A 72,089-nucleotide genomic window follows, 5' to 3' on the forward strand; every position below is an offset into this window, starting at 1 on the left:
TATCATATGAACATTCCAAAATTATATCAAGTAATAAAGAGCATCACTACTGGAATAAGGGTATAGACTCATAGATGAGTCTAAATATGGCTCATTTAGATGTGAAACATATGGCTAATCTGTTAGGTCACACGCTGTCAAAACTCATAATTTATGCATCAAGTATCCTATACCCCCTTCTTTAGAATCATCTAGAAGAAAATGAAAATATGTGTTTTTCATAATAAGCAAACCTGAATTTCTCGTTGGGCAATAAAAGAGCAAAATTGAAGCAATTTAAGATATTTATTTTAAAAAGTTACACTGAGATTTTTATACACTGTTGAAAACAATGACTAGTTTATTTGTCTAAAGGTGGCAGTACTTCACATTTCTCCCACGTGATAGTTAAGCCTCAGTTTAGTCCCAGAAAATACATAATAGAGTAGATTTTTCCTGATCTATCTACTGAAAAGGAATTTCAGAGCATGAAGGTAAAATGAAGCAGAAATAAAAGGACATTTTTAGATACTGACAATTTGTCCTTAGAATTTGGTTAAATTTGGCTTCTTCCCAAAATTCTGTACTCATATCCACAGAAGTAAATTTCTATTTTAGTAGCCCTAGAAGAACTGGGTGAGAGCAGATGATTAGCTATAATAGTAAATAGCAAATACTTTGGCAAGAGTGAACAGGAGCACAAGTGAAGACATTCGCAAGTACCTTTTTAATATCTCTGATGTGGTATGAGCTACAAATCAGAATGAAAGCATAATGGTCATCTGATTTCAGGGTGCAGGTGGGCATTAACAATGTAGTCAACAGGTCCATCCTGTACAGACAGAAGTGGAGATTCATGGGAAAAAATAAGCAAAGTGGTAGGGGAGAATAAAACACAGAAAAAACCATAAATTTGAGAACTCCTCTCTTTTTGTCTGAAGAAAGGAGTCCCTGAAGCATGGAAAGTGTTTATCAGTGGTGTGCTTCTATTCCGTTGTTGGTGGAGGGCGTGACGCAGGCTCTGGCCAATCGTACACATCCGGCAGCAGGGAATCGTATTCACTTCGCCATATTCTTTCTCGAATGTATCTGGTCTTGTCCTCAGGTTCCGGGTATCGGAAAGCCATTTTATTAGCATATAGATATTCTGTAACCTGAAAAATAAAAAAGATTACTGTGTAGACTCTGAGTATTAACCCATTTAAGAGAAAAAGTATTATTAAAACACAAAGTAATGAATTTGGAAGAATGGCGTTTTTTTCATAATAAAAAATAACATTACTTTGACTCACTTCAAGACATTCATATACTATTAAAAGGTAAAAACATCTGCAGTCTCACCATAACTTCATTGTGTTTTAAAGTGACTTTAAAGTCCCCCCCCGAATTATTATCAGCATTTCCTTAATACTTCAATAATTTTAAGCTCTACCGTGTGTTGGTCCAGCAGACCTACTTGGTAGCCTGCCCCACCTGTGTCCCTCCCCACCGCCCTGCTGAGACCGTGTGTAGGAGACTCTACTTCCTAGTCATAGGTGACTGGACTAGGGTGAAAATCTAACCCAAAGTGAGCCAGATGTTTTTCCTCTAGAACTTGAATTAAAAGACATAGAAATTATTATAAATCAGGTGTTGGACACTAGAACTATAAGGTCAAGTAAAGTTAGGGCTAGAACCTATACATGGCAACTCACCACCACCATCACTGAGTGCCAGGCACGTTCTATGTGCTTTACGTGGGTATCTCATTTAATCCTCCCAAGAACTCTAGGACACAAGTACTATTATTATTCTCATTTTATACATGAGAACACCAAAGTTTGAGGAGTTTAAGTAACTTGCCCAAGCTATTTAAAGTGAGAACTGTTGTTTCAAACCCAAAGCATTCTGATTCTAGGTCCCAGACCCTAAACAGTTAAGCTAGGTTACTTCCCACCTAAGCTGGCTTGAATGAATTTCTGATCTTTGTGGCGAGCCACACACAATGACTGGTGGTGAAGACAAAGCCTGTGACTCTGTTTTGATGTAAGGTGGGGTAGTATGAAGAGCTTCCTCACAGGGTAGCATGGTGCCTGTCATCTAGTTAAGTTCTCAAGTTATGGTTTAATTTTAACTTTAAAACAATGCAGTGATACGTGGTAAAAAAAAAAAAAATCAAACAATTATGTCTTCCTCCTCCTCTAATTCCCATTCCAAGGGAATTAGATAGTTCCCTTGGAACTAATTCCAAGGGAATTAGATAGACCAAGATAGTCCTTGGTCTTAGGTCAACCTCACTCTATTTTGAGACAGAATTCCCTTAACAACACGGGTTTGAACTGTGCAGGTCCACTTATATGTGAATTTCTTTCACTAAGTATGTACTATGTGATCCCCAGTTGGTTGAATCTGTGGATGCGGAACCTCGGAAAACTGAGGGCCAACAGTAAAGCTATATGTAGATTTTCGACTGCGCAGAGGGTCGGCCATTAACTTCCGCATTGTTCAAGGGTCAACTGTATTGCCCAGTCTGTTGTAGGAAACATATCTGTACCCACAGAGAAGGCTGGGGGCAAGGCCTGAGATGGGAGGGAGTCGTCCTTGATCAAGCAGGCATGTGGCAGGTGACCGGTGACTATATGGGGCTGCCCAGTGGCTGTGGGTGGTGCTGGGCGACAGATACACAGCACTGTCTGCTCACCTGATCCCGTGGCTCCTAAAAAGGAAAGCCTCAGGACACCAGAGAAGGAGGGGGAAGAGAGACGATCGTGGGGGCTCTGTCCTATACCAACCCCAGCACAGATCTCCGTCTATTTCCCCATGTACTACCTTTCATGCGGACACACCAATAATCTAACCAACTGATACATCCCCAAATCTGTCCCACCTGTAATATCCTGTAATTCTCAAGTTGAACTCTATTCATCCTAATTCTGGGCTCTAAATTCTTCAGTTGTTTTACAATAGTAAGGTATTCTGGGGCTTCCCTGGTGGCGCAGTGGTTGAGAGTCTGCCTGCCGATGCAGGGGATGCAGGTTCGTGCCCTAGTCCAGGAGGATCCCACATGCTGCGGAGCGGCTGGGCCCGTGAGCCATGGTCGCTGAGCCTGTGCATCCGGAGCCTGTGCTCCGCGACGGGAGAGGCCACAACGGTGAGAGGCCCACGTACCGCAAAAAAAAAAAAAAAAAAAAAAAAGAATCATTTGGCCATGTGTATCAGAGGCCTTAGCATGTTAATCCTTTTGTTCTTAGGATTAGAAATTTATCTTAAGAAAAAACGATCACAAATGCACATAAAGACTTATCTAAGGATGTTCACTACAGTATTATTTCTAACAAAACGAAAGATGCTTAAATGTCCTCCAAAATAGAGAAATGGCTAAGCAAACTATGATATAACAAAGAGAATTCCATGAAGCATTAGTGATCATGAGAATTATTATTGATTTACCTGGGGAAAGGCTTACAATATATTAAGTGGAAAAAACCGCAGTGAGAAACCAATTTTAAAAACAGGCACAGGTGACTGCATGTGTGTGCGTTTTTATTATGTGTTTGGGAAGAAAAAACAACAGAAGGCAACAAATGTGAGTTATATTCTGTAGTAAGAATATGAGCAACCTAAAATTTCTTTGCACCCTCTAAATGTTTCTGATTGTTCTCTAATGAACTTGTGTTACTTGCATGAAGAAAACACCATTAAAATTTATGTGAAGAGGTATAAATTATTACTTACTTTAATAGCAATGTTAATAGAAACTTCCTGAATATTAGCAAGTGGCGGGTAAAGTCTCCCTTGAGCTAGCTCTTTATCCGTCAATTGATTTGTCAGAGCCTGAAGAGAAAAAAAAGAACTTTACTTTTGTTTGCTTAAATAACAGAATAATAAGGACTAATAAAATGGGGAAAGGGTTGGGGGAGCAGAGAATAATACAGGTAACATGTTTTCCTTATTTCTAGCAGGAATACACTTAAACCACTGCAGAAATTAAAACCGTTTACCACTAAACAGTAAAGAAATAACCGGATTTAAAGACTTTTTAAAAAATCAGATTTAAAGACATTTTATCTGTGCTGTCACAATTATGTTACTTTCAGATATGTGTAATACAGGTACAGTATTTATGAAAAGATTCATAGCTTACAATCCAACACTGGAAAAATGATAAATTAATTTTATGCAAAATAGAAGGTAAATCAAAAAAGCAACGGATGAGTAACTTCCTTTCCACTCATAAGGCAGATTTAACCCATTCTCTCTCTGTTTTTAAGATCCATTCAGCTTTATAAGTCATCCTTTATAAAATAACCAAACAATATTTAAAACATTTACCTTTGCAGCCTCTAGGAAAACATGGTCACTAATATGCCGGGTGTTACAGAGAATAACAGCTAAAGCCACACCTGGAATACATTTTAAATAGTTTACTTAGTAAGGTCACTTCCAATTATGAAAGTAGCCAAATAAATTCCTAGATTTAAAGCAAATTAATGGTAACCCACCCCTACCCCAAACAGCCCCTTCAAACAATGAAGCAGGCAAGATAAATCTGAGAACTAAAATTAAGTGATCTTTAACTGTTATAATTCTTACTTATTAGAAGAAACAATTTTAGAAATATCAAATGGCTTTTCTCAATTTAGTTTTCACATTTATCAAAATTACAAATGCATACAATTCATCAACAGTTGTTACAAAAACATAAATTTCCGGGACTTCACTGGTGGTCCAGTGGTTAAGAATCCGCCTTCCAATGCAGGGGATGGGGGTTTGATCCCTGGTTGGGGAACTAAGATCCCACAATCTGCGGGGCAACTAGGCCCATGCACCGCAACTACTGAGCCCACGCGCCACAACTAGAGAAAGCCATGCGCCACAAGGAAGAGCCCGTGCGCTGCAACTAAGACCCAAAAATACATAAATATTAAAAAAAAAATGTTGATACTGAATTAAAAAAAATCAATTCCCAGTCCATCTCTAATCCTCCATTTCTTGCTCTACAGAAGTAACTACTTTTAATTCTTTTAGCTGATTATTTTAGTATTTCTCTCTCTCACAGCTTGCTTCTATTTCTTCTGATTGACTTTGAGTTTTGGAGATCACCGACTCCTTCCTGTTGGAAATAAGTATTTCGCTTTCTTGCACATTTCCAGCCCTCTTACCAATATAGTTAGAGCATAATTTTGGTTGAATCAGTGTTTATATTATTATGACTTCATAAGTGCTCTTCACAGCTGAGCCGTGTAGTAACATTATATCCTAACTTTTCCTCTTCTGCCTTTTTGTTTTCCCTAAGGTTATTGTCCTGCTTTTTCGGTACTTAAAATTATTTCATGCTGAGACACTTATTCATTTAGTTGTCTAAATCATCTAGTAATTTCAGCTATTTCACATTTCTCTAATTTCATCCTCGAGAATAAATCTCTGCTGAAACTCCAATCTGGCTTGGTTGCTCTCCATTCCAGATATGGAGCTGTCATCCTAGAAACTCTCTTCATCTTCATGGGGATTCCCTTTGCTTCTAAGTTGAGTCCATTTCCTAAATCTCACTTCTTCCTAGTATTTTTGTTACTCCTTTTTTTGGATAGGATATATTCTCCAGTAGTTTTCTGAAAAACAATGCATAGGAGATCCATTTCTGGAAATCTTGCATTTTTGAAGAGCCCCCGCCAGCACCCCAACACACACACACACACACACACACACTCACTCACGTTTTTACTACCTTCCACTTTATTTGGTAGTTTGTCTGGGTTTAAAATTCTAATTTGGAAATAATTTTCCTTCAGAATTGTAAGGCATTATTTCAATACCTCACGGCTTCCAGCATTGTTGGTGAGAAGTCTGGTGCCAATTTGACTCCAGATCCTTTTTCAACAATTATCTTTTTGTTGCATCTCTGGAAGTATGTAGGATCTTTTTTTGTACCTAATGTTCTGTTATTTCACAATGTGTGCCTTGAGGTGCATTACTTTTGCCCACCATATTTGGCACTTGGTAGGTGGGCCCTTCCTATCTGGAAATTGGGTCTTGCAATTTGGGGAAATGTTCATGAAGTCGTTGATAATTTCCTTCCCTCCACTTTTCTGTTCTCTCTCCCTGAAATTTCTACTTTCTGATATTGCACCTCCTGGACTAGTCCTCTAATTTTCTTTTCTTTATTTTCCATCCTCTGATCTTTGCTCTATTTCCAGATGACTTCTTCAACTTTTTCTTATAATCCTCCTACCAAACTTTTTATTTTCCAGAGCTCATTTTTGTTTTCAAATTTTTTAAAAAATAAAATTCTGTCTTGTGTCTGGAATATTTGTCTCCATGAGGATACTGATAGTTTTTTTTTTTTTAACATTCCATTTCCCCACATAATCTGTTTTTTCCTAAACTGCTTTTTTCTGTTTGTCTATTTAGTTTTTTTTATGAAATAAACTGTTCATATAAGGGATTTTCCTTAAAATCCCTTCCTTTGAGTGTTTCTCATATGTAAGAGTTAGGAACTTAAAAAATTGATTGCTATGAGCACGAATACGGCAAACCCTATTCGGGGTTTCACACTATTCAAAGAGTATCCCAGCAGTCTTTGGCCAGAGTGGGGAAGTATGGTAACTCAGTTACTCAGGGATGGGAAGAGGATCACAGTGGTTAATAGCTTCATTATTTTAACCCTGCCTCTAGATAATTTTTTTTTTAAGTTGAATATTCGTTCCATCTACGTTTAATGTAGTTAATTAAATGTTTGGGGCAAAATCTATTGTCTTCTTACGTTTGTCTGTTCCATATTCCCTTTCCTATTCTTTCTTGCATTTTGGATTTAAAAAAAATCATTTCATTTCCTCCCCTAATATTCTCTTATCATAGTTTGGAAGTTCTTCTAGTCATCTAGTGGTTATCTTAAAATTTATAACATGCATTCTGATCAAAGTTTCATGTTAATTTTTAGTCTGCCCTCCTGCAAGACAATGGAAGTTAGGATCTCCTAACAGTTTAACTCTATGTAACCGATAAGCTATTACTATTGTGCCTTTTAATTTTGTCTCTATATCTTTCAAAATCCCACGTCATTATTGTTTTGCCCAACACATAAAACGTTCCTTTTGTTTAACTCAAATATTCACAACTTTCTTTACTCTTCATTCTTTCCTATATCTCTGAGCTTCTAGCTGGGATTACTTGTCTTTTGCCTAAGGAATACTCTTTAGAATTTACTTTCCTTTCTTACATGTCCGCAGATGGTGAATCCTCTTTTTTTCCTCTTCTGAAGATATCTTCATTTTGTTTTAATCCTTGAAGGGGCTTTTCACTGTGTAATGAGCTCTAGCTTCACAAGTATTTTGTAGAAGCCACTCACACAGGTCACTCCATTGTCTTTTGGCCTCTTGTTGCTGTTGAGAAGTCAGTTGGCCTGACAATTATTCCTTTGAAGGAAATCTGTTTGCTCTGGCTGAATTCACAGTCTTCTCTTTGTTGTTGTTTTCTGAAGCCTCACAAGGATGTTACTGGATGTAGATTTCTTTTTACTTATCCCATGTGGATTTCACTGAGCTTCCTGAATATTGTGTAGTGATGTCATCTGTCAGTTCTCAGCCATGAGGCCTGTAACTATTGCCTCTGCTTTACTTACTCTCTTCTTTCTCTGGGACCTCAATTAGATGTATATCAATTAACGGTATATATCTGTTTTTCTATATTTCCCCCCTTTTTTGGTCTCTGGATCCTTTCTTCTGGCCTATCTTCCAGTTTATTAATTTCCTTTGGTCTAATCTGTTGTAAGCCTCATTCACTGAGTTCTTAATTTATTGTATTTTTCAATTGTAGAATTTAGTGTTACTTGGCTGAATTTCTCAAGCTTGGCTTTTATCCCATACACATAATAAGCGTATTTGTTTCATAGCACTTGTCTGATATTTAGAGTTCCCGAGTTTTCTTTTTGTTGTATCTGCTACTTTTGGCTTGTGTTGGCTTGTCTCTTTATGTGCTTCATTATCTTTTATTTCTTAACTAGGGTTGTATTTGAAAATTTATTTGTAAAAGTAACTTGAGGAATAGGATAGTGTTATCTTGTACCAAAGAAGACTTCTGCTTGCTTCTGCCAGGCACTTGTGGGCGCTGGTAGGCCAAAACAAAGGCTTGAGGTTTTCCAGATCACCTCAAGTGCAAACTATACCCACACTCCAAGGTACAGTCCTTTAAGGTTTCAGCCCAAAGTGGGAGGTGGCTCACTAGCATCCCATCCTTTACAGGTGCCAGACTCCCAACTCTTGACCTCTCTCCATGAAAAGCACAGCTTTACCTCTAAGTCACTTCTTCCTGATTAGGAAGGCTCTGGCCCTTTTAGGTTTTAATTGTGTTGTTCATCCAGGTATAATTGCTGGAGTAGGTAATTCAAACATTTCCAAAGACTTTAGTTTTTAACTGCTTTTTGATCGTTCTTTTGGCCAATCCTGTTTTTAAGCCCATTTTAACCTCTGCTACCAAGTCATTCTTTTGTCTATATTTATAGTCCTAATAACTGTTATTAATAAAGTTGGAACATTGAAATGTTATATAAAAGTAATCAACTGCCGAATTCCTCATTAGTCAAATACGATATTAAAAGTGGCTTTGTTAAAATCAGCAAAGAAGTATTATTTTCATGGTCTTTATGCCAGAGAAATACTGTTGGGTGGAACAGAGTGATTTTGAACATTATCCAGTTCTACAAGGGGATCATCAGTGATGGCAGAGTTTCTGTTACAGATGCTAGATTTCAAGAGACAAGCAGAGCAGAACTCTACACAACCACTCTGCTGGGGGGAAAAGGAGGAAAGTGCACTAGAAAAAGGACGAAAGTGCACTAGGATATTCACAGGCCCAAAATCTTTATTTTAACAACAGTTATAATAACGTGCTTCCTTGATGCCAGCCTATGTGTGCGATAAATCTGTCCTAAAATCTTAGAGCCTGCGGTCAGTTATTCAGGGAGAGGCCCACAAGGAGAAAGACACAAGTACAAAGGAAATTCATGCCAAATCACTATTTTACTCAACATAATTCTTTCATTAAAATGAATAAACTAAGGATTACCAGAAACTTCTGGAAAATAAACAGCACAAAGGAAGAAATATTTAAAAGAATCTTAATAACTCTCAGGAGAGATCTGAAAGGATGCTGCAAGCTTAAAAAAAAGTGGCTATTAAAAAGTTATTCTATGACAAGAAAAGGTATTGAGAGTGAAAAATAATATTTGAACCTACTGAGTTGATGATATGATATTAAGCAATTATTATTTATTTCCTTTGGTGTGATACCACTATTATGATTATGTTTAATTTTTTAAAAATTATTTTTTTTAGTGACACATACTGAAGCACTTATTAATGAAATTATATGATGTCTCTGATTTGCTTTAAAATAACCCAGTGAAGGTGGAGTGGGTGGGAGTATAGATTAAATAACACTGGTTACAAATTGATAACTGCCAAAAAGTGGGAGAATGGAACATGGGATTTCATTCTTCCCTCTACTTTTGTATATGTTTGAAATTTTCAATAAAAAAAGACTGTTGAAACAAAACATACACTAGAAGTGCTAAAAAAAAAAAAGGAAAAAGGAAACCAAAACAGATACAGATAAATTAACAAACACCACAGAAATCCCCCATATTAAAGAACAAAAAAGGTAAGAGGTGAAAATATGAATAAAAGTTACAAGTCAGGGCAACAGAGGGATTTGACCATGGTCTAACACAAGTTCCATAAGGGAAAAACAGAAATAATGAAAGGAAAGAAATAAGGGGGGGGGGGGAAGACAGAACAAAAAATCCTTTGGAAAAGAAAATATAGTGAATTGGTCCACCTGCAGACATGCATGATGGAAATAAAGCCCAAACCTGGATGCATCCCACTAATATTTCAGAGATCTAAAGATAAAGAAAACACTGAAACATTTTTAGGGAGACAAAGCTAGTAGGTATAAAGGAATGAGAATCTCATTGACACCAGATTTCTCATCAGCAACCCTGGCCACTGGAAGTGATGGAGAAATGTTTCCAAAGGTCTGACAAAAATGACTTTGAATCTACAAATCTCTACCCAACCAAACCATCAAGCGAGAGAACAAAATAAAGACATTTTCAGATACATAAAAACTCAGTTTTCATCCATGCTTCATAAAAAAACTTATTCAAAGATGTATTCCAGAAAAATGAGACCAACACAAAGAGGAAGAGTGTACATGGGCAAGAGAGAAGCACCACAGAAATGATTTGCTGTGGGGCAGGATCAGGATGAAATGAAGGAAGCTGGCAAGAAATTAGAGGAGGATTCATTATACTTGACACTTAAAAGACTTTGAGTGTCAAAAGTTTTTGAGTGTCAAAAGAATTGCAGGTTCTACTGTATTTATCAAACCACACTCTTGTTTAGACATGAGTAACATATAATCATGTAATTTCAGAATCAATCCAGAGACAAAACATGGAAAACAACAGAACACAATGTAAGTTTCAAAAATTTCTCTGCAATGTAGAAATACCAACCATAGTTGAGAGATAAAATAAGAAGAGATAAGAAAGCTAAACACCAGATTTTTTTTTTCATTTTTACTATGGCAAGCTAATAAAAACTGTCTTAAATTGCTTACAAAAGCTCTTTATTATACAGAGATAAAGGTAACTACCAGGAAAACTAAAAGTAGTAATAGAAATTGACAGGTAGAGAGAGAAAGCAAGGTATTAGGAGGTATTAGGTATTACGTGTGGACTATTACTTAGATTTCACAGTTGGAAGTTCACACATATAGTCTAGAGTTGGAAGAATCAAGATAAGGGAGAAGTGTGCCAGTCATGATGGTAACCATCAGAAAAACTCAAAGAAAACCACAGTGGTTATAGCTGATAAGTATGATAAGGAGGTACCAAGGGGAGATAGGTTAAATAATTTTTTAACATTCTGTTCCTTTTGCATTTTTATGAACCAGGTACTACTTTATTTCTATAATAAAAACAAATTTAATGAACGGTATGAATAAATAAATTTTTAGGGGAAATAGAGCAAGTTGGATTTGCTGAATTCCTTGAGTTTTCCTGTACATTCATAGCAAAATCCTGTAAATACCATTGTTTTTTAAATCTTAAATTCTAAAGAATTTCATAAGGAATTTTAATGTAATTATTAATGATTACTCTATAACATAAATAATGGTGGCATTTACCTGGAAAAATATATACATTGTTTCCTTGACCTGGTATAAAGACTTGCCCATCACTGAGTTTCACTGGCTCAAATGGACTGCCACTGGCAAACAAACACCTTCCCTGTTGAGAAATGAAATAACCTCAATTTTGTTACTTTATGTGGACTAGAAAATTGAGGTGAATTAAAACAAAATTAAACCCTGTAGTAGACCAATATACTACTTGCAAAATAGGCATAATTTACTATAAAACATAATCCTCTCATTCAAATCCTTATTAGAATAAGGTTTGTTTTATGCATAGCAAGCATTCAAAGTTGAAAAAGTCCATTAATAAATTCTTTAAAACCTGACACTTCTATTTCCTTTAAAACTTAACAAATGTAGACGGCAAAAAAATATCATCCCTAATAATAAAGACTGCTATAAACATCTGTGAATGAGGGGAAAACATCAAAAATTAAACTGCTACCATTTACTGTACATCTGCTGTTTCTGGCTCTGTACCAGGTGCTTTAAATGTGTTAACTCAGTTAATTTTAGCCCACATAGAAGGCTTATGAGATTATCATCTCCATTTCACTAATACATATTTTTAAAAAATCTCAGAAATCAAAGGCTTAAATATTTCCAAGTACTTTGTAAAAAGTCACACATCATAACTATAGCAGTTAATCTTGAATCCAGATTTTTATAATTCTAAAACCCATGGTTTTCTATTATGCTACAATGCCCCCTAGATAGGAAGTTTATAGAACAGGCATATGGTATAACCACAGTCACTCCAGAAAAACATGGCATGTTGTCTTGTTAAAGAAAAGGAAGTCTCCAAATTTGTTGTATCCACCAATTTTAGTACTGTGCTCTATAACAGCATATAATACATTTTACTAGCACCTTCAGTATTTCTAAGAGAATTTGGTGCCCATGGAATTGAAAAGTACCTGAAGGTTAATTTATAAATCCTTTATATATAATTTTCCCCCACAAATTCCATCTGTCGCACCCCTACCTGACCAAAAAAAAAAAAGGCAAGAAAACAATAGTTTTCAAACAGGATAACTTATCTTGGAATACTTGAGGTATAACTAAAGGAAGTCATGTTTAAACAGCTACTTAGATGAAGTTAAAAGGTGATTCACAGAAAGCTGAACTATCTCCACACAGTAGGATGCACAAAATGACATGACACCTAAACATTTGACAGAGTTATTTTAAGTGTTTAGATAATACTTTATCTTTTCCCTACATCTACAGATGTGTATTATAGCAAGAGTGATTATTCTTTGAAATATAGTAGACCCTTGGCATTAGTGGATTTAGCACTCAAGAATTTGACCCTTTGGACAACCTGAAGATCTACCATGTGTAGTAATTATTACTTTTACAAGACATACTTTCAATTTCAAAATGATCTCAGGTTTATGTGTAGAAGCAAGTCAACTGTGCCAGTGGTGGGCCCAGGTGAGTGTCTTGGACCTACAACTCCAGAAAGCTATAGAATTTTCTACAGATAGTTACTACCATTCTCTACCTGTTCTAAGCCTAGCTTTATTTGTGACAAAAATTTTGTTTCTTTGAAGATCATGGTTAATGCCATATGAGTTACCACAATGTATATAATAATATAGATTATTTTTGTGCCACCATTAATTTTAATAGATTTATAAAGTGGATTATACAATATAGCTCTTTATGGGGAAAATGTTATATCCTCATGTCAGTAAATTTGGAGATTTAGAAAGATCTTGGGCATCTTCTCTAGAATGGCAAGATTCAACAGCAGTTCATCTTCTCCAGGCCATTTTTTTTTAACATCTTTATTGGAGTATAATTGCTTTACAATGTTGTATTAGTTTCTGCTGTATAACAAAGTGAATCATCTATATGTATGTATACATATATCCCCATATCCTCCCCCTCTTGTGTCCCCCTCCCTAATCCACCCCTCTAGGTGGTCACAACAGGCCATCTTTTTTTCTTTTAATTCTTCTTCTTTCATAATCAACCTATAGCTTAAATGTGGCAAGACCTTAATGATAACAGTATTCTCATTCTGAAGTCCAGGTTAGCCTATTCTTTGTTCTTTGAGCAACTGGCCATTAAAATATAAAAACACTTTTTTTTAAACGCACTTTTCTCCCTAAGCAGCAGAGGGTGTTAGACTAGCACTGAGACATCCCTCCACCAAAAACAAAAGGACACTTAAAATTTTAGCAGTAACTACAAATACGTACATTTATGCCATTATTTTATGTAACACTAAGAAAAAAATTATGTAAAATTAAACTATGACACAATGCTTTTTTACCATTTTTAAGAGATAACACAATTTCAAAGTTATAAAAATTGTGAGAAAATTTGCATCTCAGAACTGATACAGTGTGTCAAACTGGTTTCCTTGAGGAATTTTTATTCATTCAAACGGTGTACATCTATTACAATAACATTTATTCAAAAAATAAAATTCTTAAATGTTTGAAGTCTTCTACTGATATACTACTACTGCCCAAAACATTTAAATTTTTTATATTTTGGAAATGCCAAGACCCATAATACATGGAGTATATTTATCAACTAGTCTTTGTGTAAGACTAAGATTTAATTTGGGGGGCAATAACCATTAGTTTTAAGTAGTAAAGACAGGTGAAGAGGATGAGCAATCAAGCTAATAGTAATACAACTCTTTGGTAAAGAAGTAAGACAGTATACTAAAGAGACTGATTTTTTTTTTTAATATATCTGTATGCTGACTTTGTGGATGAGTTCAAAAGAAAAGATTTCAATAATTATTAGAAGTTTCAGTAATTATTATAACTGTTGGAAGCCACTAGTCAAGCAAATTTATTTTGACTAACACAAAGTGGCAATGTAGAAACAAAAGGAATTTTGAGAGAATATATGTGTCAAAATAAAATTTGTAACAATGAGAAAAAAACAATGCTAAATATATCAAGAGCGTGAATATTAAGTTCAGAAAGTTCTGAGAGTTCTACTTTGGCAATAGTCTTCTAGGTTGTTTCACACCAATTCTCCCTCTGGTAACAATGAGAAAAACTGGATAAAATATATTAAAAATATGTTTTAAGGAAGTGGGAGTGCTACCAAGATAGGGAGAGCTTGGAGGTGGAGACAGTCAATATCCAAAAAAAGAGGAAAGCAAGGTATTTGGGCCCAGCATTTGAAGCTTTCCTCCTTCAGGTGAGTGATTTCAAAAGGAAAATCTGTGGCTGAGTGCCTGAGCACTGAAGTTATCAGGAGTCTCATGATGACAGAGAGAGAAAAAGTATACTTCAGAGACCACTACGGGTGAGGGGTGCTGATAAATACCCCAGGGTTGGGCTTCCCTGATGGCGCAGTGGTTGAGAGTCCACCTGCCGATGCAGGGGACATGGGTTCGTGTCCCGGTCCGGGAAGATCTCACATGCCGCGGAGCGGCTGGGCCCGTGAGCCATGGCCGCTGAGCCTGCGCGTCCGGAGCCTGTGCTCCGCAACGGGAGAGGCCACAACAGTGAGAGGCCCGCGTACCACAAAAAAAAAAAAAAAAAAAAAAATACCCCAAGGTTTTTGATTCATACCCAAGAGAAACCGTAAACTGTGGAAACAGATGAGGCCTCCCATGGACCACATCCTGCTGAATTACATGGAGCTGCCCCAGACTAACAGCCTCCAAAAGGAAAGGCAAAGCTGCTATGGAGGAAGGTAACTTCATTCCGAGCCTCAAATTATTGCTACTATCCTTCATCCACACTACCTAGCACTCAATAAGGAAGTGAAAGACAGAAGTAAAACTAGGTTTACAAAAAGATAAGAACTGGATAACCAAGAAGAAAGACAGATAATAGAAATGGACTCACAGAGAGTGAGATATTTGTTACTATCAGACATTAACCTTAATTATGATTCATATATTCAAGAAATTAAATGACAAGACAAAATTTTAGCAGAGAACTGAAAGCTATACAAAAGAATCAAATAAGTAATTAAAAAATATTGTTAAAATTGTGAGGTGTGATAATACTGTGATTATATTTTTAAAAGAATCCTTAACTTTTGAGAGATATACTATAATATTTATAATAAAATGATATGTCTGAGACTGGCTTCAAACTCTAAGGTGAGTAAGATGTAGAAGAAACAAGATTGGCAATAAGCTGATCACTTTTGAAGCAGGGTATTGGTACATGGGAGTTAATTATACTGTTCTTTCTACTTTTGTATATGCTTGAAATTTTCCATAATAAAATACTTTTAATAGAGACAAAAACATTTATAAAATTTATTAATTTTTCTCAAGGGTATGACCTAACAATTACTACTCCTATATATCACTGTAAACAAGGCTTTAAAAATCACTTCCTAAACAACAAAGGTTTACTGTAAAGCACATCTTGTAATAACCTATAATGGAAACAAATACAAAAAAATGAAAAAGTATATAACTGAATCACTTTGCTATATATCTGAAACTAACACAACATTGTAACCAACTTAAAAGAAAAAAATCACTTCCTAGAGTCACTTAAAGATCACTTGCAAGAACAATACAGGAAGTGATTACATTGTGGAGATTACAAATATATCTCTATAGAACAGTAAGGGAAAAAGAACTGTCCTAACAGTATACAAGCAGATACTTTTACCTGGGATATAACCCAGTGGCAGTGTCAAAGAATTCAAAAGAGCTAAATTTTAAACAATTTAGATGAAAGTAAAAATTTGTTCCAGGGAGCTGTCACATGACTCAAAAGAATGGCCCTATGATGGTGAAGATACATGTGAAGAGGGTAAAAACAATTATTTCATGACATGTGAGGGCAAGAAAGTAGTATTTATAAATTGATTATTTCTATAATACGTGATTTTAAGTCTGTAACGCTAAATTAATGAATTATGGAAAGAATGAAATAAAATTCCACAAGTGAAAAATACAATAAAATTAAGAACCTAACAACGGATTTAGCACAGCTGAAAAGAGAATATGCAAACTGGAAGATAAGTCCAAAGAAAATCACAGGATTGAAACACAGAGAACAAACAGGATGGTATACATAGAAAATAGTGTAAGAGACATATTAGATATGGTGAAAAAGTCTTGACATTCACATAACTGGAGTCCTACAAGAGAAGAGACAGAATGTGTCCAAAAAGACATTAAGCCACAGATTCAGGAGCTCTACAGTCCTCAGGTGGAATAAATACAAAGAAAACCACACCTAAGTCCATAGTAGAAAAACTGCTTAAAACCGAAGACAAAATGGTCTATCAAAAAGAAAACAGAAGTCAGAAAACAAAAGAACAATACATTCAAAGTTCTGAAATAAAGTATCTACCAACTCTGACTTACATGCAGAGTGAAACAATATCCTTCAAAATGAAGGCAAAATAAAGAAATTATCAAGAGAATTCATCAGACCCACACTTAAAGTAAGTTCTTCTGGTAGAAGAAATAATCCTAGATAGAAGCACAGGTATGCATGAAGGACACAATGGCAATAGAAAATATTAAAATGTAGATAAATCTAAATGAATAATTTTTGTTTAAAACAAAAAGAATGTCTTTGGGGATTTAAAATATAGAGAGAATTAAAATGCACAACAATAGCACAAAAGGCCTGAGGGTATTAAAATGGATATATAAAGTAACTGCTTTCCAGAATTGATACAAGCAATAATTTACATCAGAATTTGACGATTCATGGATACATGCTGTAATCTCTAGAGCAACCATAAAAAGAATTATTCAAGAATGTATAACTAATAGGCTAATAGAGGGAAAATAATAGACATAACCAATTCATACTATTATTAATACCTCTGTAAGTGTATATGCTTCTTCAGCTGTGCACTCAGCTTGTGCTGTAGGATTACTTAATGCAAATATTACAGGCCTCTCATTGATATCAGCCATGGCTTTGATTACACCAGGAGTGAAAAGTCGGCCAGCTCCTGCAACTCCTGTAATAAAATAAGGGGGGAAAAAAAAGGAACTTCATTACAAGTAAAACATAGCCTTCTCATCAATAGCATTTCTATAACAACACAACAAAAGCACAGGTAAAGATAAGACCTGTGCTTATCCCATTACAAAGATAAGATTTTGCATTGCTGAGATAATTCCAATCTTAAATCTGAAAAGAGAAACAATAAAATGTCAAAAATTTTCACTTAAATATTTATTGTCTACCCCAGATATTGTAAATTGTGCGCAATAAAAAGAGTATAAGACTACCTCCATCATGTAGTTGTTGTCTAACACAGGGGTCCCCAACCCCGGGGCCACGGACTGGTACCAGTCTGTGGCCTGTTAGGAACCAGGCCGCACATCAGGAGGTGAGCGGAGGGTGAGGGAGCGAAGCTTCATCTGCATTTACAGCCGTTCCCCACTGCTCGCATTACCACCTGAGCTTTGCCTCCTGTCAGCATTACGGTGAGCTGTATAATTATTTCATTATATATTACAATGTAATATAATAGAAATAAAGTACACAATAAATGTAATATGCTTGAGTCATCCCAAAACCATCCCCCTCCCTGGTCTGTGGAAAAATTATCTTCCATGAAACCGGTTCCTAGTGCTAAAAAGGTTGGGGACCACTGGTCTAACAGGCATAGAGCTTCAGCTTTTTTTTTCCCTTTAACTTTTTATTTTATATTGGAGTATAGCTGATTAACAATGTTGTGATAGTTTCAGGTGCACAGAGAGCTTCAGTTTTACAAGGTAAAAAGGGTTCTGGAGATTGGTTGCACAACAATGTGAATGCACTTAACACTACCTCACTGTACACTTATAAATGGTTATGGCAAATTTTATGTTATGTGTATTTTACCACAATTAAAAAAATTGTTTTAATTAAAAACTTGCACCTCAAATGTTAACTTGTTAAACTCTGTGGTATTCATTATAAAATAATAGGAGTTCAGAAGTGATAAAAGATCTTCTTGACTAAAGCAATCTACTTTTTTTTTTTTTTTTTTTTTTTTTGCGGTACGCGGGCCTCTCACGGTTGTGGCCTCTCCCGTTGCGGAGCACAGGCTCCGGACGCGCAGGCTCAGCGGCCATGGCTCACGGGCGTAGCCGCTCCGCGGCATGTGGGATCTTCCCAGACCGGGGCATGAACCCGTGTCCCCTGCATCAGCAGGCGGACTCTCAACTACTGTGCCACCAGGGAAGCCCCACAATCCACTTTCTTGATTGAGTTCAGTTTAATGACCTTTTAATAAGCCCCTACAATGTCTGAGACACTGTATTAGGCCATTAGGATATAAAAATGAGCATAATGCAGGCAGCTTATAGTTGAGAGAAAAAACGACAGAGTAAACAGAAAACCAGAAAACCTGTAACAGGTTCTAAGCATGCAGTGCATAGAAGCACGGCATGAAGGAAGAATACTTAGCCCATGGTGGGAATCTGGGGATGACCAAGCAATGCCTCGGCTGAGTGCTTACACAGTTCATCCAATAAGACTTACATTCAACAGTCAAAGAAATTTTAAATTCCATTTTATAAACTGATATGTAATAGAGAAAAATACTGATCTGGAGACCAAAGTTTTAGTGCTTGCTCGGTCACTACTGGCTATATGAAATATTCACAAATCTTGGGCAAGTTGCTTAACATCTCTGTGCTTGTTTTTCTCATGTAAAAAAGGAACTTCTACTCAGTGTTTCCCCATGTGGAGGTATGTGGACATAGCCTTAGGAATCCATGAGTTCTAAAAGAATTAAACATTTTTTTCTTTTTGTTTCCTTGACCCTCCAGGGACTGAGTCAATGGACAGATTCTTAGGTTTCCATACTGAGTTTTGAGAGAGACACACTTGCAATCTTTAAGATTACTTCTCACTCTAAAAAATTATGAGTTCTAATCAGTGAAGAAGCTAATACAGACATCCTTTTCCTAACCATAAAAACTGCTTGAGACTTAAAACAGTAAGTTTACTATTTAACATTTCACAGAGCTCCTCCAAGAAATTGGCAAAATTACAAGAAAAATTATAGCTTCAAATCTTACAGCTATATAGGAAATGAAATAGTCCCTCTTTTAAAGACTTTTACATTTTCTGCTCTGAACTTAATGCCATGTTGCACAGTCTGATGTCAGCTATGCAACGCCTGATTCTTAAAAACATACCAAAGGCTTACAGCTTTGTTGCCAGTGAAAATCTTTAACTCTGCATAGGATTTTCTTGGTCTATCAAATAACCTTGGTCTTTTTCAGGTTTCGAGCCCACCAGTTATACCAACTCTAAAAGCAAAGCATGCTCAATCACACAGCTTCTAGAAGTTAGAAGTACAAGCAACATCCATTAACAAAGCTTTACACACTGTCTCTAAAAGCTACCACCTACAACACAGGGAACATAGCCAATATTTTATAATAACCATAAATAGAGTATAACCTTTAAAAATTGTGAATCACTACATTTACACCTGTCACTTAGATGCTATTGCACATCAGATATACTCCAATTTAAAAAAAGCTATCATAGAAAACATTATATATGCTGAAGGCTAGGTAAAATCTGTCATTTCATTTTGAGTAATCCTGCATGGAAGTTATGACTGGCATTACACAGGTAAGTAACAGAATGACTTGACAACAACTTTACTTACCAATTATAGCTGAAGGCTTAAGTATATTTACTGCATCTTCAAAAGTATCAGGTACGCTCTCTGGGGCTAAGTGAGCAAATGGTTCCTGATGACTGTCTATTGTAGCTTTCCGCCCCTGAATTTTTAGATAAAATACAGTTTTTTAGTAATTGCTTATTAAGGATTAATTGAAAAGACATCATTATAAGTCACATATTGTTTCTACAATAAGAATATCGTTTCATTTTCATGTACCTTTTTTTTTTTAATTTTTATTTGCGGTACACGGGCCTCTCACTGTTGTGGCCTCTCCTGTTGCGGAGCACAGGCTCCGGACGCGCAGGCTCGGCGGCCATGGCTCACGGGCCCAGCCGTTCCGCGGCATGTGGGACACGAACCTGTGTTCCCTGCATCGGCAGGCGGACTCTCAACCACTGCGCCACCAGGGAAGCCCAATGTACCTTTCTTTTTAACCCATATCTTCCAATTCTATCTTCATATTGCTCATAAACCCAAATATAAAATACAAATCAAATTCCATTATAACCAGAAACTTACTAATCCCTCTCAGAAACTCATTTACTCTGTGAAGTCCCCCTAAATCCAATAGGGCACAAAGGCCCACAATCCCTTATCTGGGCTAGCTGTGTTTTAAAATTCAGAATTTCATATTTTAGAACTGTCTTATGATAATATATCACAAATACCCTCGCAATGGGCACTCCACAACTGAACAGAACTTATGAATAGTCACACCAAGTACAAAAGGTGAAGATTAGAAATACCCTCTTTGGTCTTGCTACCAAAGTTAGTAGGTAAGTTCAGGTCTGTCAGATTTATAACCAAATGAATTTGAAGAAAAACTCAGGGATTTCAGAGTTTTTAGGATTTCAGAATTTCAGATAGACATCATGGACTTACACTACCAAAAGTTCAGAAACAAGAGGAAAGGGGAATTTTGGTTCAAGATAGCTGAATGAAGGAACATACTTTCCTCACCAAATCCCAGGTCAAAAACTGTAAAAATTAACTCCTTAGTAGTGTCACAAGGGCAGGAGATATACCACTGACACACTAGAACAATGAAGAATTTCTCAACAATGTAAAGCAGACAAAAACATGTGGAATGCAAAAACCAACCAGGCTGAGAAATCCTTATTTTGTTAAAAGAGAAGACCTCCCATGCAACGGTGACTTTTTCCATCAGAACTTCAGAATAACCCCAGGTAAGGACCAGCAGGGGCTGGGAAAAGTAGTACACCATCATCACTTGGGAAGTAATTAAATGAGTGAAATACAGCCTCAACAGATCCAAGTTCTCAGAACAGTGGTTTCACATGCCTGCTCCCAGGAAGACCACAGCTCTGCCATGAGGGCTTCAACAGGAAACTCTCAAAATCTCAGAAAGGAGGGCTGTGTTTTGGGTCCTCAGGAGAGATACGAAGCCTAAAACTCATCTTAAAAGAAAAATATACCCTGAACTTGCAGATGCACAGGGTTTCTTCTCACTTGTATTCATTCTAAACTCGACTCATTACAAATATGATAAAGAATCACAAAACATTTATAAAAACCAACATCCCAAAAAGAAACACCAACATAACTGTGTACTAGTAAAAACAGATACACCTCCCAATAGCCTTCCAAGTACAATGTCTTGTAATCCTTGTATCTTACATACAAGCAAATATGGCAGTTACAGCTTTGGGAGGCAGCACAGTTGAATGATTAAGAGCATAGGATTCACAGTCAGGCTACCTGGGTTTGAATCCTACCTCCATCACTTATAAGGTGATGATCTTGGAAAAGTGAGCTGACCTTTTTAAACTTCTTTCCCTCATTTGTAAAATTTCACTGAATTTTTGATAAGATCAAATGAGACTTTTTAAAAAAACTTTAAATGAGATAATACCTGTAAAGTCTTATCACAATGTCTGGTACATTTTTAAATACTTAAAAAAATTAGTTATAATTTAAGCATTCAAGATTTTTCATTCACATACTTTAATTTTTCATTTTATTTTTTGTACTAATAGAATACTGGTACTAATTAAGAAAAGATTTCAGAACTGGAGCAAAGTACACTAGCATAAGCTTGCCCAAAGGTGTAGATGACAAGTAACCTCTATATCAATATATATGGCAAAAATACAGCAGCATTGTGTACTGGATAAGTTCAACTATGAGACAGTTTACCTACATTTCAATGTGTTACACAGTATAAGATATAAGGCATTTCTTAAGCTACTAAAAATGGCAATCAATGATAGGAAGGCAGGTAGGTCCAAAGGATACCAAGTTGATCTGGGATAAAACTCTTTATTATCCATCATTTGACCTTAGGAATATGTGCCTTTTTCTGGGGAAAAGGTCCTTAGATTTCCATGAGATTCCTACAAGAGATTATGATCTCCAAAGGGTTAAAGAATTTCTGCTCAAATATCAGATGTCCTGCTAATGATTTAATTAGAAACTTCTGAATTCCTATGAAAAACCAGTAGGTTTTAGACGGGTCAAGAGTCAGAGAATAAAGCAAGAAAGAATAAGTCTGGTGCCAACACAGAGATTATGATTTGAATATTAAAAAAACCTAAACATATCACTATAACAACATTCTTTTGCTTCTCCAAATTTTAAGTACCTTACCTTAAATAATAAACCAAATTTGTCAACCATCCAAATTTTCTTTTGCGCCTCTTCTTCTGAGAGGCCATTTTCCACCATAGCCATAACTATAAGATTTGCAATTCCAAGAGCAGCCTGTGCAACAAAACATAAATTTTGAAAAACAAGGACTAGAGTATGACGCAATACTAAATTACTTTATTTATGAGAATTATGTTATGAGGAATACTGGGCCTATTCTTCCCTTACAAAGCACACAAAGTTTGATTCTTTGTGATATTCTTTCCAAACATTTGAAATTACCTATTCACAACACTGATCTTGAATTCACACCCTCTATCTCAACAAAATTATAAGTTCATTATACCCCATTTTCCAATTCTAAAGGAGAGTGTTGGTTTTCAATCCTAAAAGCTTATAGGAACTTTACCTCTCCTGCTCCAAGAAATAAGATTCTGTGTTCTGAGATCGGTTTACCAATGACTTTTTGGGCTGCAAGCAGACCGGCTAGAGCAACTGCAGCTGTCCCTGTAAGACAAGTAAAACATTGTAAAGTAAAAAGTAGGCACATTAAAAAAAATTTTAAGTAGGAATCAAAAACCTAAGGTTTTCTTTTGCTTTACCTTGAATATCATCATTGAAGGTACAGTATTTTTCTCGATATTTTCTCAAGAACCTGAATGCATTATGATTTCCAAAGTCTTCAAACTGAATAAGTGTGTTCTGTCCATATCTAAAAACAGCAAAGCTCATAATAGTTGTGTTGAAAATACCACTTTTAAACAGCTTTCCTGTCTAATAGTCCTTATGATCACATTTTAAAATAATGTACAAAGTTCGTTTAAGGTCATCTGGCAATTTTCAGTCTGTGAAAGACTAGAACTCAAAATGTAGAAAAATCTATTACTCATTCAGAAAAATATATGGGGTTCTTAAAATGAATGTAGCACTATGATGGGCCTATGGGATATTAATCTGCATAAACTATTACCAAGTGTCTAGGAGGGTGTCCAGCACAAGTGACTTCCTAAAAAGCAAGAGATTTTGTCTCTGAGTCTCAAAAAGTATATATTTGATATGTGAATTTTCATTACATTCACAGTTAAACAGCAACACAGGAAAGTATATATTAAATAAGAGGTTAAAGAATAATTGCTGTATGAGTTGACTGGCATTCAGAAAAAGATATCAATCATCTTGGTGGGGTGGAGTAAGGGAAGGCTTGAAAAGGAGGTGGGACTTTATTTGGGTCCTGAAAGAACAACAAAAAGTAAAGCGGTAGAAAGAAAAACAAGGTGTATTTTGCTGACCCTGAATTTTCAACAGTCTGGCTATACATTTCAGGGTCTATATGAAAGTATAAGGGAGAAGTTGGTTAAGGTAGGTTGGAGCCAGATAACGGAGAACGATGAATGCAAAATTAGGGAATGGGGACTTTATTCCGTATCTGATCTAGAATCACTGAAGGCTAGAGAAGGGAAGAATTCATCTGAGACTCTCTTTAGGAAGGATAAACCTGCCAGCGATACACAGCATATATCAACCTGGGGAGAGATGAGAAAGAAGGACAAATAGCTGGGCAGCTATTATGAGAGGACGACAAGAAGATCTGAAGCAGAAGCCACAGGAAGTGAAAGGGACAATTATGAGACATCAGAATGAACAAAAAGAAGTTGACGATGAGGACCACCTGGGAAGTGAGAGAGATGCTGTTAAAATGCCAAGGCAGCCTGGATGACTAAGAGATACTATCTGATTGTCCAAGGTAAGGAAATGAGGGGAAGGGGAGGAGATGGCAATTTTGGGGAAGATAAAAAGTTTAGTTTTAGATATGTCAACTTTGATTCTGAAAAGGAGTTAATTTTTTTTTTTTTTTTGCGGTACGCGGGCCTCTCACTGTTGTGGCCTCTCCCGTTGCGGAGCACAGGCTCCAGACGCGCAGGCTCAGCGGCCATGGCTCACGGGCCCAGCCACTTGGTGGCATGTGGGATCTTCCCGGACCGGGAAACGAACCCGTGTCCCCTGCATCGGCAGGCGGACTCTCAACCACTGCGCCACCAGGGAAGCCCAGGAGTTAATTTTTTACTATCTTCCATGTACCAATAATCTACAAGGTAGGGCAGGGCTAGATCATAGAGTTTGGACTTTACCCTATGGCAACATGAAACCACTGATAGATTTCAAACAAAAGAATGATATAACAAAGTGCATGTTTTTAAAAGACTAAGCTGGTGGTAAGGTGGAGAGGAAATGGAGAGAAGTTGGAGGAAGGTTTTAAAGAATCCAAAAGAGAGATGAAGATCTGCAGAAAGGCTGTGGCAACGGAAAAGAGGAGATATATTTCTGAGGCATTTAAGGGATAGTACCAACTGGATGTAAGGATTGAGTGACACTATACGGGGTTGATGGAGGAGGAGAAAGAGTCAAAGATTAGACCAAGATCAAAGGTCTGGCGACAACCCTGTCAACCATGTTAATGCCATTATTAGAGGCTGGATTTACAGAAGATAGGCAATTTAGAAAGGGAAGGAGTTGTTCTGGACATGAATATGAAGGAGCAACAAAATGTCTGGATGGAGGATTTCAACTGTTGGGAACCCAAGCCTCAGAGGGATGTGGGACTACCGAGATGGGTATTCATGGACTTAGGAGTCACGTGCATAAAGGTCATAGCTTACAAGACTATGAGAAGAGAAGAGAACTATGTATTCACCCACATTTAATAAGAGAGGAAGAAAAACCAGTGGAGATGACAAAGGAAAGAAAAAAGGTGGGAGAAAGACCAAGTTAGGAAAGTCTTTTAGTGGTCAAGAGAAAACAATTTCAAGGATGTAGGAGTGGAAAACCTGGTCAGATGCTGCAAAGAGGAGGAGAGAGAAGAAGACCAAATGGTCAGAATTTAAAACACGAAAGCTGCACAAGGGTTTCACTGGAATGGTGGAGTCAGCCTGGATGCCAAGGGCTGAAAGAACCGCACAGTGAGGGGATTTTAGGAGCAGTGAGTGCAGACTTCAAGATTTCAGTGTGCTCAAGATGTCAGATAACTCAGGAAGGCAAGGCAGAGGGTATCACCACAGGCAGGAAAGAACCTAAGTTCTCCAAAATTTAATCTCCTTCTACCTATCTTCACAAAAGATAAAGGAAAACAAAACTGTGGTTCCTTTTTTTTTTTTAAGAGATGCTTTCATATACTCAAACTTTTAAAAAATACCTGTCAGTAATGGCCTTCATAAACTCATCAATCAGATCATCGTAACGTTGTGATCGATCTCTTTTCTGATATAAACCCATGTAAAATGGATCTTTTAAGAGTGCCTATAAAAGAGAACAAACGTAAAAATAAAAGCATTCTGTTATATAACCAGTTTAAACACATTCTATAAAACGAAAATTGTAAAATAAAGAAGTTAATAATTTTTAAAACTTTATTGCCCTTCTTCAAAAAACTTAATAGTATTAATTTACTATTATTTGCATAAATATTAAAAGGCGTTTAAGACAAAGGCTAATATCTAATCACAGAATTTTCTCTTCTTATATTTCTTCAAAAGAGGAATGTAATAAAGCAGTTTTTTTTTTTTTTTAATATGGGAGAAGGGTCAAAGGGGGAAAATGATTTTACTCACTGGATTATCAGTTCCTACATCAATACACACAGGCAGGCATCTATCAGGCCGTATTCCAGCACAAGCTGTATACAAACAAAGTTTTCCTACTGGGATTCCCATTCCATAGACACCCAGATCTCCAAGACCCAGAATTCTCTCTCCATCAGTCACCACAACAGCCTTAATTACAAATAAGATAAAGTAAAATAAATTATAAGTTGTCCAAAATGGAGCACTTAAGAAACACATTCACAAAAAGATTCTCTTCATCACAAAATAGCACGTATTAGATTATTCCATTCACATGAACATGTAAAGCTACAGAGAGAGAAGTGCATTAGTGGTTGTCTAGGGCTGAGTGGGGAGTGACACTAACGGGTACAGGGCTTTTCTGGCAGGGTGGGGATGAGGGAGCTGTGATGAAAATGTTCTCAATGACGATGGCTGCACAACTCCGTGAATATACTACAAATTACTGAATTTACATTTTAAGCCAGTGAATTGCATTGTATGTGAATTTTATCTCAGAAAAGCTACTGTTAAAAACAAAACAGAAAACCTCAAAAAAAGATTCTCTTCACATAGTTTCACTCTCACTTTTAAAAATAAAATTGTTTCTTAACTAACTTTCAAAGTTAACCAACCAAGAATACTTAAAATTCTAGGGTTTCTAGAATATAGATGTAAAGAGGAGAATTAACTAGATTTGATTTCCCTGTGTCTTTGGTTTAGGAGTAGAATGCTTCTGACTAGAGGATCAACTTGAATATGTTCACAATGACTAAAAAGGGGAGAGGGGAACTTCTGATAAAGATTAACCCTAAGAGAAAAAAAGAGTTTAGAAATAACATGTTACTCCAAATAATAACTGAAGCCAAACAAGAAAAACCTTAGCAATGGAGAAAAAAATCTAGAATAAAAAATACACCTACAAGGTTTTAAGAGGATACTATGAATTTAATTATCTGACCAAAATTTTTTTAGGTTATTAGAACAAATGATAATTCATCAAAGATTATTTTGGTGAGGAAAACACACAATAAAGGCAACTGAGATTACTGCCTGTAATAAACACTAAAGCCTACCAAAAGATCTTAAAGAAGTCATTAGTTTTTGTTTTATGAAAGACAGCCAGATTGGCAGCTGTTTATATTTGCTAAATTTGAAATGCTAAGAGTGGTATATTTGCTTAAGGATCTAAATCTATCTTAGAATTAGAAGAAAAAAGACATAATGAATCCTCCCCATTGCCCACCAGAATAAAAGTTTTTATGGCATTTTAATGTATTTTCTTTACCTAGAATAATATTAACTGAAAAAGTAAAGGAAAATAGAGAAGGCAAGAGATACCAGTGGTACTGAAGTGAACAGGCTCACCTTACTAGGCCCAGTTGCTTTCCCAGGGCAAACTCTATACCAGTAACCCATTTTATGATTACTATCATGATTTCCTCAGAGCACTAAATCTACATGTAGGCAAGTACAAAATAAATCAGAGCAACAATGAAAAAAAACTGTTCTTGAAAATTCTGCCTTGTAAGAGGTAACTTACATAGAAAGAAGAAACATTGTGAAAGGAAGGTTGTACTATTAGTACCTTAACATGATTTTCTGGCCAGTTATCCACAATTGATCTAACATGACCTCTGTCTGAGATTGAAATAAATAATCCCCTGCAACAGAACAAAAACACTTTTGCATTTCACAACAGTTTTTGGTTTTTTCTAAGTTTTTGTTCATAATTGGAATATTTAGATATTTTAGTAAAACATCAAGACACTGTCATTTCCAAGCAGATTTACCTAAGTCACACAGGTTTATTTTCAACCACTTCAAACTGTAATTGCATTGTTCACACAGTAGCTGCAACAAAGATTATTATTAAATGATGTGATCATTTTTACCCAAGAAGAAATGTATCCACATCTCCTATTCAAATAAACTCAATATACCTCCACTAAAAAGCAATATAAAGACAACCCACCAATGCAGGAAAGCACGATAAAGCTAAGTAAACTACTGTCAAAAGCCACTGAAACTGAAAATTTGAAATCTGAAGGAGCAGGAAGGGAGAGAAGAAAACTATAGTAATTTCACATAAAAAATCCATCCTTGAAGCATTAGGAAAAAGTAAAAAGTTATTTTAAACATTGTATATTGTTATCCAATTGAGATAATTCAGATTTCAATAAAGGAAGAGAGGAAGGCAGGAAGAGAGACAGAAAAAAGAAACATAGGTTCTAGAAAACAGGCCAAGTAAAGACGAGGGCCAATGGGCTCCCAGTGCCTTCAAACTGATTCTTAACTTTCTCACTGATATCCTTTTTAAAAAATTTATTTTATTGAAGTATAGTTGATTTACAATGTTAATTTCTACTGTACAGCACAGTGATTCAGTTATACATACATATATACATTCTTTATCATATTCTTTTCCATTATGGTTTATCAAAGGCTATTGAATACAGTGCCCTGTGCTATACAGTAGGAACTTGATGCTTATCCATTCTTCTCATCGACATCTTAACTTTGGCATTACTATCCCAGCTTAAATCAGTTTAAACGGTTTCTCAACCAGAGCTTCATAGTAGAATCATCTGCTGAGCTTTTTATTTTATTTATTTACTTATTTATTTTGCGGTACGCGGGTCTCTCACTGTTGTGGCCTCTCCCATTGCAGAGCACAGGCTCCAGACGCGCAGGCTCAGCGGTCATGGCTCACGGGGTCCAGCCGCCCTGCGGCATGTGGGATCTTCCCGGACCGGGGCACGACCCACGTCCCTTGCATGGACAGGCAGACTCTCAACCACTGCGCCACTAGGGGAGCCCATCTGATAAGCTTTTTAAAATGCCAGGGTTCTACCCCAGAGATTCTGATTTAACTAGCTTGGACTTAAACAACCAAGACCTACTGACCATCTTCTATGTAAAAAACAAAACAAACAAAAAACCACTGCCACTGCACAAATGATACACAGTATCTGCCCTCACCCAAAAGCTCTTTATGTTTCATGTGAGTTCTCAACTCTGGGTGCACATCAAAATCACACCAGGAGATTTTATGAAACAGCAACACCTGGGCCCAACTCTAGACTAACTGAATCAGAATCTCTGTGGTTGGGGCCCAGGCATCAGTATCTTTTTGTTTTCCTTTGTCCTTTAATCTGGATTGGGAAGTACTATTATAAGTGAAAATGAAACTATAAAAGAGCTGAACAGCTGGGTTATACCACAGAAGTGCTTAGACATATTAATTGATGGCAGCACATAGGACAGAACAGACAGTGTTCTCAAAGTGTCTTCCGGGGAATACCTGCAACACCATCACCGACGGTGTTCATTACAATCCGGACCTCCAGACCTTTCTCTTTTTCATCAGAATCTTGGGAATAGGAAGGAGAGGAAAGTTGGCAAGGATGAACATTTTAAGTAAGCCCCACAGATGTTTCATACGCACATTAAAGTTTGAAAGCCACTACACTACATGAGAGGAGACTGAAGATAAATGCTATCACACAGTGTTTGCATTTCTACATTTGCATCAATATGTAAGCAGGACATGGGAAAAACATAAGGATTGTGGAAAATGATTACACGTTAGAGGAACAGAGAAGAAAACTCAAATTAAGTAAAAATAGCATTTATACAATGCTTATAAGTTTACAAAAAACTGTCACATCAGTTTCCTCATCTGACCTTCTCAGCAGCTCTTTGAAAGATACTGGTATTCCTACCTTATGATAAACAGATTCGGAGGAATAAAGTAACTTATTCAAAGACTTGAGCCAATGCTCATTCCAGTACCCTTTCCACTTAAAATATTTGGAGGTACTTGAACTATCTGAAAGTAAAATTTGTGTAAATTCATAAAAAAGGACAAACAATAGAAATAAAGCTGATAAAAAAATGAGAATCTATCTCTTAATTGGCCAGATTGTCAAACACTTTTATGATTATTCTGCAGAATATGCCACCAAAATTAAGTATACTGTGGGGTTTTTTTTTTTTTGGTACAAAAATGCCCATTTCCTCTAACAATCATAAATACTTAAAGAAGGTTAGGAATAAATGATGGTATTTCCACAAAATAAAGGATATGACATGTTAGATTTTTATTAATCCCTTTTGGTCCAAATTAAGCTTTTGTGAGGTGGGAAATGTGGTTGGATAAGACTGCAATACATAAAATAGAAATGTAATAGGGGCTATGAAGTGATGTTTTTTCTACGCAATAGTCATTTGCAAATATATTTTTAAAAATAAGCCTTACCTAGGTCTTCTAAAGATGTGTCCATACTGGGAGCAGGCAAGACCAACTGTTGGTGTATATACAATTGGCATTAGACTTTCGATATCATCTTGCAGTATTCTGTAAAACAACTTCTCATTTCTTTCTTGTATTCCCATTATATAGATGTATCTGAAATTAAGCACAGCAAATAATGTCTACATCAGCCAGCATTAGGCTAAAGACTTTGGCCTTTGAAGTCAAATCTAAACATCTAAAATTGAGGACTCCCTCCCCCTGGAAAACAAAACCCTATATTATCATTACATAATACCCAGGACTAAAAATCAACAAAAATAAAAATGTGCTTAAATGGTAGATGGTGATGATGAAAAGAGTAATAACAGAACCAACAGGTAACATTTATTGAGCTCTAACTGTGAGTCAGGCTCTGTATCAGGCACTGGAAACACAAAAATTACCATGAGGCCCCACCTTCAAGGACCTAATCTTCAAGGTGACTGACATGTAAATAAGGAAATAAAGTGGCATTCATTCAAATATTTACAAAATACTACGTGCCAGGTACTATTCTGAACTCCAGGGATGTAAGAAGTGCCCCTGTCCTCGTGGAGTGAGTTTGTTTGTTTATTTATTTACCCATCCATCCATCCATCCATCCATCCATCTGTCTGCAGCACATGGCATGCAGGATCTTAGTTCCCTGACCAGGGATCAAACCCATGCTGCCCTGCAGTAGAAGCAAGGAATCCTAACCACTGGACCACCAGGGAATTTCCCTCATGGAGTTTATAATCCAGGAGGCTTATAGGCATTTTAAGTTCTATACAGGGCACACAGGTAGCACAAAAGGAGGCAATGGTCAATTCACATAAATATATAAATAACAGCTTTTAAAGAATAAAGGTTAGAAAACAGGGAGATGTTGGCCTGAAAAACCAGTAATCACACTGAATTAAATATGTCTAAAACAGACTCATTGCCTTTTCCCCACATTTGTTTCTCCTCTTGTTATCATCTGATCAAATGGGAATCCATCCAGAGTCCATTCTTGATTTCTTCCTCTCCCACCCTCCCCCACCCCAACCTAATAAATCAGTATGTCCCACAGAGACTACCTGTGAAATATCTTTCAAATATTTATTTCCTCCCTCCATCCCCACCCAGCCCAAGCCACCGTCACTTCTCACCTGGGCTACCTCAAGAACCTTTTTTTTTCAAACCTGATTAACAACACAGGCATCAAAGCAACAGCCTTTATTTTATTTTTTTATTTTAGGATTAAAGCTTCTATGTTTGTTTAGTAAACAAACCATTAAGCTAAAAACTACAGAATAAGTAACCAAAGATTAAAAGAGCACAGAGGTATTGTTGAAAAAAATTAAAAATAAATATAGTAAAGTTAGTTTTTTTTTTAATTGGAGTATAGATGTTTTACAGTGTTGTAGTCTCTATTCTCACAATTTTGTTCCCCTGCTCCAATCCTATTCTTCTCTTAAAAACATACCTCTGATCATTTCTATTCTCCCTGAATGGCTTCCAAATGCCAGTTTAATAGGCTTAAGCTCCTAAAATAGTTAACTAGACCTCAATGACTACTTTCCAGCCTCATCTTCATACTGATTACTTCACTTCCTCAAATGCACCACAACTCTGACCTTGGAGTTGCAGCATACGCCAACACACCCTTTGCCTGGAACCCCCTCTGACCAGGCACAGTCCTCTACTCATGCTCTCCAAATGCAGCTCAGTTGGCACACTCTCTGGGGTCCTTTTCTGTCATTCCCTGCCCCCCACCACACATATATACACTTCAGATTTTCCTGTCTTCAGGTCCCGTTAACACTCTCCTCCCTCTTCTTTAACTCTCACGCCACTTCTTGACTTTGTCTTCCCTCCATGGTAACATGAGTTCGAGACTATATATATTTTCATGTATATATATATGCCCCATAATGTAAAGAAACCACTCTCACTAGTCACCAATATCCAGTAATCCCCTATATTTTATCAACCCAATAAATATTTTTAGTTCTACAGTCAGACTGGCCCCTCTACCAGAATACCCTGCCCTTCTTTCTCATTTTGCCTGCTCCTTGTAACATATTGTTTCAAATTCAGCTCAGGCATCACTTCCTCCAGGAAGTGACTCCCCAAGCGCGGCAGGCACCCCTCTTCACATTTTCAGAATGTACTCTACAGGTCCCTCTTTCTCACTGTGCTATACAATGACAGTCATAGTATAGCCATCTATTGATGAGCTCCTAGAAGGCAGGCTAGGCTGTGAGTTACTGCGGTAGCCATACATTCTAATTTGCCCGGGACAGTTTCAGTTACTTCTTTTTTACTCCCCAAAGTGTCTGGGATTGGACGATATATTACATGGCCACCCTATCTATCACCCAGTTTATATCCTCAGTGGCTAGCAATGGCACACACAAAGTAGGTGATCAATAAAAGTTATTGAATAGAATGGGTGCAAATTAGGTGATAGCCTCTGCTTCTAACATTCCATTCAAACCTGAAATGCTCTGTGATTTTAACCATAAAATATTGATTTCTGCTAAATTTTACAATAGTGAAAATAAGTGAAGGAAACAATCATTATAAACCAACTGACTAAAACAAAAGTTTCATTGAGACTGTATATTTCTCATGCGATAATAATCATAATACTCCCAATTTTTCTGATCAGAACACCAATAAAAAAACTAAACATCTAATCAACTCTTACTTTTCCAAAGGGCCATTCAACTTTTTCACATTTCTGTGGAATCGTAAGGCTTGAATATCTTGTGTCTCTATTTTGGGAGGTAGAAGTCCTTGAAGACCAAGCATTTGTCGTTCCTGTAATGTAAATGCCATCCCCTAAAAAGGAAAAAACAAAAGGATTAAAAATTATTACTTACAGGGGTAGCAATGGTGCGTCCTACCAAACATAATTTAAACATAAACTTAAAAAGATCAACAAGATATCATTTTTGCCCGGACTTTCATAAATTTATAAGATTGATCATATCTAGTACTGGGGAGGGTATGGTAAAAGAATTACTCTCACATACCATTGCTGGAATATAAACTGGTTTAGGCTTTTTGAAAGCCAATTTCAAAGTACTCTTAGATTTTTTTAAAATGCACATACTTTATTATTTTTTTAACTGAAGTATAGTTGACTTACAATATTAGTTTCAGGTGTACAACATAGTGATTCAATGTTTTTATAGATTAATCTCCATTTAAAATTATTATAAAATAATGACTATATTTCCCTGTGCCGTACAATATATCCTTGTAGCTTATTTATTTTATACAAAGTAGTTTGTACCTCTTAATCCTCTACCCCTATCTTGCCCCTCTCCCCTTGCCTCTCCTCTCCTCCTAACCACTAGTTTGTTCTCTATATCTGTGAGTCTGTTTTGTTATATCCATTCACTTGTTTTGTTTTTTAGATTCCACATATAAATGACATCACACAGTATTTGCCTTTGTCTGACTTATTTCACTGAGCATAATACTCCAGGTCCACCCATATTGTTGCAAATGGCAGAATTTCATTCTTCTTTATGGCTGAATGATATTCTATTTTGTGTACATATATCTTCTTTACCCATTCATCTTTTGATGGACACTTAGGTCGCTTCCATATCTTGAATGCACACAAAGCAATTCTACTTCTAGTTAGTTATCCTAGAGATATATTCATATATAGAGACGCGTATATGAAGAGATTAGTTGTAGCACTGTTTCCAGTTCTCTTGCCTATTACAAACTAACTAAAAGTCCATCAATTATGGAAGAGTTAGCAACCTATGGTATTTCCATAAAAACACTTAAACATGTATCTCTAAGTGTGCAGTAGAAAGATCTCCCAGATACACAGGAGAAAAAGTCAAGTTGAAAATCAAAACAAATTCACTGTTAATTATTATGTTTAGAGAACCCCCGTAAAGTACATATTATATACAGATGTATGCATACGTTAAAAATGAAATCAACAGAATACAGTTTGAAAGAACACAAACCAAATTAAGAGGCTACTGTGACTGGAAAGGAGTGAGGCTGAACGGAGGGAGGGGGAAGGAAGAATGCTACTTAAGAAAAATTAACCTATGTAATAAATTCTTTTTCAGTTTCTGGTATTCAGCTATGGGTTAAATTTTTTTTTTTTTAATCAAGGATGTCAGTAAAAATGCCAGAGAAAGGACTTCTAAAAATCTTTTCCTCCATAAAAGCAACAAGAACCCTGGCCAAATGATCAGAATTCTGGAAATTAACCAAAGCTTTCAGCAGTTGGAGAGCATTTATTCAAGAAAAACTGCTGAATTTCAGTGAGAACAGCAAGCTTCATGGCATTTTAACTTGCCTTGTTCTTATCTCCCCTCCCCAGCTCCACAGTAACCTTGAAAACGCAATCACTGTGAAACGATCGCTTTGAAAATCAGAGCCTGGCAGTCACTGGAGAAGGCAGGAGGGTTTGGAGATTTTTCTAAAGCCCCATATCCAGGAAACTGTTATTATCTGACCTGGAAGACCCTATCTGCAAGGCTGTCTTTATTTGACCTGACTTGGAGCTCAGGCAGTGTGAACAGCCTTTCCCGCCAGAAGGGTCTGTTGAAAACAATCAGAGGCAATTATTTAACATAGCAGCTCCCCAAGGCAGTAGGTAACAGTTGGGCAAACAACAGGCTAATAACCAAAAAGCTGAAAAGGAAAAGCTGAGAAATGAGATGTCCATGGGGAACTTTGAAATGCTGAGACATATTCCTGAGAACCTAGAAGGTCATATGCACAGCTGTACACATGTCCAGGAAAGACCTGAGAAAGCCCTAAGCTCCCACCTCTGGCTAACCTTGAGGCTCTGTGTAAACAGGAAGTGAAGGCTGATGCCTAGGTGTAAACTGCCTGGCTGAGTCCTGAAGGCACACCCCAGCAGGTACACAAAGCCCCCTGGCAAAGAATGGGAGATTTAATGGTTCTAGGTATTTCAGTTTCTGTTTAATCATTGGCTGATCACTAAGTTAACAAAGCAGAGACTTCAGTAGGCATACATAACAAGAAGAAGGAATTAGTTCAGAAACGACTGGGAGGAATGAATATCTGGTTTCCAGGGCAGCCACATTATTTTAAAAGCCCAGTTTTCAACCAAAAATCATAAGGAATGCAAAAAATAAACAAACAAACAACAACAGCAACAAAACACATAAAGTCTGACTCATATACAGGAAATAAGGGCAGTTAATTGAAATTGCCCCTGGGGAAGCCCAAACATTGTACTTACTAGACAAAGACTTTAGTTATTCTAGGGGAGGGATAAATTGGGAATTTGGGATTAACACACTACTATATAAAAAACAGATAAACAATAAGGACCTACTGTACAGCACAGGGAACTATATTCAATATCTTGTAATAATCTATAATGGAAAAGAATCTGAAAAAGAATATACTTTGCTGTATACCTGAAACATTGTAAATCAACTATACTTCAATTTAAAAAAAGAAAAAAGTTAGTTATTTTAAATATATCAAAAAAACTAAAAAAAAATTGTCTAATGAACTAAAAAGAAGTATGAGAACGACATCCTACTAAATAGAGAATACTGATAAACAGAGAAGATAAAAAAGGAACTAAATAGAAATTCTGGAATTGAAACTACAACAACTGAAATAAAAAATTCACTAAAGGGGCTCAACAAGCAGACTTGAGTGGTGGAAGGAAAAAATCATCAGATTTAAAGATTGGTCAGCTGAGATGATCCAGTCTGAGAAATAGAAAGGAAAAATTAAAAACAACAACAAACAAAAAGAAAAATAAGGAATAAATGTGAACAGACCTGAGAGACCAGCAAAAGTACCAACACGTACATAACAGGAGGCCCAGAGGCGAGGAGAGAAAAGGCTAAAGAATATTTGAAAAAATAATGGCTAAAAACCTCCCAAATTTGATAAGAAGCATTAATCCACACATCCAAGAAGCTCAATAGCTCCAATCAAGAAAAACTCAAAGAACTCTACCCCTACACACATCATATTCAAACTGTCAAAAGCCAGAGACAGCAGAAATCTGAAAGCAAAGAGAAGTGACTCATCACCTGCAGGGGATCCTCAAAAAGAGTAACAGCTGATTTCTTATCAGAAACCACGGAGGCCATAGAGAGTGCTGAAAGAAAAATAACCTGTCAACCACGAATTTCTAAATCCTACAAATTCCTCCTTCAAAAATGGAGAAATTGGGCTTCCCTGGTGGCGCAGTGGTTGGGAATCTGCCTGCCAATGCAGGGGACACGGGTTTGAGCCCTGGTCTGGAAAGATCCCACATGCCGCGGAGCAACTTGCCCCGTGAGCCACAATTACTGAGCCTGCGCATCTGGAGCCTGTGCTCCGCAACAGGAGAGGCTGCGATAGTGAGAGGCCCGCGCACCGCGACGAAGAGTGGCCCCCACTCGCCGCAACTACAGAAAGCCCTCGCACAGAAACGAAGACCCAACACAGCCATAAATAAATAAATAAATAAATAAATGGAGAAATTAAGACATTCCAGATAGACAAAAACAGAGAATTCATTGCTAACAGACTCGTCTCACAAGAAATACTAAAGGGAGTCCTTCAGGCCTAAATTAAAGACATTAGACAATAATTCAAATCCACACAAAGAAACAAAGAACACGGATAAAATGACTGCATAATATAAAAGACAGTATAAATGTACTTTTTGTTTGTAGGTCTTTTTTTCTCTTACCCAATTTAAAAGACAATTCCATAGAGCAGTAATTATAAATCTGTGTTGACGGTCATGCGACGTATAAAATGTAATTTGTACTCTGTAATTTGTATGACGAAGCAGCACAAAAGAAGGAGATGGACCTCTACAGGAGCAAAATTTTGGTGTACTGTTTACATTAAATTGGTATCAAACTGAACTAGACTGTTTTAAAGATGGTAATTGTAATCCCCAGGGCAAACCACTAAGAAAATAACTCAGAAATAGGCAGGAAAAGAAAAAACAAGGGAATTTAAATGGCATCATAGAAAATTTAATACAAATGAAGGGAACAATAGAGTAAAGAGGAACAAAAGGCACATAAGACATTTTAAAACAAATAGCAAAATAGCAGACATAAATCATACCTTATTAGTTATTATACTAATGTAGATGGATTAAACTCTATAATTAAAAGGATTGGAAGAATGGATAAAAAAACATGATCCAATCATATGCTGACTACAACAGACACACTTTGATTCAAAGATACAAATAGGTGGAAAGTTTCAAAGATACAAATAGGTGGAAAGTAAAAGAATGGAAAAAGATACACCATGTCAATAGTAACCAAAGGAGAGCTGGAGTAGCTATGTTAGTAACAGACAAAATAGACTTTGAAACAAACATGTTACTAGAGGAGGGCATTTTGCTGAAAGCATCAATCCATTAAGAAGATACAACAATTATAAACATATTTCGTTAGATAACAAAATACATGAAGCAAAAACTGACAGAATTAGGGAGTAAGACAATTCAACAAGCTGAAAATTTCAATATCTCATTTTCAATAATGGAGAAAACAACTAGACAGAAAATCAACACGGAAAAAGAAGACTTGAACAACACCATAAAGCAACTAGACCTAGCAGACACTCCCCTCAAAAGAAGCAGGATACACATTCTTTTCAAGTGCACAAGAAATATTCCCCAGGACAGACCATTCATCAGGCCATAAAACAAGTCTCAATAAATCTGAAAGGATTTAAGTCACCCAAAGTATGATCTTCAACCACAATGCAATGAGATTAGAAATTAATAATGGGGGACTTTCCTGGTGGCACAGTGGTTAAGAATCCGCCTGCCAACGCAGGGGACACTGGTTCGAGCCCTAGTCCAGGAAGATCCCACATGCCACGGAGCAACTAAGCCTGTGAGCCACAACTACTGAGCCTGCGCTCTAGAGCCTGCAAGCCACAACTACTGAGCCCGCGTGCCACAACTACTGAAGCCCGTGCACCTAGAGCCCGTGCTCCACAACAAGAGAAGCCACCGCATTGAGAAGCCACACACCATGATGAAGAGTAGCCCTCACTCACCGCAACTAGAGAAAGCCCGCGCATGGCGACGAAGACCCAATGCAGCCATAAATAAATAAATTAATTAAATAAATTTAAAAAATTAAAAATAAAAGAAATTAATAATGGACATTTGGGGAATTCACAAATACTTTGTTCTTAAACAACACACTCCTAAAAACCAATTGGTCAGAGAAGAAAGCACAGGGAAATTAGAAGATACTTCCAGATGAATTAAAACACACATACCAAAACTTATAGGATACAGTGAAAATAATGCTAAGGGAAATTTGTAGCTGTAAATGTAACTTTAAAAGGCAGAATGATTTCAAATCAATTGCCTAACCTTCCATCTTAAGAAACTAGGGGGGAAAAGGAACAAACTAAACCTGAAGCAAGAAGGAAGGAAATAATAAAGATTACAGTGAAAATAAATAAATAAAATAGAAAAAAACAATTGGAAAAATTAAAAGATTAAACCAAAAGTTGGTTCTTTGTAAAGACCTACAAAATTCATGAACTTTTATAATGAAAAAAGGGGGAGAAGACTCAAATCACTAAATCCTTTGTGCCTCATGTTGCTCCTTACAAGATTTTATCTAAGGCTGGAAAATATAAAGGGGTTAAAACCCCTGTATTTTTATACAGTTTTAAATGAACTGTGTTCATTTAAAAGTGCTTTACCTATCCTATTGCCAAAGATAAATGAGTAGCTACACATGGTTTCACTGCCTATCTCCCATTTAGATTTAAGAGACACTCAAAAGTGTTTTATTTATAATGTACAGTAGAAATTAAAATGATTATTAAAGAAATAATTTTATGTATTAAGTATTTATGTTAATAGTTGATAAAATTCTTAAATTTGCTGGCCTGGTGTAAGTGAAGACAACATAGTTTAAAATAGATGTCTTGATTAGCTCTTTAACAGTCAGCAGAAACAACCTTCCTCTCACCTGCCCTTCTCCTACTCTTTTCTGTCTTCCAATGCCACTTGTTCCACCAAACCTCTTTTGCTCATCTACACAACCGCAATGCCCTCCCGATTTACACAGAAGTGTACCTCCCTCTGCAACAGAGCAGGACTCTATGGTCTTTGCCCACCCCCATGTCCTCAGTCAAAGGAGACCACATAATAATTGTTTAGTCTAAGCATAGTCAAGGCCCTTTAGTGCCTCCTTAAGGGCTACAGATAACATTCTGAGCTGTATCCTGGGGGCTGTCTTATAGATACTGAAACACTCACCAGGTGGAAGAAGTTAACTATGTGATGACCAGGCTGTAGCCATGACATAAGCTGCCACAATTGCGAGAACTGGCCTCAAAGAAATGAGAACCGACCCTGGAACTGAAGATTAACTGTACCTAAAACAATCAAGGTGACACTGGTCGGACCACCAATGACCAATGTCAAGATGACTGTCAGAGCTGACTGTGCTGCTTCTGCATGTAGGCGCCTCCCTCGACCTATGAAAGCTCTTGCCCACTGGTTGTGGGGGGCGTGTATGCCTTTGGACGGGCATCTGCCCTCCCCCCTCATTGCTGGCATCCAAAATAAAGCAAACTTAACTTTCCATCAATCTTGCCTCTTTAATGGCTTTTGAGCAGCGAGCAGCTGGACCCTACTTTCAGTTACACTTCGGCTGATCTTGAGCTATTTTCCTTTAGATACATGCCATTTCTCCACATGAGTCAATATTGATAAAAATCCCTTAACTAGACTCTTCAGTGTGCAGGTAAGCATACTAGGGGGGGAAATAAAAGGCCCCTTCTATTTCTTTCCCTCCAAGAGCAGTTAGAATAATCCATCAGGGATCAGGAAATTACCAAACATTTATAAAAATGACAATATGACTAAACGGGATAAATCTAAATATACTGCATCTGGCCAACAGTTCTGGCCAATATGCTACTCTTGGGTTTTTGTTTTGTTTTGCTTTTGAGCTAGAACTAGGAAATAAACTCAATCTTTCTTGGGTGGTAGAAACTGTGAGGGTGAAATTTGGGAGGTATAAAGCAGCCATAATTGTCACAGTGCGGAGAAAAGAGAAAAGTTCATGCACACTTCCGAACAGTTTTAGTATAAAGCTACAGAATACAAAAATTTCATACTTTATCAGTCTAAAATATATCAAACCTTTACCAGGAAGAGAGAAAATGTGTGTTAGAATTAATGTTACTAACCTTGTTTGTTCTTGGGTTCAACATAAGTGGCTTGCCTTTCTCTTTTATGTGTAAATGACGACATGCCAGAGTACAAGGAGTGGCAACTATTTTAAACCTGGACAACATCGTTTCTCTCACCTGGGAAAAACAAAGCAAATAAAGATGATGAGAAACATATTATAGAACTGCATGAATATCAGGGATCAGTTTTCAAAAGCATATTTAGAAAGCTTCACTTCCCACAACTGAAAAAATTTTTTCAAAATACATTTATGTTGGCAGAACCTTCAAGATAGCAGAGGAGTAAGACATGGAAATCACCTTCCTCCCCACAAATACATCAAAAATACATCTACATGTGGAACAACTCCTACAGAACACCTACTGAACGCTGGCAGAAGACCTCAGACTTCCCCAAAGGCAAGAAACTCCCCACTTACCTGGCTAGGGCAAAAGAAAAAAGGAAAAAGAGAGACAAAAGAATAGAGACGGGATCTGCACCTCCAGGAGGGAGCTGTGGAGGAGGAAAAGTTTCTGCACACTAGGAAGCCCCTTCACTGGCGGAGACGGGCAGTGGGTGGGGGGGAAGCTTGGGAGCCACGGAGGAGAGCACAGCAACAGGGGTGCAGAGGGCAAAGTGGAGAGATTCCTGCACAGAGGATCGGTGCCGACCGGCACTCACCAGCCCGAGAGGCTCCTCTGCTCACCCGCCGGGGCGGACGGGGGCTGGGAGCTGAGGTTTGGGCTTCAGAGATCAGATCCCAGGGAGAGGACTGGGGTTGGCTGCGTGAACACAGCCTGAAGGGGGCTAGTGAGCCACAGCCAGCAGGGAGGGAGTCCAGGAAAAGTCTGGAACTGCCTAAGAGGCAAGAGACCGTTGTTTCCGGGTGCGTGAGGAGAGGGGATTCAGAGCATTGCCTAAATGAGCTCCAGAAGAAGGCACGAGCCGCAGCTATCAGCGCAGACACCAGAGATGGGCATGAAACGCTAAGGCTGCTACTGCAGCCACCAAGAAGCCTGTGTGCAAGCACAGGTCACTATCCACACCTCCCCTCCCGGGAACCTGTGCAGCCCACCACAACCAGGGTCCCGTGATCCAGGGACATCTTCCCTGGGAGAACACACAGCATGCCTCAGGCTGTTGCAATGTCACTCTGGCCTCTGCCGTTGCAGGCTCGCCCCGCATTCCGTACCCCTCCCTCCGCCCAGCCTGAGTGAGCCAGAGCCCCCTAATCAGCTGCTCCTTTAACCCCGTCCAGTCTGGGCGGGGAACAGACGCCCTCAGGCGACCTACACGCAGCGCGGGTCCAAACCCAAAGCTGAACCCCGGGAGATATGTGAACAAAGAAGAGAAAGGGAAGTTTCTCCCAGCAGCCTCAGGAGCAGCGGACCAAATCTCCACCATCAACTTGATGTACCTTGCATCTGTGGAATACCTGAATAGACAACAAACCACCTCAAAATTGAGGCAGCGGACCTTGGGAGCAACTGTAGACTTGCGTTTGCTTTCTGCACCTAATTTGTTTCTGGTTTTATGTTTATCTTAGTTTAGTATTTAGAGCTTATCATCATTGGTAGATTTGTTAACTGATTTGATTGCTCCCTGCCTTTTTAAAAAAAAAATATATATATATTTTCCTTTTTCTCGTTTTGTGAGTGTGTATGTGTGTGCTTTTTTGTGTGATTTTGTCTGTATAGCTTTGCTTTTACCATCTGTCCTAGGGTTCTGTCTGTCCTTTTTTTTCTTTTGTATAGCTTTTAGTGCTTGTTACCATTGGTGGATTTGTTTTTCAGTTTGGTTGTTCTTTCTTTCTTTCTTTTTTTTTTTTTTTGCGGTACGCGGGCCTCTCACTGTTGTGGCCTCTTCCGTTGCAGAGCACAGGCTCCGGACGCGCAGGCTCAGTGGCCAAGGCTCATGGGCCCAGCCACTCCGCGGCATGTGGGATCCTCCCAGACAGGGGCACGAACCCGCGTCCCCTGCATCTGCAGGCGGACTCTCAACCACTGCACCACCAGGGAAGCCCTCTTTCTTTTTTTATTACTTTTCAATTTTAATAATTTTTTAAATTTTAATAACTTTATTTTACTTTATACTTTCTTTCTTTTTTTTTCTCCCTTTTCTTCTGAGCCGAGTGGCTGACAGGCTCTTGGTGCTCCAGCAGGGTGTCAGGCCTGAGTCTCTGATGTGGGAGAGCCAAGTTCAGGACACTGTGCCACCAGAGACTTCCCAGCTCCACATAATATCAAACGGCAAAAGCTATCCCAGAGATCTCCATCTCAACCCTAAGACCCAGCTTCACTCAACAACCAGCAAGCTACAGTGCTGGACATCCTTTGCCAAACAGCTAGCAAGACAGGAACACAACCCCACCCATTGGCAGAGAGGCTGCCTAAAATCATAATAAGTTCACAGACATCCCAAAACACACTACCAGATGCGGTCCTGCCCACCAGAAAGACTAGATCCAGTCTCACTCACCAGAACACAGGCACCAGTTCCCTCCACCAGGAAGCCTACATAACCCACTGAACCAACCCTACCCACTGGGGGCAGACACCAAAAACAATGGGAACTACAAACCTGCAGCCTGAGAAAAGGAGACCCCAAACACAGTAAGTTAAGCAAAATGAGAAGACAGAGAAAGACACAGCAGATGAAGGAGCAAGGTAAAAACCCACCAGACCAAACAAATGAAGAGGAAATAGGCAGTCTACCTGAAAAAGTATTCAGAGTAATGATAGTAAAGATGATCCAAAATCTTGGAAATAGAATGGAGAAAATAAAAGACAGGTTTAACAAGGACCTAGAAGAACTAAAGAGCAAACAAACAACGATGAACAACACAATAAATGAAATAAAAAATTCCCTAGAAGGACTCAATAGCAGAATAACTGAGGCAGAAGAACGGATAAGTGACCTGGAAGATAAAATAGTGGAAATAACTACTGCAGAGCAGAATAAAGAAAAAAGAATGAAAAGAATTGAGGACAGTCTCAGAGACCTCTGGGACAACAGTAAACACACCAACATTCAAATTATAGGAGTCCCAGAAGAAGAAGAGAAAAGGAAAGGGACTGAGAAAATATTTGAAGAGATTATAGTTGTAAACTTCCCTAATATGGGAAAGGAAATAGTCAATCAAGTCCAGGAAGCACAGAGAGTCCCGTACAGGACAAATCCAAGGAGAAACACACCAAGACACATATTAATCATACTATCAAAAATTAAATACAAAGGAAAAATATTAAAAGCAGCAAAGGAAAAGCAACAAATAACATACAAGGGAATCCCCATAAGGTTAACAGCTGATCTTTCAGCAGAAACTCTGCAAGCCAGAGGGCAGTGGCAGGACATATTTAAAGTGATGAAAGGGAAAAACCTACATTAAGATTACTGTAGCCAGCAAGGATCTCATTCACATGCGATGGAGAAATTAAAACCTTTACAGACAAGCGAAAGCTAAGAGAATTCAGCACCACCAAACCAGCTTTACAACAAATGCTAAAGGAACTTCTCTAGGCAGGAAACACAAGAGAAGGAAAAGACCTACAATAACAAACCCAAAACAATTAAGAAAATGGTAACAGTAACATACATATCGATAACTACCTTAAATGTAAATGGATTAAATGCTCCAACCAAAAGACAGAGACTGGCTGAATGGATACAAAAACAAGACCTGTGTATATACGCTGCCTACAAGAGACCCACGTCAGACCTAGGGACACATACAGACTGAAAGACAGGGGATGGAAAAAGAGGCTAAACAATACATTACTAAATAACCAAGAGATCACTGAAGAAATCAAAGAGGAAATCAAAAAATACCTAGAAACAAATGACAGTCAAAACACGACGACCCAAAACCTATGGGATGTAGCAAAAGCAGTTCTAAGAGGGAAGTTTATAGCAATACAATCCTACCTCAAGACACAAGAAACATCTCAAATAAACAACCTAACCTTATACCTAAAGCAGTTAGAGAAAGAAGAACAAAAAAACCCCTAAAGTTAGCAAAAGGAAAGAAATCATAAAGATCAGATCAGAAATAAATAAAAAAGAAATGAAGGAAACAATAGCAAAGATCAATAAAACTAAAAGCTGGTTATTTAAGAAGATAAACAAAATTGTTAAACCATTAGCCAGTAGCATCAAGAAAAAAAAGGAGAAGACTCAAATCAGTAGAATTAGAAATGAAAAAGGAGAAGTAAAGACTGACTGCAGAAATACAAATGATCATGAGAGATTACTACAAGCAAATCTGTGCCAATAAAATGGACAACCTGGAAGAAGTGGACAAATTCTTAAAAAAGCACAACCTTCCGGGACTGAACTAGGAAGAAATAGAAAATATAAACAGACCAATCACAAGCACTGAAATTGAAACTGTGATTAAAAATCTTCCAACAAACAAAAGCTCAGGACCAGATGGCTTCACAGGCGAATTCTATTAAACATTTAGAGAAGAGCTAACACATATACTTCTCAAACTCTTCCAAAATATAGCAGAGGGAGGAACACTCCCAAATTCATTCTATGAGGCCACCATAACCCTGATACCAAAACCAGAAAAAGGTGTCACAAAAAAAGAAAACTACAGGCCAATATCCCTGATGAACATAGATGCAAAAATCCTCAACAAAATACTAGCAAACAGAATCCAACAACACGTTAATGGGATCATACACTGTGATCAAGTGGGGTTTATCCCAGGAATGCAAGGATTCTTCTATACACAAATCAATCAGTGTGATACACCGTATTAACAAACTTAAGGATAAAACCCATATGATCATCTCAATAGATGCAGAAAAAGCTACTGACAAAATTCAACACCCACTTATGATAAAAAAAAACTCCAGAAAGTAGGCATAGAGGGAACTTACCTCAACATAATAAAGGCCATATATGACAAACCTACAGCCAGCATTGTTCTCAACGGTGAAAAACTGAAACCACTTCCACTAAGATAAGGAACAAGACAAGGTTGCCCACTCTCACCACTATTATTCAATATAGTTTTGGAATTTTTAGCCAAAGCAATCAGAGAACAAAAAGAAATAAAAGGAACCCAAAACGTAAAAGAAGTAAAACTGTCACTGTTTGCAGATGACCTGATACCATACACAGAGAATCCTAAAGATGCTACCAGAAAACTACTAGAGCTAATCAATGAATTTGGTAAAGCAGCAGGATACATAATTAATGCACAGAAATCTCTTGCATTCCTATACACTAATGATGAAAAATCTGAACGAGGAATTAAGGAAACACTCTCATTTACCATTGCAACAAAAAGAATAAAATATCTAGGAATAAACCTACCTAAGGAGACAAAAGACCTATATGCAGAAAACTATAAGACACTGATGAAAGAAATTAAAGAAGATACAAACAGATGGAGAGATACACCATGTTCGTGTATTGGAAGAATCAACATTGTGAAATGACTACACTACCCAAAGCAATCTACAGATTCAATGTAATCGCTATCAAACTACCAATGGCATTTTTCACAGAACTAGAACAAAAAATTTCACAATTTGTATGGAAAGACAAAAGACCCCGAACAGCCAAAGCAATCTTAAGAAAAACGGAGCTGGAGGAATCAAACTCCTTGACTTCAGACTATACTACAAAGCTACAGTACTGGCACAAAAACAGAAATATAGATCAATGGAACAGGACATAAAGCCCAGAGATAAACCCACGCACATATGGTCACCTTATCTTTGATAAATGAAGCAAGAATATACAATGGAGAAAAGACAGCCTCTTCAATAAGCGGTGCTGGGAAAACTGGACAGCTACATGTAAAAGAATGAAATTAGAACACTTCCTAACACCATACACAAAAATAAACTCAAAATGGATTAAAGACCTAAATGTAAGGCCAGACACTATCAAACCTTAGAGGAAAACATAGGCAGAACACTCTGTGGCATAAATCACAGCATGATCCTTTGTGACCCACCTCCTAGAGAAATGGAAATAAAACCAAAAATAAACAAATAGGACCTAATGAAACTTAAAAGCTTTTGCACAGCAAAGGAAACTATGAACAAGACGAAAAGACAACCCTTAGAATAGGAGAAAATATTTGCAAACGAAGTAACTGACAAAGGATTAATCCCCAAAATATACAAGCAGCTCATGCAGCTCAATATCAAAAACACAAACAACCCATTCCAAAAATGGGCAGAAGACCTAAATAGTCCTTTCTCCAAAGAAGATATAGATTGCCAACAAACACATGAAAGGATGGTCAACATCACTAATCATTAGAGAAATGCAAATCAAAACTACAGTGAGGTATCACCTCACACCAGTCAGAATGGCCATCATCAAAACATCTACAATAAGTGCTTTAGAGGGTGCAGTGAAAAGGGAACCCTCCTACACTGTTGGTGGAAATGTAAATTGATACAGCCACTGTGGAGAACAGTATGGAGGTTCCTTAAAAAACTAAAAGTAGAACTACCATATGACCCAGCAATCCAACTACTGGGCATATACCCTGAGAAAACCATAACTCAAAAAGAGTCATGCACCACAATGTTCATTGCAGCACTATTTACAATAGCCAGGACATGGAAGCAACCTAAGTGTCCACTGACAGATGAATGGATAAAGATGTGGCACATATGTAATGGAATATTACTCAGCCACAAAAAGAAATGAAATTGAGTTATTTGTATTAAGGTGGATGGACGTAGAATCTGTCATACAGAGTGCAGTAAGTCAGAAAGAGAAAAACAAATACCGTATGCTAACACACATATGTGGAATTAAAAAATAAAAAAGAACAGGTTCTGAAGAACCTATGGGCAGGACAGGAATAAAGACCCAGATGTAGAGAATGGGCTTGAGGACACGGGGAGGGGGAAGGGTAAGCTGGGACGAAGTGAGAGAGTGGCACTGACATATATACACTATCAAATGTAAAACAGATAGCTAGTGGGAAGCAGCCGCACAGCACTGGGAGATCAGCTGGGTGCTTTGTGACGACCTAGAGGGGTGGGATAGGGAGGGTGGGAGGGAGAGGCAAGAGGGGGCGGATATGGGGATATATGTATACATATAGCTGTTTCACTTTGTTATACAGCAGCAACTAACACAACAATGTAAAGCAATTATACTCCAATAAAGATGTTTAAAAAATACATTTATGTTTCTACAGGTTGTAAGGGATTATAAAATACATAAGGTGAAGGCAAAAATTCACTTTTCCTGACAACAGTCTAAGTCCTTGGATAATAATCATTGCTACTCTTTATGTATTACCTACTACAGTGTGCCAAATATTTACCCTTTTTCTAATCCACACAAGTGTGGCAAGGTATGAAACATCTAGTAAACAGCAAGTGTTTTCATGGAAGTGATTTCAATGTAAACAGGTGTGGGAGAGTTAGGTTGAAGGTGGAAATGTAAATAATAGAAAAGCCTGGAGCACACACTTTCAGAGGAAGTGAAGCCATCCAGATTCTTAATCTAGACGTCAAATTTTAAGGTATTAGTAATATTCAATATTTAAATTCAGTGTACTAAAATTTTTTGTTTTTAGAAAACCTGTTATGTAATATTTAAAAATCAGGCAAATTGTCTTGAAAACATGTTTTTGTCCTTTCACATCCATCGCAAACATTATGAGAATTTTTCAAAATGGAAAACTACATAATACATTAAACCTTAAATATTTACTGATGGGAATATAATAGATTCTTCTGCATATCAATTCTTCTACCAAATATCAATTTGCAACGTCATTTATTTCTTTAATCATCATAAACCATTATAATTATCATGCAATAGTTTTTAAATGGAATTTCTATTTGTTGAGAAATCCATGGGCTGTATATGGGGATGCAGCAAAATCATCTACATTAGGATTTTAAGTTAATTTTTATGGAGCTGAAATTCACATAACAAAATTAACTGTTTTAAAATAAACAATTCAGAGGGATTTAGAAAATCTATAATGTTGTACAACCACCTCTACCTAGTTCCAAAACATTTTCATCATCCCAGAAGGAAAAACCACACCCAGTAAGCAGTTTTCCCCACTCCCCCAGTGATTGCAACCACCAGTCTGCTTTCTGTATTTTTGTATTTACCTATTCTGGATATTTCAGAATATCCAGGTACCATATACATTTTTGTATTTACCTATTCTGGATATTTCAGAATATCCAGGTACCATATAAATATGGTACCTAAATATGGGCACAAAACAAGAAATCTAAATGATCATAAGCACATCAAGAATCATGAGAGACGGGAATTGGGGAAAGGGATAGGACAGATGTTGTTTAAAGGTACAAACTTTCAACAAGAGGCCTAAGAGATAAGTCCTAGAGCTCTAACGCATAGTGAACACAGACAACAATATTATATTATCATCATCTAACTTGCAAAGAGACTAGAACTTAATTATTCCAACCACTAAAAATAAATTATAATTAGGTAATTATACCTATAGGTATAGGTATATACCTATACCAATATATTGCAGAGGTGCTAATTATCAGTACAATGGCAATATTACAATGTATCAAATTAACCTGTTGTACACCTTAAATTTACACAATGTTTCATGTCAAATGTATTTCAATAATGATAATAAAAAAGAATCACGAGAGACACCATAAGATAACTGATTGGTTTTCTTCAAAAATGTAAATGCCATGAAAAACACTAAAGAACCAATGCAACTTAAAGAAGACCGAACAGATAGGACAACTAAATGCAAAACCTGATCCCCCAAACTGCCATCAAGGATATTACTGGGATAACTGGCAAAATTGGGAGATATACTGTAACTTACGTAAAAGTCTTGTATAATTTAAAATTTTCTGAGTTCGATAACCATATGTAAGAGGTATCCTTTTCTGAAAATACACAGTGAAGTATTAAGGGGCCAAGAAGTATGATGTATACAACCACGTCTTTCAAATTATTTCAAAATAAATGTTGAAAAGACAGAAATTGAAAGTGCAGCCCTGATCATGTTTGTGTGGTTCTTCCAGGAGAGAAAGCATTATTTATCACAATTAAAACTTTGGTACCAAAAGACTGGATTAGTATTGCAGCATATTGGTGAGGTAGGAAAATCTACAACAGTATGGAATACCTTTTACTTTATTTAAAATCAAAGACTATCTGAGAAAAATACACTTTGCAATTAGTACTTGTGGTGTAATAAGAAATATATTTGGGCTTGGTCCCCAGATCTTGTACAGAGTTCCTAAAAACTGCTGGAATTTCTTGAGTGACAGGAGTATCTTTTGCTACTCATAAGCAGCCCCTTTTGATCAGACCTGAGTTTATGCTAATGAGGTGACTTAGGGCGAGGCCACTACAGAACCTCGGTCACCAGAAAGACCAAGTGATTATTAGAGAGTGGGAACTTTCAGTACCACTCCAGTTCCCCTGGGAAAGGGGGTGGGAACGATGGCGATTAAGATCCATAAAAACTTTTGAACAAGGAGAGTTGATGAACTTTCAGGTTGGTGAACACATCTAGGTGCTGGGGGGTGGCAAGAGCAGAGGGCAAGGATGCGCCATGCCCTGCCCGACCCCACCCCCAATACCTAGTCCTATGTGTCTTTTCCATCTGTTCCTGAGTTGTATCCTTTTATAAGAAACCGGTAAATATAAGTAAAGTGTCTCCCTGAGTTCTGTGAGCCATTACAGCAAATGATCTAACCTGAGTAAGGGGTTGTGGGAAGCCCTGATTTACAGCTGGTTGATAAGGATAGGTCAAAACCTGGGGCTTGCAATTGGCATCTGAAGTGGGGGCAGTCTTTCCGGGCTGAGTCCCTAACTTGTGGGATCCGAAGTTACCACCAGGTAGACAGTGTTAGAATTAAGTTGTAGCACACCCCGTCAGTGTCTGCCTAGAGCTGGAGAACTCCTGGGTGTGGGGAAAAAACACATTTGGTGGCCAGAAGAGTTGAGTCTGTGAGTAGGAAGAAAGTTTTTCCCTTCAGTAGTTAACTTAAGATCAGCATTCTGACATATAAAATCTTCTATTTTCAGCTCCTGGCTAAAATTTTGCTTCTATCAAATACTGAATTTAGTCTGTAAAATAAAGATTACCTGTTAAATCTACCTCATAGGTAACTGTAATGATCAAATGAGAGAATAGATGCAGAAAAGTATTAAAGACTTAAAGAGTAAAGTGTTACAGCACTCAAATGATTACTTTATGACTAAGTGATAGAGAGTAAAATAAAATATAAAAGTAATTTTAATAGTGTCTTTAAAACAAGTAGGCATAAGTTAAAAACTTAAGGAGAAAAACCAATCTCTGCCAAAAATAGAACCAAGGACTAAGGAGAGAGACAGACAGACAGACAGCAGGCTTAATAGCAGCTGGAGGCAACAGGACAAAATGGGGAAAACCCACACCTAACTCCTCATGTTATACAGACAGGATGGAGGAACTGTAAAAATGAGTGAAGTAAAAACAGGAAACAAATAAGGTGGGGCTTCCCATTTTGAACAAATATGAAAACTCAAGCTGCTTACTTGAGCTTCCTGGCTATTGAGGTATGCCTGTGGTTTCTCCCTCTGGTGTGTCATTCATCCTGCCTTGCCCTGGGGGTTAGTGAATTTACTCTCTGGGTGGTTTTTATAAACTGGACTGGGACTGAAACTGCTAGGCCACTGACTGCTGGAGAATACTCTCCCTGGCCCCCTAGCTGGGGGGTAGAAAGCAGAAGATCAATGTAATAGAGACCAAAATTAGAGAGAGGTCATGACTAGGTACAGTGAGCACAAGCTCTGCAGTCAGTCTGAATCTGGACGCACCTAATTACCAGCTTGGAATCAGTTATGTCACCCAATCATTCCCAAGTGGTCTCTGAATTGGTGTCTGTCTGAGACACGTTTTTCACTAGTCTATAACCAAATGAGAAAAACTAGGACAATGTAGTATTGAAATAGGAGGGAAGGGGGCAGGGCACAACCTTTGAAAGAATGACATAGCCCAAGGACGTGACATAAACAGATTAGAACCAAATGGGTCCAAGATGGCAGACAGGACGACTTCCACTAGACCTTGAGCCCCAGTAAAAGCTCATTGTAACGCATCAGCAAGCTAAATGACAAACCCACAGGTGCCATGACAGTTCCAAGGCTACCATAAGGATCAAAAAGTGGGCGGTGGCCCAATTCCTGGAAATCCCCACCCCTTCCTGAAACAGCTGGAATACTCCTTCCACTCATTAGCCTATGAAATTACCCACCACTATAAAAACTGACAACCCCATACCCTGGTGCCTTTCTCACCTTCTGAGATGGCCCACGCTCTGTTTGTTGAGTGCATTTCTCCCAAGGCGTCTCGCCTTCTGAGACGGCCCACACTCCCTCTGCAGAGTGTGTTTCTCTCTAAATAAATCCACTTCTTACCTATCACTTTGTCTCTCACTGAATTCTTTCTGCGATGAGACATCAGGAACCTGAGCTTCATTAAGTCCTGAAACCAGGTGTGTGATCTCAGTTGGAAGACTGTGGGTTTTCCCTGGGTTCGAGTCCTGGCCTCGTGGGTTCAAGTCCCAATCTGGGTTTTGGCCAGGTTTGAGTCCCGGTCATGTGGGTTCAAGTTCCAATCTGAGGTGCATGGTTTCAGTATAGTTTTTTTTTTTTTATAACTATATGACTTTTGCAATGAAATATTCAAGTAACGCATGCAGTTATTTTTATTTTATTTTATTTTATTTTTTTGCGGTACGCGGGCCTCTCACAGTCGTGGCCGCTCCCGTTGCGGAGCACTCTCAACCACTGCACCACCAGGGAAGCCCCAGTACAGTTTTTCATAATACTAAATTTATTGTCTTCGTTTTCATGTTGTAATTATCTTCCTCCCTTTTTGGTGGTAAAAAAAATTTTTTTTGTTTTGAAAGGATGGGGATGGTAGATTGTAGTAGTTTTTTTTTGTTGTTGTTGTTTGTCTGTTTGCGGTATGCGGGCCTCTCACTGCTGTGGCCTCTCCCGTTGCGGAGTACAGGCTCCGGACGCGCAGGCTCAGCGGCCATGGCTCACGGGCCCAGCCGCTCCGCGGCATATGGAATCTTCCCGGACTGGGGCACGAACCCGTCTCCCCTGCATCGGCAGGCGGACTCTCAACCACTGCGCCACCAGGGAAGCCCTATGCCTAACTTTCAATTAAGTCTTTATAGCTACCATAAAAGAATCAGATAACAGATTATAAATCATTGCTCACAGTTGACTATTTAAAGGTCCACTATTAGAAGATAACGCTAAACATTTTTCCTTTATTTCTGCAAACCATGTAACATAACTCAAATAGTTATAGTAGTTACACAATATATATTTACCTATCATTTGTGTAACTACTATAGTGTGTGTATATATATGTGTATACACACACGCGCACACACACAGCTGTGTATGTGGGGGGGTTGTAAGGTAATGACTGTTTCTTCTCTAATTTCCAGAATGCTTGGCAACTAAAGATCAAAACTTAGGAGCACAACACTGCACTTAGCTTTACAGCATGAACAGTGCTTAAGGAGCATACAAGCTTAAGAGGAGGCTGGAGCTATTAAGTTAGATTGCCTGAGTTCGAATCCAGGCTTTGCCACGTAAAACCTGTGATTTTGGGTAAGTTACTTAGCCTTTCTAATTTTCATTTGTAACCTGGAGATAATAAAGAGTACCAACTTCAGGGCATTACTTTGAGATAATTCTTGCAGAAAACAGCACTCGGCTCCTGATTAACAATTAATACGTGCTTCCATGTTATCAGTTGCAACACTAAAAGAAATAACAGTGCTATCAACTGTTTTGTTTTGAAATGACTGCCACAAACATTAAGAAGGTAAATCAAACAGATATGCGATAACACGTTTTGTAAGGAAGCACTTCTGTTGAGATCTGTTATTTTGATTAAGCTTCTTCTCACCTAACGGCAACGGAAATTTTCTAGAATTATCTTCGGGACCAAGAAAGTCAAATCCGGGACCTCAGTGTAACACCACACAAGCAGAAATGGATATCACCAGCGTCAAAGAAACACCTGCCAATCCTGGTCCACAGATGTCATTTCACATGAATGGACAGAACCGTTCCAATCTTAGAACTTTCTAGCCTGCAACAAACGTCCTTTAAAGCAAGGAACAATCACAACACACAAACAAAATGCCTAAGTCCTGCCATTAATTCACCCCTGCAGAAAAAAGAGAACTATTAGATAAAAGGATTTGGAGCGACAAAATCGGTCTTTAAGGGGCGCGGGAGTAAAGGGTATAAGAGATGCTCCTGTTAAGGAAGCCGCAGGGCCTTACTCCAGGTTGGGAAGGGGGGGCGCCCTGGGATGAGCGAGTCTCGACCGGGAAGTCGCGTCCCCAAACTGTGCGCCAGGGAAGAGCCGCCCACGGTCAAACAGGGGGTGGCGAGACCCCACCGTTCCCCACGGTCTCAGCCGGGACTCGACGAACCCCTTCCCTTCACCCCGCCCTCCCATCCGTCAAGCTGGGACCTTCAGGGCCGCACGCGCGGAGGCCGGGCGGCGGGTCCGCGCTCGGCTCCCCGGGCCGGGGTGAGGAGGCCGGCGCCCGGTCCCATCCCGGAACTCCCGCCCGGGCCCCGCCGCGGCAGGCCGCCCGCAGCTGCGAGCCGTGCGGAGCCTTACCCGACGTCTAGCCAGGCGACAGGTGGTGCTGCCTGCGGAGAGGCCGCGGTCCCGCAGCCCACCCGGACGATGCTCAGCTCCGGCCGAGTTCGGCCCTCCCCTTCTCGAGGCTTTCCGGAGCCGGCTCCAGGTCAGGATCGGAATGGCTGGGTCGGATGGATAATAGCCGAGGCAGCCAGTAAATCCGCGTACTGAGAAGAGGGAACAGGGAGTACAGCCGGCGCGGCCCCATGGGGGGAGACTGACGGGCGCGCAGACCAATACGGAGGCAGGAAGCCAGCCTTAAGGGGCGGGGCTCCGCTTTGAGGTTTCGCGACCGGCGCACCCGCGTTCCAGCCTCGCAGTACCTTCCTCTGTTTGGTGGCTAGAGGTTATCATTTAGGGCCAGGTGCATGCCCTTAAGGGCCCGACCCCAAGGAGTGAGAGAGGGGTCGTGTAGGGTGGGGGGAGTCCGGGTATAAAGACGAATACCGCCGCCCCACGAAAAGACCTGGGGCTGGCTACCGCAGACTTCGCCTTTCCGCGGCTGGCGGTATGGTCGGGGGTGATGGCTGCGTTTTCGCGCGAGAAGAGACTCTGCGCAGGCGCGGGCGAGGCCGGGAATGGGGTGGGGTGGGGCGTGTCGACGGGTACCAGTCTCCGATCCCGAGAAGAGAGGAAGGCTGGGACTTTGGGTCCCAGTGGAGGCAGGGAGAGGATTGCAGAGATTTAAGAGCGGGATACACGCCAGGAGAATGGAGAAGCAGAAGAGGGAGGACCCAGGAAATGCGAAGCCTCCGTACTTGAGGAACAATTTATGTTTCTGAGCAATTTTTGTCTAAGAGTTGCTCTTCTGCCGAATTCTTTGCTACTCTTAACGGTTGCTGACACACTTTGGCCTGCAGGGAATTTACTAATGATCCCTACAATCACAGTCACCATAAATAGATATTCAATGTTCCCTCTCAGAAAAGCACTGGAACCCTAAATTGTCATCTTGAAAGCTGCAGGACCATACTTTAATACATCTATACTCACCCACGGTTATGATATTGGAGAATATTTCTTCATTCTTATTTCAGAAAATGTTATCACCCAAAATTCTTTACTGTAGTCGGGTTCGTGTGCTTTTAAAGTATAATAATAATAGTTTTTAACTAAAGATGTAAAGGGTAAAAAAGAGGCAAGGCAGGGCTTCCCTGGTGGCGCAGTGGTTGAGAGTCCGCCTGCCGATGCAGGAGACAAGGGTTTGTGCCCCGGTCCGGGAAGATTCCACATGCCGCGGAGCCTACGCGTCCGGAGTCTATGCTCCGCCACAAGAGAGGCCGCGATAGTGAGAGGCCCGCGCACCGCGATGAAGAGTGGCCCCCACTTGCACCAGCTAGAGAAAGCCCTCGCACAGTAAACGAAGACCCAACACAGCCAAAAAATAAATTAATTAATTTAAAAAAAAGTTTAAAAAAAAATCAAAATGGGGTAACTGTGGTTCAGGCATTCAAAATGGAGCCTAGTGGCTCTTGTGGATATGGTTTCAGACACATGCCTGCATTACTAAGAACTTGAATTTTCTTTTTTTTTTTTTTTTTGCGGTACGCGGGCCTCTCACTGTTGTGGCCTCTCCCATTGCGGAGCACAGGCTCCGGACGCGCAGGCTCAGCGGCCATGGCTCACGGGCCCAGCCGCTCCACGGCATGTGGGATCTTCCCGGACTGGGGCACGAACCCATGTCCCCTACATCAGCAGGCGGACCCTCAACCACTGTGCCACCAGGGAAGCCCTTGAATTTTCTGAACTATAGTCAGACTCGAGGACACCACCAGCCCTTCTCAAAAGGATGTCTGCTAGCAGCTGCCAGCTGCAACATTATGGTCTCAACGTCTCTCCTGTAACTCTGCCACCATTTCAAACCCCAACCAATCCTTGCTTAATAAGCCCCCTAACTTCTTGCCAGCTCCGATCCTAATTATTGACAAACAACTTATCAACTTCGTGGGTTTTGCCTCTATAAGCCTCCCCCGTTTTGTAGTCTGGCAGAACACAATTCAAGTCCTTCTCGAATCTGTGGCTCCGGGCTATAGTCCTCAGCTTGGCGCGAATAAAACTCTTTTCTATTCCTATTATGGATTGTTTATTGATTATTTTCATTGCCGTTACCATTATATCACCTGAAATAGACTAGATTTGAATTTTGTAATAGAGCTCTAGAGCAGGCATGAGATCTCCTCTTGCATGTCTATTCCGTCCCGTGTCCATGTGATTGGACAGAGGTCATGGGTGCAGGGCTAACTTTGTGTGATGGTGGGAGAGATAGGCAGGTTGCTAGGGTGAGAAGCTTCTGAGGATAACCATTGCACTCCTGCACTCAGCCTCTCTCCCCAACTGCTGACCGGTTTCCTCTATACCAGGAAATAAGTTTTCATTCAACAACCCTCAGAAATGATGAGAAAGAAAGACAATGAACTCAAAGAGTTCTTGGGTGCCATACCTGTGTTTCTCATTGTCCCCAAATGTCGGAAATTCACTTTGGAGCCCATCATTGTCTCCAATCTGTTAAAAAACAAAATTTAACTGAGTAAATTTGAAGATTTAATTGGCTTTATTCATGAATCAGGCAGCATCTCATCTGGCAAACAGAGACATACTCCCAGAAGCGATTACCTCTTAAACTTGGGTTACCTAGAAAGCTCTGTGGAAGAGCACAAGAGCAAATCTTAACTTAAGTAGAAAAGTTCCTTAAATAATGTATTACCTACAAGTTCACTAACTCTTATCCATAATTCCGAATCCAGAAGGTTTTTTTTCCCCATGATTTTGTAATTTTGGTGGAGCCAGAATTTATTTGGTGACAAATAAGAATTTGTCACAAGTCTGTCTATAGTCTTCATTTCTCCAACATAATGTAAATATTCACGTTTCTCTTCAGTAACAAGAATGTTTTGTGGCACTACCCCAGATCCCACTGAGGATATTATAAAACATACAGTATATGCTCCTTATAATGTTTTCCCAAATCCCAAAGTTTCTAAATTCTGAAGCCCAACTGGCTCCGAGAACTTCTTCCATTTTTATGAGCCAATTCTTCTTATGGCAAAATAAATTAGGGAAAAACTACGTATAGTTCTTAATTTCAATTTTGCTGGAATTAAGCAGAAAATTTTTTATGTAAATACTGTTTATTACAATACTTAAAAAGCTAAATTTATTGTGAGAAATGATCATGACATTTTACTTGGTGCTGTGAGCACAGAAATGACTGATTGGATGAGTTACGAGAACTTAGCTTTTAAGGAGAAATTTTTGATGATAGAAGTCAGTAAAGGTTAGCTTTAAGGGGGTTGGCTGAAAAGAGACACAAGGGAACATTCTATATCTCAGTCTGGACACTAGCTATACAAGTGTATTCATGTGTAAAAATTCATCAAGTTTGAGTGACGTAATTGACACACCTTACTGCATGAATTTTATATCCACCCCAGTAAATAGATAAAATAAACCATTTGTATTGTGCACTGCTGTCTCTTTTGGAGCAAATGTTCTCCATGGAAACTGTTATGGATCTAATACCTTTCTTCTAGGCTTTCCTCTTTGGTGTCCTCCACTGGACCCTCTAAGAAAAAGGTGGGGACCATTCTTGGCTGCTCAGAATGTAGCTCACCAGGCCTTCTGGAGTTGTCAAAATAGCCATGCAGAAAATACAAAAAAATGCTGAGCCTGGAAAGAAGGCACAAGCGTTTCCTGGAAGGATGATTACAAGGCCGGTGATCTGGTAAAACAAGGTGCCAAGACCCAAATCAACAGGAAACTAGGAGGAAGAAACACGTATTGGAGTAGGTCACTGAACAAACAGAAGCATGTGGGTGTGGAGCAGCCTGTGTGAGTCCTGTGCTGTTGGGAGTTGAGGCCACCCACCATCTCTGGGTTTGCCTTTGGTTGGGCTGGTTCACCTGTGAAGTGGGAGGAGCTATAAAGGGGCAGGCTGATGCTGCGCACTTGGCTACATGACTTCCCTGTAAAACTTCATTAGGCAAAGTTTAAAGAGGTGTGTAGCCAGTTGTCTCGAGATGGGTACACATTTGCCCACTTTCTCAAAATCAAAGAAGGATGCTTGGAAAAACTTTTGTATCAATTGCCATGAAAATAGAGCAGCTTGATTTCTTTCTTTTTTTTTTTTTTGTTTGTTTGTCTTTTTGCTTGCGGGATCTTAGTTCCCCAAACCAGGGATTGAACCCGGGCCCTGGCAGTGAAAGCACCAAGTCCTAACCACTGGACCGCCAGGTAATTCCCTAGAGCAGCTTGATTTAATCCAAACACCACAATGTGTTTTCTTAAGGGAAAACCATATTATTGATGTTTCAGAGAATTATGGAAGATCATTCTCTTTGTAATGAGAATATACGTGAGCAGGATCATTGGTTTTAGGTTGGCACATCATCTATCGCTAAAGCAGACTGTGCTAATCACATTTTTTTTAAGTTAACTTATTTTTGGCTGCATCGAATCTTCGTTGCTGTGCGCGGGCTTTAGTTGCAGCGAGCGGGGGCTACTCTTCGTTGCGGTGCGTGAGCTTCTCATTGCAGTGGCTTCTCTTGTTGCGGAGCACGGGCTCTAGGTAAACAGGCTTCAGTAATTGTGGCACGCGGGCTCAGTAGTTGTGGCTCACTGTCTCTAGAGCGCAGGCTCAGTAGTTGTGGCTCACGGGCTTAGTTGCTCCGCGTCATGTGGGATCTTCCCAGACCAGGGCTCGAACACCTGTCCCCTGCATTGGCAGGCTGATTCTTAGCCACTGCACCACCAGGGAATTCATAATCACATGTTTAGATTTACACAACTCCATCTGCCTTAGAATAGGAAATATGAATAATGAATGCTGACTGCACTGCTGGAAATTATCCCTCAGTAAATTAGGGTTATTAAAAATGTAAACTCTTTAAAAATACAAGAGAAAGTAAACAGTATATCTAAAGGCATTTGTGCTAGACACTCTGCAAAAACAAACTTGTCAGCCTAGTCTGGGGGTGAGACATAAAAACATTTGGTGAAGGTAAGTACTATCATTAAGAAACAACAATGTTTTCATTATTCCCAAAATAAAATAATGTGCTAATGATGATAATTACCTCCATAAAAGTGCTAACAATTCTTTATATAATTAAAATAAATATAACTTTGCAGGCTGTCTGAAAGAGTAAACTAATAGCATAATAAACAGTGTCTTCATTAACAAAATATTTTAAGGAAAGTTCTGGAAATTTTTGTGAAGAACAAAGAGGTTAATATCATAGGCTTGTTAATAATCGAAGAACCTTTACTCCTCAAGGAAAAATAGCATTTTGATGTTTATGGCTAATATTGTATCACACTTGATTTTTCTCTAAGACTTTCAAGTATACTGGAGAGAGTAAGGCAAAAATTTACTATGTCATGTCATTGTGGAAATAACCTCTCTCTTTTAGTGATCCAAAGTGATTTGGTCTTGCTAAGGCTGCCCCTAAGATCTTCCTGAGTCAGAGGCTTCTTGGTGTTGCTTATTCTAAATCCTAGTCCGGGCTCCATCATTATCTATAAGCTCTTAAGGGAGGACGCCAGGATCAGCAACATTGTTATCACCTGCGAACTTGTTAGAAAAATGAAATCAGGAACCCACTCCAGACCTACAGCATCAGAATCCAACAGGTTTAGGCGGTTCCACACAAATTAGCACTTGAGAAGCACGGAGGACTCCTGAAGTCCTAGATTCTGTGAATTCATGTTGCTGTGAATGGATTTTTATTTCTAGATACAGAATAAGAAGAAGCCCATGATACTTTCTATACCTTCAAAAGGTTCTTATGCCAGGGCAAACAGTTATTCTTTCCTTCTCACACTGAGAGTATGTAATGCTTAAATCTTGAGCAGTACAATTTTATTGTTAATTCACCAGATGTGTAATTACGAACTAGGCACCAGGTGGAATGTTTGCACCGAATAGGATGCATGTAAAGTCTCTGAATAATGTCTAGGAACAAAATCTCAGGAATGTTTGCCTTGACCGTCCAAGTAGTGTTCCTGGTATCTTGAGCATAATTTTATATACAGTTCCTTAATAGACCCAGCAGGCTTCATGGCTCTCTGACTACGTGGGATGAAAAGCTACCTGAGATTCTATCTCTTGGGGGCAATACAGGGACATTTTTCTATAAAGTGTTCAAGATTTCTCTGGCCAAGAGAGTAGCTACAGAAGAACCTGAATTGATAACTTGAGTTTGATTATCCAATATATTTTCCTACTGAGCAATAAATGGTGGGTTCTTGGTGCATGGAATATCAGAACCCTAGAACAGCTCTGACACTAAGTTGAATATTTCGTATTTTTTACATCAACAAGATGTGGTGTAACCACAAAGGAAACCTGGTGTGCCTTTCCTCCCAGTGCTCTTTGACCTTAGATTGACTAGCACTCTGAAATGCTTCCCAAAATGAATCACCTCCTACACCAATCTGCATTCCTGGGCTGGGAATTCTAGATGTTATTTCCATGGCCATTGGTTATCTTAGGAATGTCTGGGGGACCCCGGGACCTCCCTGGAGGTTTGATTCAATTCTGATGGTTCATGTTGGGGTCTGCACCAGCTCCAGCAATTAATAGGGAGCATTCTGTTTTAACAGGCATCCAAAGGGAAGTAGAATATCTTTCCTTTCTTACACTTGAACCAAAATTAAGTTGCATAGAACAACATGGAAAAAATGATTAGTCCTAAACAATGCAACCTTGAAAAAATTATATCTGGATTCTAACTTACTAAGGGCACCAAATGGTGCAAACAGAATCTGTTGTTCATATCTTTGTGCCTGCAATTAGAAATGATGAACCATAAGCTCTATTCATAAAATACCAGATTGGGGTATTTAATCTTTTGTGTGCAATGGACACCATTGACAGTCTGTTGAAGCCTACAGACTCCTCAGGATGTTTTCTTAAATGCATAAAATAAAATACATAGAATAACTGAAGAATCCAATTATAATGAAATAAAGTTATCAAAATATTTTAAACCTCAAATTTTGTGTATAATAATACATATGCTACTTTATATTGTATTAAATAAAAATCTAAAGGTGGGTCTAATAACTAGTAAAGATGAGTATAAATGATATTACACAGTACCTGCAACAACTGGAAGGTGATACGAAAATTCATGGTTTCTATAATCGTAGCAGTTTGTTACCTACATCCGTAATTGAAGAAAATGCTAAATTCCAGGTAGAGATTAGTGAGAATAAATACATTTTTCTTAGTCCAAGTTCAGATACTACCTATGGTTAAGAACCCCCCTGTACTAGGCTGTTTTGGTCCAAGTTCAGCTAAGAACCTCATTCTACCTGTTGGCAATTTACGAGTTCAACTTTCAATACTGGAAAATAGCTTCCTGTAGCAATTTCTTTTGTCAGAGCTCCAATTTCAAGGTTATGTGGAAACATTCTCTGTCAAAAGGTCTTTTGTGACTTTCAGTAAATTTTACTCCATTTTAATTTGTTGAGCGTTGCTTGGGACAATATTACCTGGGCTTTCCTGTAGTCTGGTGACTCAGAATTATGACACGAATGCAGATTTACCTGGCTAGCATTGCAGAGGTTGCTTTCAAGTTGAAAGCTGGCCAAAGTTCCCAGTCTCCAAGGTCTGTAATTTAGGACACTTCTGTTAGTCATCATCTGTTCTTTGTTAAGAGGAATTTGTTCATGTCTCTCCCTGTGCCAGAGGCACGTATTGTTAGACGTATTAAGAAAGTAATTTATTCCTGACATTCTTACTCTTGGAGTAATTGCTCTGGAATATATTTTCGAAAGCTTCCATGAAGATTTTTTTAAAAAGCATTTTCAATTCTTTTTTCTTGGTAGAAAAATATATTTTAGCGCCTTTTGTGAAGAAAAATGATTTTTACATTTTTAGATTTCATTCACATTTTCTTAATAGACATGAAAAGCAGCAGTAGTCCTTATGTAAGTTTGGGGAAGGGATAGAATGTTATTTCATGCCAACTGTGAAAATAACATTCAATAAGCATTATTTGCCAACAGTGAGAAAACGGAAATTGAACTCTCTGTCATAAATTCAGACCATTCTGTACTTATTAGGGGAGAAAGGAGAAGTTAGAAGAAAATGTGACAAGGAACATTCTGGAGCTCATTTTTTTGTTTTTTAAACATCTTTATTGGAGTATAATTGCTTTACAATGGTGTGTTAGTTTCTGATTTATAACAAAGTGAATCAGTTATACATATACATATGTCCCCATATCTCTTCCCTCTTGTGTCTCCCTCCCTCCCACCCTCCCTATCCCACCCCTCTAGGTGGTCACAAACCACCGAGCTGATCTCCCTGTGCTATGCGGCTGCTTCCCACTAGCTATCTATTTTATGTTTGGTAGTGTATATATGTCCATGCCACTCTCTCACTTTGTCACAGCTTACCCTTCCCCCTCCCTATATCCTCAAGTCCATTCTCTAGTAGGTCTGTGTCTTTATTCCTGTCTTACTCCTAGGTTCTTCATGACATTTTTTTTCTTAAATTCCATATATATGTGTTAGCATACGGTATTTGTCTTTCTCTTTCACTCTAGGTCCATCCACCTCACTACAAATAAATCAATTTCGTTTCTTTTTATGGCTGAGTAATATTCCATTGTATATATGTGCCACATCTTCTTTATCCATTCATCCGATGATAGACGTTTAGGTTGTTTCCATCGCCAGGCTATTGTAAATAGAGCTGCAATGAACATTTTGGTACATGACTCTTTTTGAACTATGGTTTTCTCAGGGTATATGCCCAGTAGTGGGATTGCTGGGTCATATGGTAGTTCTATTTGTAGTTTTTTTAAGGAACCTCCATACTGTTCTCCATAGTGGCTGTACCAATTCACATTCCCACCAGCAGTGCAAGAATGTTCCCTTTTCTCCACACCCTCTCCAGCATTTATTGTTTGTAGATTTTTTGATGATGGCCATTCTGACTGGTGTGAGATGATATCTCATTGTAGTTTTGATTTGCATTTCCCTAATGATTAATGATGTTGAGCATTCTTTCATGTGTTTGTTGGCAGTCTGTATATCTTGGAGCTCATTTTACTCTGTCCAAATAGGGGAGCTGGACTCGCCTCCATGCTGCCAAGCCCTTTCAACAAACAGCCTACGTCTCTGCTCTCTTGTGAAAATGTTCCCTTCTTCATTTCATACAATCTGGCTTCCATCTCCACAAATCTTTTTTAAAACTGTGCAAAACTTCCTTTTTTTAAGTAGAATTCAACCATATATTTGTAGTCCTCAACTTCCTTATTCTTTTTGTTTGTTTGTTTTGCGGTACGTGGGCCTCTCACTGTTGTGGCCTTTCCCGCTGCGGAGCACAGCCTCTGGACGCGCAGGCTCAGCGGCCATGGCTCACGGGCGCAGCCGCTCTGCAGCATGTGGGATCTTCCCGGACTGGGGCACGAACCCGTGTCCCCTGCATCGGCAGGCGGACCCTCAACCACTGCGCCACCAGGGAAGCCCACTTCCTTATTCTTTCAGCAAAATTTGTCCCAATGGACTTGTCCTTCGTTCTTGAAACTCTCTTTGTTGTCCCTGGCACAATACTCCTCTGGATCTCTGGCCTCACCTTTGCCATCTCCTCTTCCTCCTGCTCTATAATGAAGGGTGACCCCCAAGGTTCAATCCTAAATGTAACCCATTGAGATGACTCACAAATCTGGGTCTTATGCTGAGTTTTCACCTTTGATCCTGTTCTTTTTCCCCCAAAAGGCTCCATTCATTCAGTAAACATTTTTTGAGTGCCTACTTGGTTTCAAACAAACATTTGGTTGTCCCCGCCCTCAAGGAGGGTTCAGGTGACGGAGGTGTCAGGGCAGGTGAAGGACTGCAGAGTGAAGAGAGGTGGGAAGCAGACACATCTGCAGGTAATTATGTCAGTACAGTAATAGAAAGAGCATTACAATGTATAATGGGGATACAGAGAAGACACACCTAACCCATCTGGGATAGGGGTGAGGAAACTCATTAATTTAATTTAATTGTATCATATTTTTTTCTTCCAGTTTTATTGAGATATAATTGACATACAGTACTGTACAAGTTTAAGGTATTCATCATAATGTCTGGACTTACATATATCATGAAATGATTACCGCAATAATTTTGATGAACATCCATCATCTCATATAGAGACAAAAGTAAAGGAAAGCTCATTAATTTTAATTCAAACATTAATTAACATTCATTCAACAAACTGTAGCAAGGACAAATCTGTAAGTTATCAAGCCAGGCACTAAGGCTGCAAGATAAGCCTAGTTCTTGCCTTCATGGAGCTTACAATCTACTAAGTGGGAGAAACAGGCATTAAACGAGTCATACAATTTTATAATTGAGATAAGTTCTCCAAAGAGATAAGCACAAGGTGCCAGAGAGTGTTTAATAGGGGGAGGTAATCTGGCTTAGGAATCAGTGAAGGCTTTCCTAGGGAAATGACATTAAAGCTGAGGCCTGAAGCTGAGCAGAAAATGGGCAAAGTGAAGAAAGAGTATTCAGGGTGTATGATGACTCCAAAGAAGGAGACTTTGACAGAGGACTGATTGATACCAAGATGATGAGGTGAGAGCGACAGGCACAAGATGATTTGCAGGACCTTGAAGTTAAATAATTTAGCCTTTAAATTATTTAACAAAAACAAATTATTATTTAAAAAACAAAGACCAGGGCTTCGCTGGTGGCGCAGTGGTTAAGAATCCACCTGCCGATGCAGGCGACACGGGTTTGAGCCCTGGTCTGGGAAGATCCCACATGCTGCGGAGCAACTAAACCCGTGCACCACAACTACTGAGCCTGCACGCTGGAGCCCGTGAGCCACAACTACTGAGCCCGCGCGCCTAGAGCCCGTGCTCCGCAACAAGAGAAGCCACCGCAACGAGAAGCCCACACACTGCAATGAAGGGTAGCCCCCGCTAGCACAACTAGAGAAAAGCCCATGCACAACAACGAAGACCCAATGCAGCCAAAAATAAATTAAAAAAAAAAAAAGCGTCGTTGGTTAAAAAAAAATGTAAGGAAATGGAAAGTGATCATTCTTTGGTCAGATCTCAGGAACAGGAGAATGTTAGAAATGCAAACCAACTACTTGATAGCGGGCAGCTCAACTGTTCTGTGAGCATTTCCCAGTCTTGGAGTGAAGGTCCAGCCAGAGTAGGTGGAGTAGTGAGCTTTGATAGGCTTTGCCTCTGGAAACAGAGTCTGGAAGCCGCCTAAGGCTGTGACCTTTTGAACACTGTAAACGGTGCACTGTGTATTTATAGAGAACTACTGTTTCCTGTGCCATGGCAGTGGCTATAAAACCCCTCCTAGGAAAAGTGATTACGTTTGTTTTTTGTTTTTTTTTTTGTGGTGTGACTAGTCCTCATTATCTTTTTAAAAAATTTTTTATTGTAATATAGTTGATTTATAATGTGTTAGTTTCAGATGTACAGTAAAGTGATTCAATTATATCTATCTATCTATATTCTTTTTTCAGACTCTTTTCCATTGTAAGTTATTACAGGATACTGAGTATAGTTCCCTGTGCTATACAATAGGTTTGATTAGGGGTTTTTTGACTTAATTTTGGCTTTGGTGGCCACTTTTGGATAAGGAGGGGAACTCTGGCTTCATCCCTGGACTTTGTAGCAAAGATGGATGGCATTTAATTAGGCTAAGAGAGAAAGAGTTAAGGGCTTTGTTTTTTTTTTAATTCAGACGATTTTATGAGATACAGTCTAATGACAGTATGAAAAAAATCAAAGCCCACAGCAGTCTTAGTTAACAAGGAAACATTGTGATTTAGATGCTACACATAAACTCCTCTGAATAGGAGGGTATTGTACTCTCAGTGGACCACAGTATCTACATATAAAAATCTAAGGAGTTTCTCAGAGTCCAAAGCACTGTGGTCAGGGTGACGATCCACATCTGTCCATAATAAGCATCTGTTTAGCTGAGTAAACGGGAAGCATTATTCAGTCATCCAAAATGTCTTCATCCAGGCTGATATCTGTTGTGTCAATATCTTCTAATTCCAAATTATCCAAATCTACTTCCAGTTCAAGTAAACTCTTTTCTTCTTTGTTGGCCATGGGGGGACCCACAATAACAGGAGTAAGAGAAGCACGTTGCCCATCAAGTTCCTGCTGAGCTGCAGGTCTTGAGGGCTGAAAGCCTTTTGCCTCTTCCATAACATTTCTTTCCTCATTTGGCATGAGAAGTGGGTATTGTTTGGCCGGCCACAGGTCAGCCTAAGCCTAAGCAACCCCAAGGGCTGCTTAGTAGAAAGGTCTGGAGGCTTTCTGACCTGGGAGAGAGATGTTTATCAAGGGTTGAGGAATCAGAAAGAAAAGCAAGCTTGATGTGTGGAAAGGCAAAGTGTTCTATTTTGAACCCTCGAGTCTGAGGTGCTGGCTCTATGAAGATAGTCTAGTTGTGGGGAGCCAGACATGGACTGACGGGGCTCAATGGTTGGAACAAAGCTAGCATCAAATGAAAATAAGCTCTGAGTTGGGAAGGATGGTCAGACAGGCAGTATATGGGTGATATGCCTCTTATCTAAGACAGAGGGTTCTGCCCCATGACCCTGCTGACTCAGGCTAAGTTGCTTTATCAAGACAATGTCCTGGGTGAGGGAGGAGCAGCCTGGCACTGTGAGAGCTGGCATAGCTTTGTCAAAGAGGAAATGATTTGGCTGAATAAGATGTTCCAGTGATTTCGCTTTAGGAACGAATCTGCTCATTTGCAGTGGAGAAAAGTTCCTGACTAAGTCAGTCAGCTGACTGCCTTCAGAGGGATAGAGCTTATATCCCAGAGAAGGAATTGACGTGCCTTCTTAGAGTGCAAGCCTGTCTGCAATTATTGCATATGCACGGCTAGCTCTGACTTCTTTCCGGTAGCAGGTAAACACATTCAACAAGTGGACTTGAAATGCAACAGGAGAGAGAAGAAGGAAAGGCTATGAAGCAAAGCATCCTCCATAAAGAAAACATTCTCCTATGCATCCCTCTCCCTCCTCTATCTGCCCCTTGTTTGTTTAGACATAATCTCTTTCATTCATCAGCCGGCTTTTTAACCCAGCTCTCTTTTCTTTTCTGCTTCTTCACTTTCTCCTGAATACTCCCTTAAAGGACTTCTCCTCTAAGTCCTCTCCTTTAAGTAACACACGTCTTCCTTTTTTTTTTTTTCTTCCCTTGCTTCATTCTTCCCTCAATTTACTGAGAATCCATCTCCTGTAGGATCCTCTGCTAAATGTGCCTGGCTACACATGAAGTCCAAAGACTTCATTCTTGACACCAAGGACTTTACAACTGAGTAGAGAAATAAGATTTTTTACATCCTTTACCATAATATTGGTGCTGGAAGGTGGAAGAAACTGGAAAGTGCAATAAAATAGGGTGAAACAAAACTGAGGAAGTTCAAAAGAGGGCAGATTGCTTCTGGCTGGAAGGGGTGGGGAAGACTTCCTGGAGGAGGGGACATTTGCATTAAGCGTTGAAAACTGGAGACAATTTAAACACGTAGAAATGGGGCATTCTATCTGTATTATACCAAATGCATACACTTAACCACGTTCATGTACACTGGCCTGTGTACTCTTAAAACTAAATGCTCAAACTAATAAACTTGCTAATTTAAGGAGCAGAGGATGGTTTTCTAGAATACGGAATAAAATAATATCAGAATTTGAAGGGAACACAGAGATCATCTGGTTTGTGCAACCTCCTCATTTTACAGATAAGGAATCTGAGGTCCAGAAATGTCAAGTGACTGCCCCAGTTATGTGTCCTTTTATTTTTATATTTTCAAGTGGCTCTATTTATAGTGTATCTGACTTGCGTGTGAGTGTATGTGATCAAACAAAACAATGTGCTTTTGTCAGACAGGGTATTTATCATAACCTCAAATTATGTACAGTAAGTGAAAAGGGTTCCTGGACCCAATTCCAACCTGTGTCCATGGAAGCTTCCCCACATCCAATTCTCGGATGCCAGCAGGGTGTCCTACAATTCACCTCAGTCTGACACTCTCTACCTGGAGATAGAATCAGATTCCACCGGTTAAGTGCTCAGTCCCACAAGACCACCCTCCACTTCAGAGGCCAAGAGCAAGTCCAGGTTGTTACCTGTGCTTCTGACTGACCCCCTCCTTGGTTCAATTAATTTGCTAGAACGGCTTTCAAAACTCAGAGAAACATTTTACTTGCTAGATTACCAGTTTATTATAAAAGGATATTAAAGGGCATGAATCAACAGCCAGATGAAGAGATACATAGGGAGAGGTCCCCCACAAAGGAGCTTCTGTCCTTGATGTGCTTGGGGCCTGACTCAAGGGCACACAGGAGCCTTCTTCTTCCCCAACATGAAAGCTCTCCAAAAGGACCAAGAAGCTGTCCTTTTTGGGTGCTTATGGAGGCTTCATTACATAGTCATGATGGACTAAATCATTGGCTAAAGGCAATGGATTCAACCTCAAGCCCCTCCGTGCTCCCCAGAAATGAGGAATGTGAGGTGGGGGGGTAGGACTGAAAGTTCCAACCCTCTAAACATGGGGTCAGTTCTCCTAGCAACCAGCCCACCCTTGGGTGGGATCCAAAGGTCACCGTCCCTGAAGTATTTTCAGGAACAGAGGACAAGAAGCCAAACATCCCATTGCTCTTATCGTTCAGGAAATTCCGAGGGTTTTGGGAGCTGAGAGCCAGGAACTGTGGATAAAGACCAAATATAGATTTTTCCTATAAATCACAATATTGCAGTCAACTTTAAGAAATGTGTGATGTCAATTCCTCTGAGTCTATACTACTGTTTATAAGTAGTCATGAAATAATTGTGTTTTATTGTTCTGCACTCAAGAAGGATCTCAAGAGCTTACATGACCAGGCAAAACACTGACCTGTCAACATGCCCTTCCTGTGCTTCCTCACCTGTACGAAAGCAAAACATCCACACCACGCATTAACTTCTCTGTCCCAGTAAATGTAATCAAATGAGTGACATGACCTGCTCCGTGGGCTTCAGGGGTTGTTGTTGGTTCATTTGGTGAATTTACTCCCTGCCTGTTCTGTGTTACAATGGGGGATCATCAAGACCAGCCTTGCCATCTAGGAGTTGAAAGTCTAGTGGAGGAATCTCATTTACAAGGGACTTCAAAAACCTGGTAGGGGATTACAGACTGATGTTGGAGGTGCCAGGGGGCTGCCATTCGATGTGTTTGTGCTGAGGAATGACTCAATGAAGATGGCATTTCAGGGATATCCGGCACGGATGTATCAAGCAGATGGAATGGAGAGGAGCTTAGAGTCAGATGTGATGATCGGCGTGTGGTTACTGAGGACCTGCCCTGGCTGAGGACAGAAGTAGGGAGGATGTGAGACTTTTCAAGGAAATAATGCTTAGAAATGTAAAAAAGAAGAGTGAGTCAAAGGTGCTTCTTTTGGAATTTTAAGTGATTGAGAAATTGCTGATGTCATTAGACAAAGCTAGGGAAGTTGGGAAAGAAGACTTTTCCCTAAACTGAGAGGGAAAAACCATGGGTCCTAGTACTTCTTGCTTCTCCTTGTTGACCTGAATCTGTCTGTATTTTCAGGATTCCTATTTCAATGAGTTCATCTGGAAGCCAATTAATGCTGTTGATGGTAGCTTCCTATTTTATTCTTAATAGATAATTACATCATAGAGAATCAAGAACATAATCTGTATGTAAATTTCGGATTATCCTTTTTTGACTACCTCTCAAAAATGGACAATCTCTGTCTTTGTTTCGGCTGAGAGAGAGGTATCTGACTGGGCAGAGGCGTGTACATTTGCAGCACCCCTGTCTTTTTCTCCGTTGAGGATGGTGCACATTTCTGGTTTTATTCTTGGACCTGAAGAGCTGGAAATATGGGTGTGGACTGGCTTGTCAAGCCAGAAGGGGCATGAACTGAAACAGGAGTATAATAGCAACTTTGACCATGCTCTGACTTTTGATCCTCAAGAAGTGCTGTTGGGCCAGTTCCCGGATTTTAAGACTGGAATATCTTTGCACTGCAAAGCAAAGTCCAAGCAAGTGGCTATAAGCCTCTCCCTGATAGGAATTTGGCCCTAGCAGGAGGCTGTAGTCAGCCATTAAACCATAGGCGATTCTAGGTTTATTATGCTATTTTGCAACCCAGTATCTACCCCACCCCACCATGCTGTGGACAGTGTTTTTGAACTCTTGTAACTTGTCTCCTACCATGCTTTCTTTTATAGAAACCCCAGCACCCCAGAATAATTTTACTTATTTGTTTTATAAAACAGTAATGTACTGGGTGGGCATCTTCAAACTGCACAGTGATAATGCTTGAAATTTATGGTGGCTGCTAAGTGCTGTGCTTAAAGTCACTTTAGTCAGTAAAAGTAACAAAAAGTCTAAAGAAACCAGCATCCTAGGGACGTATATAATTAGAAGGGAAATTCCCCTCCCTTGTGCTTTATTTTTCAACCAGAAAACTGTATAACCCATGACATAACTTATCGTGGCATTTCCCAACGTCCTTTCTAAAGAATGTAAATAAAACTAAGTCGTTTGTCTTTTCTAAGTGGGGATACTGTGGAAGCACTTCTGAACCATTAATATCATGTTTTTTTGCTGACATTCATGTTATGAGCTAAACCCTTGGTGTGTGGGAAAGCAAGTGCTTTTGACTTGGATAGCCCTTCACTCCCTAAGAAGGGCACTTTGTACCTACTTCCAAGGGGGAATAAACAGGATGCATAAGTAGAAGGCTGTAACATGCTGATGAACCAGAGTACAGGAAGCAAATATCTAGCAGCGCAATCATACAGTTGGGATAGCCATAGGATTTATTGACAGATGGAAAAATTCTTGGGATATTAATTCTTATTTTGACACAAAAAAATTAGTAGAACTGAACAAGTTATACTGTCTATCAGTATCTCAAATTCCTCCCTGGAGGAAGCCCTGTGGTTTTTCTCAGCTGGATTCTGGCCCTGGACTAATCTCCAGACCTCAGTTTCCTCAAACAGGGGGTGGCAAATGCAAAGTGACTGGTAATGGGTGTGGGAAATCTTTTGGGGGTGATAAAAATGTTCTATATTTCATTGTGGTGTTGGTTGTGAAGCCAAGCAAGACCCTGTGGGGCCTTCCCAGGTACAAAAACCTGTCTGTTTCTTGTTTGTAGCAAAAAGGCTTTAGTCTCCTAGGCCTTCTCCTAGTTCCAAAGACACATCAGTTACTAATTAGGAAAGTGAGGGAATGCAGAAACAAAGGAAAAGCAGTTAAGCAAAAAAAGTATTTTTTAAAATTTATTTATTTATTTACTTTTGGCTGCCTTGGGTCTTAGTTGTGGCATGCGGGCTTCAGTCTAGTTGTGGCTCGTGGGCTCCAGAGCACGTGGGCTCTGTAGTTGTGACACACAGGCTCTCTAGTTGTGGCATGCAGGCTCAGTAGTCGCGGCGCACAGGCTTAGTTGCCCCATGGCATGTGGGATCTTAGTTCCCCGACCAGGGATTAAACCCACATCCTCTGCATTGGAAGGCAGATTCTTAACCACTGGATCACCAGGGAAATCCCCAAGAAAGCTATTTCTGCACAGCTGTTAAAATTTTCTACTATGTTTCTGGGTATGATTATTGTCTTTTTAATTTTCTTCTGTTTTTTTGAATATTATATAATGAGCATTTATTGCTAACTAAAACTATTTAATAAAAGAAAAGAAACATGGGACACAGAAGGCTTTTGTACTGGGAGGACCCCACTCCTGCTCAGTTTCAGAATGGTACTGTTATGGACTGAATTATGTTCCCCTCAAAATCCATTTGTTGAGGTCTTAACCTCCAGTACTTCAGAATGTGACTATATTTGGAGAGAGGGTCTTTAAAGAGGCAATTCAGTTAAAATGAAGGTCATTAGGATGAACCCTAGTCGAATATGACTGGTGTCTTTTCAAGAAGAGGAGATTAAGACACAGACACACAGAGGAAAGACCATGTGGAGACACAG

The 72,089-nt window shown here is 39.0% G+C and overlaps 1 protein-coding gene across 1 annotated transcript; it reads right to left on the reverse strand.

The window, feature by feature from the left end:
• Positions 1-310: 310 nt before the first annotated feature.
• On the reverse strand, positions 311-54,197 carry ME2 (malic enzyme 2). The gene is made up of 16 exons (XM_082852464.1): positions 54,087-54,197; positions 40,447-40,566; positions 32,939-33,072; positions 30,226-30,375; positions 27,553-27,628; positions 25,974-26,135; positions 25,559-25,662; positions 22,971-23,080; positions 22,778-22,875; positions 22,369-22,482; positions 19,744-19,858; positions 16,943-17,085; positions 11,146-11,248; positions 4,291-4,361; positions 3,694-3,792; positions 311-1,133 (listed from the first exon to the last, which is right to left on the reverse strand). The coding sequence occupies exons 2-16, from the start codon at positions 40,552-40,554 to the stop codon at positions 966-968; spliced, it is 1,755 nt and encodes a 584-aa protein (XP_082708590.1). The 5' UTR covers positions 40,555-40,566; positions 54,087-54,197; the 3' UTR covers positions 311-965.
• Positions 54,198-72,089: the final 17,892 nt, after the last annotated feature.

Source organism: Leucopleurus acutus, assembly GCF_964270905.1.
Source record: "Leucopleurus acutus genome assembly, chromosome: 13".
In the NCBI taxonomy this organism is placed as follows: domain Eukaryota; kingdom Metazoa; phylum Chordata; class Mammalia; order Artiodactyla; family Delphinidae; genus Leucopleurus; species Leucopleurus acutus.

Bases quoted from the DNA above. Each gene is read 5' to 3' on its own strand.
- ME2 (XM_082852464.1), bottom strand. From the start codon at position 40,554: ATGTTGTCCAGGTTTAAAATAGTTGCCACTCCTTGTACTCTGGCATGT. The intron at 30,376-32,938 runs GTAAGAGTTGAT...GCTTAATTTCAG, and splicing joins TTGAATGGCCCTTTGGAAAA to ATACATCTATATAATGGGAA. The intron at 11,249-16,942 runs GTATTAATAATA...ATTTCTCAACAG, and splicing joins AAGCATATACACTTACAGAG to GGAAGGTGTTTGTTTGCCAG.